Source organism: Vicia villosa, linkage group LG5 (genome assembly GCF_029867415.1).
Source record: "Vicia villosa cultivar HV-30 ecotype Madison, WI linkage group LG5, Vvil1.0, whole genome shotgun sequence".
In the NCBI taxonomy this organism is placed as follows: domain Eukaryota; kingdom Viridiplantae; phylum Streptophyta; class Magnoliopsida; order Fabales; family Fabaceae; genus Vicia; species Vicia villosa.
In genome coordinates, this window is record NC_081184.1 from 32,087,931 (window position 1) to 32,160,019 (window position 72,089).

At 34.6% G+C, this 72,089-nt stretch overlaps 4 protein-coding genes across 4 annotated transcripts; 3 read left to right on the top strand and 1 right to left on the bottom strand.

Annotated features, from left to right (window-relative positions):
• Positions 1 to 18,270: 18,270 nt before the first annotated feature.
• Positions 18,271 to 24,488, top strand: LOC131606470 (F-box/kelch-repeat protein At1g74510-like; the record flags this gene model as incomplete). Its single annotated transcript, XM_058878692.1, has 2 exons — positions 18,271 to 18,287; positions 23,270 to 24,488. Coding segments are annotated over 2 exons (1,236 nt in total), but the record flags the coding sequence as incomplete, so codon positions are not given.
• Positions 24,489 to 28,545: 4,057 nt separating this feature from the next.
• LOC131604465 (uncharacterized) lies at positions 28,546 to 29,862 on the top strand. Its single transcript, XM_058876901.1, has one exon. The coding sequence runs from the start codon at positions 28,546 to 28,548 to the stop codon at positions 29,860 to 29,862; it is 1,317 nt and encodes a 438-aa protein (XP_058732884.1).
• Positions 29,863 to 48,952: 19,090 nt separating this feature from the next.
• On the top strand, positions 48,953 to 51,184 carry LOC131606471 (cytochrome b5-like). Its single transcript, XM_058878693.1, has 3 exons — positions 48,953 to 49,144; positions 50,553 to 50,619; positions 50,707 to 51,184. The coding sequence occupies exons 1-3, from the start codon at positions 49,064 to 49,066 to the stop codon at positions 50,955 to 50,957; spliced, it is 399 nt and encodes a 132-aa protein (XP_058734676.1). The 5' UTR covers positions 48,953 to 49,063; the 3' UTR covers positions 50,958 to 51,184.
• A 1,612-nt stretch (positions 51,185 to 52,796) lies between these two features.
• On the bottom strand, positions 52,797 to 55,920 carry LOC131606472 (BTB/POZ domain-containing protein At5g48800-like). The gene is made up of 4 exons (XM_058878694.1): positions 55,657 to 55,920; positions 55,085 to 55,151; positions 53,828 to 54,994; positions 52,797 to 53,720 (listed from the first exon to the last, which is right to left on the bottom strand). Exons 1-4 carry the CDS (start codon positions 55,737 to 55,739, stop codon positions 53,190 to 53,192), a joined length of 1,848 nt encoding a protein of 615 aa, XP_058734677.1. The 5' UTR covers positions 55,740 to 55,920; the 3' UTR covers positions 52,797 to 53,189.
• Between the last annotated feature and the right edge of the window lie 16,169 nt (positions 55,921 to 72,089).

Genomic DNA, 72,089 nt, shown 5'->3' on the forward strand with positions numbered 1-72,089 from the left:
TTACAATGGTTTTCCACTTAGTCCGCAACTAAGTCTTCCAGAGTCTTCTGATCACACACTGATCACTCCAGGAACAACTGCTTAGTTCACTCCTAAGACTTTTCTAGAGTCTACTGATCAACACGATCACTCTAGGCTTAGTTCACTCCTAAGACTTCCTCTAGAGTATTCTGATCAACCTGATCACTCTAGTTACAAACTGCTCAGCCAACTGCCAAGACTTCCTAGAGTATACTGATCACACGATCACTCTAGTTCCTTACAACTTAATGTAATTCTAAGAGTTTACAAATGCTTCTTAAAAGCGATAATCACAACTGTGATATTTCTCTTAACGTTTAAGCTTAATCTCACTAAAATATTACAACAGCAATGTAGTGAGCTTTGATGAAGATGAAGATTCTGAGTTTTGATTTGTACAGCGTTTCAGCAAGTTAATTTGAATTGTCTTTGTTCAGGATCGTTAACCTTGCTTCTCATCAGAACTTCATATTTATAGGCGTTGAGAAGATGACCGTTGAATGCATTTAATGCTTTGCGTGTTCCGTACAGCATTGCATTTAATGTTATACGCTTTTGTCAACTACCTCGAGCCTTGTTCACGCTGTGTCTACTGACGTAGCCTTTAGTAGCTTTAACGTTCCTTTTGTCAGTCAGCGTAGTCTGCCACGTGTACTTCCTTCCGATCTGATGTTTGTGAATACGACGTTTGAATATCATCAGAGTCAAACAGCTTGGTGCATAGCATCTTCTGATCTTCTGACCTTGAAGTGCTTCTGAGCGTGATACCATCTTCTGATCTTCAGTGCTTCTGATCTCATGTTCTTCTGATGCTTCCATAGACCCATGTTCTGATTCTGCTTCGACCATCTTCTGATGTCTTGCCAGACCATGTTCTGATGTTGCATGCTGAACCATTTGAGACACATCTTCTGAGCGCTGAATTATGCGTACTCTTTATATATTTCCTGAACGGGAAATTGCATTGGATTAGAGTACCATATTATCTTAAGCAAAATTCATATTATTGTTATCATCAAAACTAAGATAATTGATAAGAACAAATCTTGTTCTAACAGATACTAGAGGTGTTTCCACCTTTAGATTAGTATGTTTGTAGTTCTTGCCGTTTTCGGGCTTCGGCCCTCATTGTTATTAAAAAAACTCAATGGAAAAAAGTTAACTTTGTAACCTTACAAAACATAGTTTAAATCGTCTACGAGACATTTGTACAATGAATATTAATATTATTTTAATTAGTTAAAAAGATTTTTTTCCCCCAAAAATAGTTTGGAAATAAATTCTTTAACATGTTAATTTAGCATTTTATTTTGAATTAATATATACTCCAGCCATTCCATTTAAAGTATCGCTTATAAAAAGTTCATATTTACTCGTGGTTTTCAAAGTTCAATTTAACATTAATCATTATTTTATCAGCAATACTTTTATTAAATAAATGAAATAATAAATATATATTAATCGTATTATTGAAAATAGATAACTAATTTTAACAGAAAATAGTTTTTTTTATAATTTTTCTTAATATTCTAAAATGAACTTAAAACAAAGGATATGAAGGAACAAAGAATCGTCAATAAATTTCTCATCAAAAGAAAGACAATGTACCGTACAATAAATATATATTTAAAGGTAAAATTGAATTTAATAATGTAAGGACAACATTTTTCTACCAAATACTCTAAATTATAAACTTTATATTTACTCATATTAAATAATTGTTAAAACTTAATGAAAAAGTAGTTCACAAATAACGTGTTGAGTGGGTTGGCAACACGTCTCTTATTCAAAAATAATATTTGATAGACAACCCAATTCATATAAAACAAATATTTCCATCATCCTCATCTCGAGGAATAGATTCATAGAGTCTAAATCATAGGATAACGTAAACCACCTACTACAGTTTATAGATTCTATTTAAAGTGGATTGCAAAAAATAAAATAAACTTATAAGTATAACAAAAAAAGACAAATAATATGAAATAAAATGATCTGGATCATGTGGTGGGAAATCAAGAAAAAAGAAAATATGATGTAAATTCAAAAAATAAGAATTTATATACAATGACCTAAGATCGTAATATAAGTTGAGAGGTGTGAGATATTGGATCGAACTCTAGTATTGTCGAAGGGTAGCTTCTTGGTTCGACAGTTCGACAGAGTTAAGCATGAAGTCGAAGGATTGTTCACATGCTGGTGTCGAAGTGTGCATGATGTAGTCGAAGATGGGTCTAGCATGCAGATGTCGAAGATGCTAGGGTTGTTAGCATGTTAAATTAGGTTTTAGTGTTTAAACCCTAATTTGTTAAGTTAGCTTGTTTATTAAGTTGGCTTGTGTAATGGGCCTTGCTGAAAAAGCCCATTAGTTAGTATGTTAGGTTTTATTATAAATAGCATACTAGTCTCTCATCATTGCTAAGCTGCAAATCCTAATTTAGGGTGAGAGAGGTTATTTGTTATTCTTGTAAACTTGTAATCTTGTTTTAAGAGAAAGTGAAAGAATAGCAGTTATAACCAATTATTGTGTTCCTCTTCTTCCTTGTCCTTTATTCTTCCTTGTTTTATACTTTGTTCTTGGCATTGAATTCACATCAAATTGGTGCGGTGAGCGTGGAGAAGATGCCTTCAACAAAGTATGAGATTGAAAAGTTCACCAGAGTGAATGATTTCGGTCTGTGGCGCTTGAAGATGAAAGCTCTACTGGTTCAGCAGGGTTGTTTGGAAGCGTTGAAGGGAGAGGCAGCCATGAATGCAGAATTGACGGCAGCGGAGAAGACGAAGATGATCGAGAAAGCACACAGCGCAATTTTGTTGAGCCTTGGTGATAAGGTTCTCCGGCAGGTATCAAAGGAGACGACGGCATCAGGGTTATGGGTGAAACTTGAAAGTTTGTATATGACCAAATCGCTGGTAAATCGACTCTACCTGAAGCAAGCTTTGTATTCATTCAAGATGATTGAAGACAAAGTATTGGCTGAGCAGTTGGATATGTTCAACAAGCTGATTCTTGATCTTGAAAATATTGATGTGAAGATCGATGGTGAAGATCAAGCGCTGTTACTATTGTGTTCTTTGCCTCGATCACATGCTCACTTCAAAGAAACTCTCTTGTATGGAAGGGAGTCCCTGACGTTTGAAGAAGTTCAATCAGCCTTGTACTCTAAAGACTTGAATGAACGAAAGGAGCATAAACCTTCGACTGTTGGCGAAGGTTTGGCCGTTAAAGGAAAACTCTTACGAAAGGATGGTAAGTTCGACAAGAAGAAAGGCAAAAGCCAGTCGAAGACTTACAGTGGCGAAGCATCTGGCATTCGATGCTACCATTGTAAGAAGGAGGGTCACACAAGAAAGGTGTGCCCTGAACGCTTGAAATATCATGGAGGTAAGGATAATGGCAACGCTGCCATTGTTCAAGATGATTTCGAATCATCTGATGTTCTTGTGGTTTCAAGCAGTGACTCTAAGAAGGAGTGGATTATGGATTCAGGTTGCACCTGGCACATGACTCCAAACAAAGACTTGTTCGAGGAATTATGTGATCAAGATGGTGGATCAGTATTGCTGGGAAACAACAAGGCTTGCAAGATTGCAGGTGTTGGATCTGTGAGATTCAAGCTCCATGATGAGTCAATAAGGTTGTTGACTGAAGTCAGGTATGTTCCTGATTTGAAGAGAAATCTGCTTTCTCTTGGTGAATTCGACAAGAAAGGATATGTTTTCCAAGGAGAGAAAAGTATCCTAAGAGTCTTGAAGGGTTCGAAGGAAGTCTTGAGAGGCGTGAAGAAACAAGGCTTGTATACCCTTGAGGCTGAAGTTGTAAGTGGTTCGACAAATGTTGTATCCACGAAACCTTTGTCGAAGACAGAAATCTGGCACATGAGATTGGGCCATGTCAGTGAAAGGGGTCTGGTCGAGTTAGGGAAACAAAATCTGCTTGGTGGAGACAAAGTCGAAAAGCTGAAGTTTTGTGAACCCTGTGTACTTGGAAAATCTTGCAGAGTGAAGTTCAACAAAGGCAAACAAAGAACACATGGATCCCTTGATTACATCCATGCTGATCTTTGGGGGCCTGCAAGGTGTCCATCACATTCAGGAGCAAGGTATTTTCTATCCATAGTAGATGATTATTCCAGAAAATTATGGGTATTCATCCAGAAGACTAAGGATGAAACTTTTGAGAATTTCAAAAGTTGGAAGACTCTGGTTGAAAATCAGACTGGCAGAAAGGTCAAGAGGTTGAGAACCGACAATGGCCTTGAATTTTGCAATGAGGCATTCGACAGTTTTTGTGCTGCCTCTGGTATTGCAAGGCATAGAACTACTGCAGGTACTCCATAGCAAAATGGTTTGGCTGAAAGGTTTAATCGAACTATTTTGGAGAGAGTCAGATGCATGTTGACTAGTGCGGGGTTAACAAAGGTGTTCTGGGCTGAGGCTGTTTCGACAGCAACATATCTGATAAACAGATGTCCTTCGACAGCGTTAGATATGAAGACACCTGAAGAAGTTTGGTCGGGACATCCACCAGATCTCGACAAACTGAGAGTATTTGGCTGCGTAGCCTATGCTCACATTAGGCAAGACAAGGTCGAACCTAGAGCTCTGAAATGCATGTTCATGGGATACCCTGAAGGAGTCAAAGCTTATAGGCTATGGTGCCTAGAGCCAGGTCACAGGAGGTGTATCACCAGTCGAGATGTAGTTTTCAATGAAGCTGAAATGGCTTTTAAGAAAACTGATGATGTTGGTCGAAGTACAGAAACATCTGACGAAGAGCTGGAACAGGTAGAGATTCCTGTTGAGGTGGAGCATGTTGATGCTGAATTGCATATCCCAGATGAAGTCGAAGAAGAAGCAGAAGATGCTGAAGTTGAGGAAACTGACGATGACTACCTATTGTCGAGAGATAGGTCGAGAAGAGTCATCAAGCCACCTCAGAGACTTGGATATGCAGATCTTATAGCTTATGCCTTAATCTCTGTGTCGCACCCCAATTTTTGACCTACAAATTTCATTCATATGATCATGTTGCGTTCGTATTTCGTTTGCATTCATATCATCACATCGTTGCATATCGGTTAAAGTCAACAAAAAATAGCTTTTAATAGTTTAGATTAAATTTAATTTTTATTTTTAGTTTAGGTTTAATTTAGATTATTTTTTAGCTTTTATACTATTTTTATTTTTTAGTCTAGATTTAAATTAGGTTAATTTTTTAGTTTAAATTTATTTTAGATTAATTGTTATTTCATTTTTTTTAACATCTTATTATTATTATTATTATTATAGTATTATTTTATTGTCATTTATGTCCAAGAAAAAGAAGTAGACAAATGGTGCTTTCATGGTTGAATAGAGAATCTCTCCAAAAAATAGAAAAAATCGGTTCACACAATTCTGTCCAAGCTGCTCCACCTATTTGCTACACAACAGTCCAAAGTGCTGCAAAACTTGCACCAAAATGAATCAAACATAACCTGCATCACAAAAGCAACAAGAACAGAGCATATATTAGTTCAAATTTGATCCCAAATTCCCCCCAAAAATTCAACTCATTCACCTATAAGAAGGCTACTCGGCACAAGCAAAAAAGGGGGGGGGAAAGAAGAAAAAAAAGAGAAACTTTGTCGGAAAACCGAATCACTCCCCCACCTCCATACACTCTTTAAAACCTAACCTCCCTTATAACAAAGGGACCTTGACTCAGCAACACAAAAAATGCCAACGATCATCCTTGAAACTTCTGCTTGATACAACCTTGTTCATACCTCACCCTCACTGAGCCACAAATCCGCATCTGTATAGCTTTGCACCTACACCTTCACACACGAACAACAAGAACCTCAACCCTCAGCCTCTCATCACACCATAACTTTGTTTCAAAAACAGAACCATACTTCATACACCATCACCACCAACAACCTTACCTCGCAAACTCAACCTCACTCAACTCAAAAAACCTTCATTGAAACCACACCACTGAATCCTAAAATAAAACTCCCTAACCTCTGTTGAAACATCACACGAAAACAGCGGAGGAATCACAATAACAACCCTAAAACCCTCATCAACAACTAACCATCACAACAACCACAAGAAAATCTCGCCTCTGATTCTCCCAATGTTCTAGCAACTCCGTCGAAACACAAGGCAATTAGGAGGAATGTCGTACCTGTCTCAGCCTTGCGGAAAATTATAGCCCCTACCGGTATTTCTTCGATCTCATGATGATATAACTTGTATGTATGTATGATTTTCGTGTTTTTGTATGTTATTCTTACATTATGCTGTAAATTGATCCCTCTTTTGATTGTTGCCGATTTGCTGTTTAAATCTTGTTGTTGTTTGCTGAACCGATTTCTGAGAGAGATTTTATCGAGAGTGAGAGCCGAGAGCTTGAGAGAAAGTACGCAATCGAGAGAGAGAGAGAGAGAGAGGTGAGGCCAGAGGTTTGTGTTTTGTTGTCGTTTCAATAGCGAAGGAGAGAAAAACCGAGTGAGTGAGAGAGATGGGAGGCAGCTTCTTGTTTTTTTGTTAGATGTTAGGGTTTTGTTGGGCTAAGGCATTTAGAGCCCACCGAATTTCTGCCTGTACTGCTAGATATACACCCCCTACGTTTTGTTGTTTTTGTGAGCCCATTGGACATGTTTGTTTATAACTTTTTTGTCTTATTTATTTCATACATTCAAAAAGCCCAATGTTTACATTTTAGATCTTGTATTTATGGTTTTATTTAATTGTTTTAGTTTTATTTTAATTATTGTTTAACTGTTGCTTTATTGTTATAAACAAAAATACAAAAACATGTTTTTTTTAGGTTAGATTTTATTTCTTATATTCAAAACACCAAAAAATATTATATGAATCTCGATCTAAAAAATAAATAAACCTTGGTCCAACGCCAAGTCGTTACAAATAAGTTCTCGATCCAACGTCGAGTTTCTTTTTTTACAAAAATCTTTAAACGGTACCGAAAGATCGAGTGACAAGAAGTGCACACCTCTTGAATACCTTGATCTTTTGAATCAAAACAACATTAATAAAATCAAAGTGATCAAGTGACAAGAAGTGCACACCTCTTGAATACCTTGATCCTTTGAATCAAAACACATTAATAAAATCAAAGTGATCAAGTGACAAGAAGTGCACACCTCTTGAATACCTTGATCCTTTGAATCAAAACACATTAATAAAATCAAAGTGATCAAGTGACAAGAAGTGCACACCTCTTGAATACATTGATCCTTTGAATCAAAACACATTAAAAAAATCAAAGTGATCAAGTGACAAGAAGTGCACACCTCTTGAATACCTTGATCCTTTGAATCAAGACACATTAATAAAATCAAAGTGATCAAGTGACAAGAAGTGCACAGCTCTTGAATACCTTGATCCTTTGAATCAAAACATATTAATTAACAAGGACAACAAGTGATAATGGGGCTCGCTCCTGATAAATACCTTGGGTAAAGACGCGCTAGGTGAACACCTATGCTCAATCCTTTGCTAAACGTCCGTAAACAAAACAATCTCAATTTCATTCAACCTTTTTGCCTCATGGCCTTTTCATTTTAAAACTCTTTTCATAAACGAGACACTTATTCAATTTTAAATGCGAACATACTTCCACATGTGAAGATCGAATATCTTCCACTCGAATGCGATGATGGCCAAAATCTTGTTTTATCTTGATTTAGTCATCCATTCTTGTAGTGATCTCATATCCATGTGCGCGTAGTATTTCCATTTGAAAGCGATCGAGTACCTCTCGCTAAAATCAACCAACAAAACATTCGTGGTTCTTAGCCCGAACTACGATTGCTCTGACTTTCCCATTGCACTAGGGAATACGTAGGCACAAGATACAAACGTCTTGGCGAGCATAATAATAAAAAAATCTTTTCTTTTTCTTCATAATAATAAAAAACCTTAAAAATTCTTTCTTTTACCTTTTCTCGATCAATAAGCAAAAGAACGCAAACAAAAACACTAACACTCAAACACTAAACTAACTAAATGGGTCCCATCGAGTACGATGGAAGTGAGGGGTGCTAATACCTTCCCCTTGCTTAACTGACTCCCGAACCTAAAATTTGGTTGCGATGACCATCTTATCCGTTTTCTTTTTATCCGTGGGTTTTATCGATATTTTCCCTTTCCTTTTGGAATAAATAAAGTTCGGTGGCGACTCTGTTGTACTTCGAATGCGCGAAAGAGCGTCGAGTCACATTTTTACCGCGACACTCTGCAAGTGAGGTTCTAGACGAAGAACCTAGAGACTATAAGGAAGTTATGAGGAGTCGAAATAAGACTGAATGGCTGAAGGCCATGGATGATGAGATGAAATCTCTTCATGATAATCATACTTGGGAACTGATCAAGAAACCTGTTGGGGCAAGGTTAGTCAGCTGTAAATGGATTTTCAAAGTTAAGGAAGGAATTGAAGGAGTGACGTCGAAAAGATACAAGGCAAGGTTAGTTGCAAGGGGTTTCACTCAGAAAGAAGGTGTCGACTTCAATGATGTGTTTTCTCCTGTTGTGAAGCATAGGTCCATTCGAATGTTGCTTGCCATGGTGGCACAGTTCGATCTTGAACTGGAACAAATGGATGTGAAGACTGCGTTCTTGTATGGTGATTTAGATGAAACGATCCTGATGAGGCAACCTGAAGGGTATGTCGAAAAAGGGAAGGAAGATTATGTGTGCAAGTTAAAGAGATATTTGTATGGGCTGAAACAATCTCCTCGACAGTGGAATAGGAGATTCGACAAGTTCATGGAACGCATAAGTTTCATTAGAAGTCAGTTCGACCACTGCGTTTACTTCAGATTTCGACCTGGTAATTCATTTGTTATTTTGTTGCTTTATGTGGATGATATTCTCATAGCAAGCAACAATGTTGAAGATGTGACGAGGGTGAAGGCTGAACTCAATAAGGAGTTCGATATGAAGGATCTGGGAGCTGCTTCCAGGATTCTTGGAATTGACATTCGAAGAGATAGAAAGAAGTCAAAGTTATGCCTATCTCAAGAGGCATATCTACGGAAGATTCTTGAAAAGTTTGGTATGTCAAATTCGAAGCCAGTTGTGACTCCAACAAACCCTCAATTCAAGCTGAGTATTGATCAGTGTCCCAGTACTGATGTCGAAAGAGCCTATATGAATAGCATCCCATATGATAATATAGTCGGTTCTTTGATGTATGCTATGGTCTGTACTAGACCCGACATAGCATACGCAGTAAGTCTTGTAAGTAGGTACATGGCGAATCCTGGAAAGGCTCACTGGCAAGCATTGAAGTGGATTTTAAGGTACATAAATGGATCTCTGAACAGAGTTCTAATTTATGGTGGAGCCTTGGGTGAAGATAGTAAAGCAGTAATAGAAGGATATGTCGACTCTGATTATGCAGGTTGTATGGATTCCAGAAAATCTATTTCTGGATATGTTTTCACTATGTTTGGCACTGCAATTAGTTGGAAAGCAACACTTCAGAAGGTTGTTGCTCTATCAACCACTGAAGCGGAGTATATTGCCCTAACTGAAGCTGTGAAAGAAGCATTGTGGCTTGAAGGTTTTGCAAAGGAGCTAAAACTTCAAGGTCGAGGTATCACTGTTAAATGTGATAGTCAAAGTGCAATACACCTGTCGAAGAATTCAGCCTATCATGAGCGAACTAAGCACATTGATGTGAGGCTGCATTTCGTCAGAGGAGTAATCGAGCGTGGAGAAGTCCAAGTGCTGAAGGTTTCGACTGAAGACAATGCTGCTGATATGATCACCAAGACATTGCCGAGTTGCAAGTTTTTCCACTATATGCAGTTGATAAAGCTGCATGAAGAAAGCTAGTTTGTTCCTTGACGTTGTAGAGTTAGGTCCAAGGTGGAGATTTGTGAGATATTGGATCGAACTCTAGTATTGTCGAAGGGTAGCTTCTTGGTTCGACAGTTCGACAGAGTTAAGCATGAAGTCGAAGGATTGTTCACATGCTGGTGTCGAAGTGTGCATGCTGTAGTCGAAGATGGGTCTAGCATGCAGATGTCGAAGATGCTAGGGTTGTTAGCATGTTAAATTAGGTTTTAGTGTTTAAACCCTAATTTGTTAAGTTAGCTTGTTTATTAAGTTGGCTTGTGTAATGGGCCTTGCTGAAAATGCCCATTAGTTAGTATGTTAGGTTTTATTATAAATAGCATACTAGTCTCTCATCATTGCTAAGCTGCAAATCCTAATTTAGGGTGAGAGAGGTTATTTGTTATTCTTGTAAACTTGTAATCTTGTTTTAAGAGAAAGTGAAAGAATAGCAGTTATAACCAATTATTGTGTTCCTCTTCTTCCTTGTCCTTTATTCTTCCTTGTTTTATACTTTGTTCTTGGCATTGAATTCACATCAAGAGGTAACATGTTTAACTTCACGCAGATAACCCCAAATATTGAGTCTGCACTATGTAGTTTACGTATACCATGGGTGAATGAAATTTTTTCCTATTTTATTTAAATTTTTATACTATAAATAAATAATAATATCGACATATAAATGAGAGGCTATATACGATAGATGAATTCTAGGGTTAACAAGTGAATCCAAATTTACTTGTAGTTTACATATATCATGGGTGAATGCAATTTTTTCCTATTTTATTTAAATTTTTACTATAAATAAATAATACTACTGACATATAAATGACACGATCTCTCGTATAGATAATACTAATGAGAGACTATATACGATAGATGAATGCTAGGATTAACAAGTAAATCTAAGTTGCAAAGAAAAATGAAATAAAACAAGCTTCTTACTTTTTACTAACCCATACAACTTGAAACTTAAAATATAGATAACTAGGGTTTTTGGTAAACTAAAATGGGCCCAAGTCCTCTTTTGACAATAAACATTAAAATTGATAGAGCATAATACTAATTGTCCATCCATTTAATGAGATTAAAATTTCTTGAATAATTATGATCTTTTCTTTATTATGTAATGTTATTAATGTCACGGTGTTTATTATTTTTTACTTATAGGGATAGTGAATGAAGAATACTACCTTAAAAACGCACATACTTTTCCTATGGTACATATGGTTTGTGTTGCTATGAAAAACAATACAAGAAGTATGAAGCTATCGTGTAAATTTCATCCACCTTGTATTTCTTTTTCATAACACCATAAACTAGATGAACTTCATCATTAATTCCAGTTCTACGATTGTTTTCATTAAAAGGTGTGTTCTTGAAACATTTTATTATATGTTGTGTTGTTATATGTTGTTGTATGTTGTGTATGTTGTCAATGTTTTGTGTATGTTATTTTTGTGTTGTTGATAAATGTTGATGTATGTTATTGTTGTTGATTAATATTCTCAGAACAAGAACGAAACATTTCTAAGTCACAAAAAAGAGGCTTTCTTGTGATTTAACAATGTTTTGTTCTTTAAATTATTATGCAATTGACAGAAGATCAAGTTGAATTTATTATATTGTATGTAGATTGTTTGTTTAACTAAGCCTTCATTGAAAATAAATTTATTTAAATTGACATAGAAACTTATAATCTAAAAATTAAGTTGTATTTGAAAAACAACTTATATCAATTAATGTTTTCTAAATTGCATTCATCTCATAATTCATATCACACTCTTTAACATATAAAATGTGATTCAATAACTTGATTCCTTCATTACATTGATATCTTATCATATAGTTTAATTTGAATAATATAAATTTATTTTCCAATTCTACCTCATAGTTGTCACTTATCATCATGATTGTTATGATGATAAGTCATTGTCACAATAATCATGATAAGTGACAATGATGAGGTAGACTTGGCAATAAATTGATGCTATTCAAATTAAACTAGAAGCTAAGGAATTGATGCCATGAATGACTTAGACCATTGAACCATGTTCTAAATGTTAAAGAACAAGATATGAGTTGTGACATGCATGCACTTTGAAAATAAGTGGTTTGTTTAAGTTATTTTTCAAGAATAGTTTAATTTTAAGATTATATACTTCTTCATCAATTTGAATGGTTGTATTTCTTTAGTGATGTGCATGAAAAAAAAGCAATCTACATATTATAAAATAAACTATGGGTACTTTCTCCAACGATTACCTATATATATATATATGTGTGTGTGTGTGTGTGTGTGTGTGTGTGTGTGTGTGTGTGTGTGTGTGTGTGTGTGTGTGTGTGTGTGTGTGTGTGTGTGTGTGTGTGTGTGTGTGTATTATCACAACGGTTGATAAGCGTAACCGTTGTGATGTATAGCACACGTCCTGACTTATAATCACAGTTTCACGACCGTGGTGGAAAGCACTTGACATACAATCACCCCTTACCTCATAACGGTTGGCAAAAGTTATGGTATCCCTTTTCCAACCGTTGTGGTATAACTTTTCCGTAGTAGTGATATTATTAATTAGAGTTTTACTAAAGTGATTTGAATCACCACAGAGTTAAATCAAATCACCATTTCCATAGAGCCATTTATTTGAATCCCACATGCGCTGATATGAATCACACAGGAAAAAAATGCTTTAAAACTTGTTAAATGGATTCATGTATTAATTTCTTAGAATAATTAATTGATGCATGTTTTTAACATTTTTGAAAATAAGTTTAAAACTAGTTCGATAGTGAATTTTCAAGCAGAATTATAATGGTTTGAATCTATTATCATGTGAAGTGAACTTATAGACCAACCATACAAACTTGAAGTGAATTGTCAGTTTATTTTTGGTTTTTAAGAACTAGCGGTTGTAGATAGTAAAAAGTTTCACTTTCAAATAATAAATTTAACAAAATAATATAGGATTCAAGTTAGATCATATTGGAATCTTAGTTTAGAGGTTTACGACTTCAAAGTTCTATGTAACATTTAAATGAAAAAAATTATCATGTATTTTAATGAAGTGCGGGAATTGGAAAGTAAAATAGAAAATATAATACCCCATGCTACATGTCTAGAATAAGAATATGAGGTATTATCATGTTGCTACTAGTCACGTCAAAATAGTACAAAATACACCATAACTATACCAAAATACAACACAATCTTAATGCATCAACATATAATGTGTAACAGAAATTGAAATAATAGTTAAGGTATTAAATATCCAATTTAAAGTAATCTGCTTCTTTCCTTAACTTGCCACATGATCATGTGTAAATGAAAGAAAACAACATGGGGTGAGATAAACAATCTTAGTGAGATTCTTACTAAAATCCACAATTTTATGAGATTAGTTACTTCACCCAAAACTTAATTCCTCCATAGATAAACTTAACAAATGATACTAAAGATTCTTAACATCTTCCTTTTGTATCAATGGAGATATGAATTGAATCCTATACATTATGGAGAAGTGTCACATTATCCCAAAACTTTTATATATATATATATATATATATATATATATATATATATATATATATATATATATATATATATATATATATACATATATATATATATACATATATATATATATACATATATATATATATATATATATATATATATATATATATATATATATATATATATATATATATATATATATATAACCGTACATACCAATAACCCAACGGTCCACTATATTCGAGTCTAATTTATGGGAGTAGTTTGAGGCTTATTTTTCCTCAAGTAATGGGGGAGAAAATTTTCCTTTTGACTCGCTCCTACAACATGTTAGTGATTGGACACATCATCAGTCACATATGGTGATTGAATGGTTCAATTTGTGTGGCCAAGCCCAATTGAGCGGTCTCATGGCCTACATTATGGGCGACCTAAGGCTTTGTTTTGGGTGACCTATCGTCCCTTGCTGGGCGGCCTCATGTCCGTATATTGGGGGGACTCATAACCTAATTTGGGCTACCTCTTCATTCTCAAGGTCTATTAAAATTATACCGGTACACTTTGCATGATTCTGTAAGTAAAATTGAAAACTTTGTTCTCTATCTACAATTTCTCTTATCTTCAAAGTGTATATAATCTCTCATTAGTATTATCTGTATGAGAGATCATGTCATTAATATGTCAATGATATTAGTTATATAGTGTAAAAAATTAAACAAAATAACAAAAATTTGCATCGCCCATGGTATACGTAAATTACGTAGCACAAACTCAATATTTGGGGTTATCTGTGTGAAGTCAAACCTGTTACTTGTTCAACACACATTGTGATCTTAGGTCATTGTATATCAATTTTTTAAAAAATTTACATTATATTTTGTTTTTTCTTGATTTTCCATCACATCTTCCCATTCACTTTATTTCATATTAGTTGTCTTTTTTGTCTTAGTTATAAGTTTGTTTTGTTTTTTTCTAATCCACCGTAATTAGGGTCTCTAATCTTTAATAAGTGTTTTAAGTTATCCCAGGGTTTTAAACCTTTATGAGTCTAGTCCTCAAGATGAGGACGTGGCATCCTTTTTTTATGAGTTGTGTTGTATATCAAATACTTTTTCTTTAGTAAGGGTCGTGTTACCAACTCGGTCAATACTTTATTTTGAATTATTTTTCTTTAAATTTCAACGATTATTAAAATGAGTAAATATGAAGTTTATATTTGAAATATTTTATGGAAAGACGTTGTCCTCATTAAATCCAGCTTTAATTTTAATTTATATTTATTGTAAGATACATCATATTTCTTTTTCATGAAAAGTTTATTGACGAATTTTTGTTCTTTCATATTTTTTGTTTTAAGTTCATTTTAGAATATAAAAAAAACAATAAAAATTTATTTTTTTGTCAAAATTATTTTTCTTTTTTCCTTAATACGGTTAATAAATATTTATTAATATATTCTTTAATAAAAGTGTTGTTGATATAATAATGGTTAATGATATATTGTATTTTGAAAATGACAAGTAAAGATGAATTTTTTTTAAAACTGATAATTCAAATGGAATGGCTGGAATAAAGAATTTATTTCAAAAATAAATTTGGGAAAATAAATTTTTATTAATTAATTAAATTAGTATTAATAGTCATTGTATAAATGACCAAAGACACTTAAAACCATGTATTGTAAGGATATAAAACTAAATTTTTTCACAAATTATTTACATTTAAATTATTATTATTATAATTAAACTATACAAATTATGTTTTTTCAATTAAAACCTATTGAATTGTAACAATAAAAATATATAATTTTGATGATAAAGCTATACAAACTATTTAAATATAATATATTAATTTTTAATTTAATTTCAAAAAATGTTGGGCTAGCTACTCTAATGTAAAGTTTGACCATGCAAGTCATATAAAAATATTATTGTATATTTAAATATATTTTAAAAATAATGTATTCATTATATTATTTATAATTAAAAAAAATTATTTAAAATATTCTTTCTACTGCACCTTTTCCAATGAACATATATTTATTTTTTAAATCGTGTAATTAAATGCTACTCTATTATAATTTTATTCAAAACCGTGTTTTTTCTTTTTTTGCAAAATTTGGAGTGAAAATGCATAACCCACTTAACAATCTAATTAAGTTGGTATCCGAAGACAACAATCAATTACAACAGTTTTCTACCTCAGTTTAGTTAAGTTTTTGTTTAGGAAACACTTGCATAATTGTTGCCTAATATTTATACCACAATCTTTTAATTGGTTACACCATTTTTTTACGATTAGACTATTTATTTAAGATCTTTATATCCTATTTTTTTTAATTGTTTACACTGTTTTTACAGTTAAATAGTATTTATTTAAGTATTGTAAATATCAAATTTATAAAAAAAACATTTATATTAAAGTAAAGATAAGAGTCATTTTTAGGATTTACTTTAAAGAATTCCACTTTAAACAATATATAAACTTAAATTCTATCTAGCACTTAATCAACAACCTTTTAAAAAAAATTAAGACATTACCAAAAAAAAATTAAAACAGTAAAGCCAATAATCTGAAAACAATTTTCATAACAATTGAAATAATCATCATCTCATAATATCTTTAATAACCTTAAAAAATAAAAATAAAACACTTGATAAAAAAATCAAAAAGTTATATAGTTTAAAATAATAATAGAAGACCAAAGTCTAATCTCTCAGGTAAACTTTAAAATAAAAATAGAAGATCAAAGTCCAATCTCTCATTTAAACTTTAATTGAAGTAGCACAACTCATGTAATTCGGTAACATGTTGAAGAGAACTTAGTAATTAATTGAAAGTAATGTATAACTCGTGTATCGTACGAAAAGAATTTAAGATGCTGACAAACATATATTTGCATTTATAAAGATAGGAATAAATAACTGTTACCTCCCTCCATTAGGACGAGTTTTGGTTTTCTCCCTATTAATTATTTTTTTTGGATTACTTCCTGGATTACCAAAAAAAATTGAGTTGGTAACATATATTTGCATTTATAGGGGTAATCCAAAAAAACTACTCCCTCCGTTTTTTATTATAAGTCGTTTTAGAAAAAAATTGTATTTTAATATAAGTCGCTTTACAATTCCAATGAATAATTAATGCTATTTTTCCTATTATATCCTTAAATATTTATTATTCTCTCTCCTTTCAATTATATAAATTTATCTTCCACATGTCATTAATAAAGGATAATTTTGTAAAAACCTTAATAATTTCTCATTTTCATACAACAATTATTATTTTTCTTAATCTGTGTGAAAAGTTTAAAACGATTTATAATAAAAAACGGAGGGAGTAATTAATAGGGAGAAACCAAAACTCGCCCTAATGACAGGAGGTAAATGTGAATTATCCCATAAAGATATCAACAATAATATTTGCTTCCATTATAAGAAAGTCAGATAACTACCATTATTTAGATGCTAGATAATAAATTTGAGCTTTGAATGCCATGCATATAACTAAGAATGACAAACACATTACATTTGAGTTATGCATTTTCACGCCAAATTTTGCAATAGGTTACCAACTCAATAGGTTTTAATTGAAAAAACATAATTTGTATAGTTTAATTATAATAATAATAATAATTTAAATTCAAATAATTTGTGAGAAAAAATTAGCTTTATAACCTTACAATACATGGTTTTAATTGTCACTGGTCATTTATACAATGACTATTAATATTATTTTAATTAATTAATAAAAAATTATTTTCCCAAATTTATTTTTGAAATAAATTCTTTATTCCAGCCATTCCATTTGAATTATCATTTTAAAAAAGTTTCATCTTTACTGGTCATTTTCCATGTACAATATATCATTAACCATTATTTTAGAAAATTTCTTTACCCACCTCCCTATGGGGGGTCACCCCCAGCGAAAACCCAAAACTGCCCCTGTTTCGGAAATGAACTTCCGAAGTTATTTTTTTTTTGATTTTTTTTTTACTTCGGAAATGCATCTCCGAAAACACCACTTTTTTGGTATTTTCGGAGATGCATCTCCGAAGTCATAAAAAATTCAAAACCGTGAATATTTTCGGAAGTTCATTTCCGAAAATATTTCTGCATATACAAATTTCCCTCCTTCACTATTTCATCATTTTTCTCCAAAACTTCTCAAAACCCTCTCTAAAACCCAATCAATCTCCATCAATTTTTCGCCCTAAAATCAAGTTTCAAACCGTTGATCACGTTAAAGGGAGCATAGAAAGCTACAATTTCAGGTAAACATCTCTCATTTCATCCCCTATTTCACTACATTGATTCAACAAATTTATGCTGAAAACTGATATGGTTCAGAAGTTCATTTCCGAAATATATCACCTAATAAATTTCGGAAATGAACTTCCGAAATATGCCCTGGCAGTTAAAAAAAACAGTTTTGGCCAATTTTGCTAATTTTTGCATTTGTTAGGTATGGTGCATCCGGACAACATTGTGCAAGACGATGGAGTATTAAATCCGGAAATTGTCAACGTTAATAACGATCCGGTTATTGACGCTACTCCCATGATCAATGCGGTCGATGTTCGGCAACATTTTACAAATGATCGGAGTTTCGGTAGTCGAGAACAATTGATTGATTGGGTTCGGAAGGAAGCTAACAAACATGGATTTGGAATTGTTATTTTAAGGTCGGACAACGGAAATAGTAGGCGGAAAGCTTTCGTTGTTTTGAATTGCGAACGGGGTGGTAGATATGTACAATCAAACCGGGTGCTAAAACACGAGGACACGGGATCGAGAAAGTGCGGGTGTCCGTTTAAGTTGCGTGCCACTAAGAGGGTTGATGATTTGTGGCGGTTAACCGTAATTTGTGGAATTCATAATCATGCCTTGGATGTCAAGTTACACGGGCATCCAATGGCGTGTCGTTTGTCCCGCGAAGAGAGAAATGTGATATCGGACCTAACGATAGTCAAAGTGGCGCCTCGCAACATACTTGCCGATTTGAAGCGTAAGAAACCGGATAGCGTTTCAAATATCAAGCAAGTTTACAATGAACGGCGCAATCTCAAGGTTTTGAATATGGGCCCTCGGTCGGAAATGCAACAACTTTTGAAACTTCTAGGCGATAACAATTATGTTTCAAGCTTCCGAACCTCCGAGGACAAAGTTACCGTGCGTGATATTTTTGGGACTCATCCCGAAAGTATCAAATTGTTCAACACATTTCCAACCGTTCTAGTCATGGATTCGACGTACAAGACAAACAAGTATAGGCTTCCTCTTCTAGAGATCGTCGGTGTGACCTCGACGGACAAGACTTATTCGGTGGGGTTTGCTTTTTTGGAGTGTGAAAAAGAAGAAAACTTTACGTGGGCCTTGGGAATTTGCAAGTCTTTGTTAGTTGATCAAGAGGTTATGCCAAACGTCATTGTCACCGATCGAGACAATGCTTTGATGAATGCGGTCGATACCGTCTTCCCGACATCGATCGCGTTACTTTGCCGGTATCACATAACTTGCAACGTGAGAAGCAAGTTGAAACCCGCGGTTGGGACAAAAGATAAGCCGGATGAAAACGGTAAAGTTGTCAAAGCCGGTGTTGTGGTTGAAAGGATAATGTCGGCATGGAAGGAAATTTTGGATGCACACTCCGAAGAGGTGTATACCGAGAAATTGGTACACTTTAGGTCTTTGTGTGGTTCCATTAGGACATTTTGTCATTACGTCGAATCCACCATTCTTGACAAAGTTAGAGAAAAAGTCGTGTGCGCTTGGACAAATCGAGTTAGACATCTTGGTTGCACCACGACTAACCGTGTTGAATCCGCACATGCGGTCTTCAAGAGGTGGTTGGGTGATAGCAAGGGATATTTGTGTCGGGGATGGGACACCGTGAACCAAATGCTTGAAAATCAACACAATGAAATTCAAACATCGTTCGGTCGGAGCAAGACGGTTATGGAACACCGGTATAAGGGCCAAATTCTATTCTCCCAATTGATTTACAACATATCTCGAACGGGTTTGAATTTTTTGTTTCATGAAGCTAAGCGGTCGGAGACCACGGGGCCCGATAGTTCATTATGTGGGTGCACCATTAGAAAGACATACGGCCTTCCATGTGCTTGTATACTTGCAAAAAAGAAGAAGTTGAATTCACCAATACGCATGGATGAGGTAGCCGACCATTGGAAGAAGCTTCGTTTTGATGATTTTGACCCGCCGAAAGAAAATGACTCCAAAATCACCATCTCCGACGAGTTGGAAGTGATAATGGAGAAGTTTTCTAAAGCGGACGACACAACAAAAATGCACATAAAAGAACAATTGCGAAAGATCGCATTTCCGGAGACCACCGATTTGAAACCGCCATCTCAACCGGTTAAAACGAAAGGTGCACCGAAAAAGTCCAAAATTACACAAGATGACACGTCAACAAAACGATCTCCTTCCTACTTTGAACATGTTGATGCATCGTTCCCGGAAATTCATGAGACACCGAAGTCTAAGTGTAGTGGTAACAAAGGAGCCCGTATTTCGAAGTCACCTCGTACACCGCCGATCAAAAAATCACCAATTGTCTACATTGATGAGATGCCACTTTTTATGCACAAATATATCGATAACATCGTTGATGTTGGAGGCGACGGCAATTATGGATATCGGGCCGTTGCAGGTTTGCTCGGTAAAGGGGAAAATAATCACACTTTAGTCCGACGGGAACTCATTGCGGAGTTGACTTCGTATCGGGACATCTACGGCCGACTATATGAAAATCAAGAAAAGTTTGCAAAAATTCATGATGCACTTGTTCCATCACTTACCAGTATCGCTCCGGTTTCGAAGTGGATGTCATTCCCCGATATGGGTCATCTAATAGCAAGTGCGTATGATATGGTGTGTATCAATTTGACGAGGTTTGGACTAAGTGAGACTTTCTTTCCACTTCATAGTCGACCGCCGTTGGACGCGTCGGGCCGCATCATATGCATCGGGTATCTACGATCGCGGCACTTCGTTCAAGTGTTTTTGAAACCGGGTTGTCCTATACCGGCTACTTCTTGTCAATGGACGGCACATCGTTCAAATGAGGCGGAGACTTGGCCGGATCCGTTCGTTTCGAGGATGGTGGAGTTTGAAGAAATGATGAGCAAAGAGCGCGAGCAAAATAGAGAGCGGTCGAAGAACGTGCCTATTTTGGACTTAGGATCCACCGATTGGTTCGGTGAATTTTAGTTCGTTCCGGATCGTTTTTGTTTGTAACGATCATTTTTTGTATGTATTGTTGTTTATCATGTAAAATCGGACCGATTCAATACATATATAATATAAGTATGTTTTATGTTGTCATTGCCTATTTTATGCCTATTTTGTATGCTTTTGGTATTGTTTACACAAAACAGAATGCAATGCACAAAATGCAAAATTCACCTCTGTTTCTGCATAATTCGGAAATGAACTTCCGAAATATACATGTCTGGAGCCTATTTTCGGAAGTTCATTTCCGAAATGTCCCCTGAGGCAGGATAAGGTTTGTTGGGCCATCAATGCTCCAATAAGTCTATAAATACTACACACTCTTCTTCATCCTCTTCACACCACAAAACACAAATGACACAAACCTACCCCCACCTAGCATTCGTCTACTTTGAAACCGGCTACCCGATGCCGTTCCAATTTCGCTTCTCGCGCGACACGCCGTTTGCGCAATTGATACCGTCGCTCAACACGCTTTTGCGCTATCCCTAGAATCGAAAGGTTGTCAAGCTCGAGTACCGCTCGCCATCGCTTAACGAAGAGGGAGGCATTAAGTTCACACCTTTTGAGATCAAGAACGACGAAGATTTAGCGGTTATGTGGACAACGTTCGACCGATTTTCTTCGAAAGGCCCGATCGAGTTGGACGCCAAACTTCAAAGATCGACGGACGACGTTATCAAAATGTTGACTCATCCCCACCTACCCGTGTTCAACAATATGTAACTTTAATTTTCAGTAATATTATCGTTGTAATCTTCACCCGATTAAATAAAGCGAATCGTTGTTGTTTTTCATTTTTCTTCTGTCCAGACATAAATTCGGAGGTTCATTTCCGAATTCCATCATGGGGGTGCGTTCGGAGATGAACTTCCGAAACACCTCATTTTCTGATAATGTAACTTTATTTCGGAGATGCATCTCCGAAACCAATATTTTATATTAAAAAAAACACGTTTTCGTAAGTTCATTTCCGAAAACACCTTTTTTCCAAAAAAAAGTACCGTTTCGGAAATGAACTTCCGAAACAAAGGGTAATGTTGTAAATTCACCAAGGGTGAGCAAGAAGGTTAGGAGGTGGGTGAAGAAATTTTCTTATTTTATCAACAATACTTTTATTAAAGAAATACATTAGTAAATATTTAATAATCGTGTTAAGGAAAAAAGAAAAATAATTTTAACAAAACATAATTTTTTTTATTGTTTTTTTGTATATTTTAAAATGAACTTAAAACAAAGAATATGAAAGAACAAAAAATCTTCAATAAACTATTCATAAAAAAAGAAATATGATGTATCATAAAATAAATATAAATTAAAATTAAAGCTGAATTTAATGAGGGCAACGACTTTTCACAAAATATTTTAAATTATAAACTTCATATTTACTCATTTTAATAATTGTTGAAATTCAAAGAAAAGTAATTCAAAATAAAGTATTGATTGAGTTGGTAACACGGCTGTTACTAAAAAAAAGTATTTGATATGCAACCCAACTCATGAAAAAAAGGATGTCACATCCTCGTCTTGAGGACTATAGACTCATAAAGGGTCTAAACCGTGTGATAACTTAAAACACTTATTGAAGATTAGAGACCCTAATTACGGTGGATTATCAAAAAATAAAACAAACTTATAACTAAGACAAAAAAAGACAACTAATATGAAATAAAGTGAATGCGAAGACGAGGTGATAAATCAAGAAAAAACAAAATATAATGTAAATTTTTAAAAAATAAAAATAAAGAATTGATATACAATGACCTAAGATCACAATGTGTGTTGAACAAGTAACAGGCGTGACTTCACGCAGATAACCCCAAATATTGAGTTTGTGCTACGTAGTTTACGTATACCATGGGCGGATGCAAATTTTTTGCTATTTTGTGTAATTTTTTACACTATATAAACAACACTATTGGCATATAAATGACATGATCTCTCATACAGATAATACTATTGAGAGACTATATACACTTTGAAGATAAGAGAAATTGTAGATAGAGAACTAAGTTTTCCATTTTACTTCTTAGTTCTTCCAAAATTATAAGTTTTTCTTCTTGTTCTCCCATTTTATTTTGAGTTTTTTATATGTGTTTTTGTGTTTTTACTTGGTCATCAAATTTTCTTAATTGAGTATAGATAATTGTGTAGAAAAAGGTGAATGAGATTTATGTTAACTCAAACAACTTTTATGATGGATAAATGTTGTAGCTATTCAATTGGGTATGAAATTCATCATTTAGACTAAATTTATTTATCCGGTTAATTCTCAAAAACTCCTCGCTCTTATATTTGAACTTTTTCCCTATGGTAACCTACAAATATTTGATAATGAAGATTAAAATTCTTTACAATAACAAATATTGATGTTTTATTATCATTTTTGGTAAGATGGTAAGGACAATTGGATATTCATTACCATGTGTGTTAAATAAATAAGTTAGTTGATGAAAATTGTTCAATAAGTTTTTCAATCCATTTGATATATTTAGACATTTTTTTATATTTCTGTGCAGATCATGTAAATTTGATGCCAAAATTATTTAAGAAAGATAAATACTTTGTTTTTTATTATCATCACTTGATTGATCTTCAAGTAACAAAAGTTAACCAAATATAGAAAAAAAACACTAGCGATGTCTACAAATATAGAAGACCAAGGGGAAGATTATAAGGAAAAGGAAGAGCAAAATAATCAAGAAGAGGACAAGCAAAACAGTGCTATTTTCCCGTCTCATTCAAAAGGAAATAACAATGGTAAACGACATGCTAGTGAGGCTCCTGATTCGAGTTTTCTTATTCAACATCTTGGTCGGGATATATCAATTCAATGTCTCCTTCAAATGTCAAGGTCTGATTATGGATCAATTGCTGCATTAAACACGAGTTTTCGATCACTAATTCGAACTGGGGAACTTTATCAACTTAGGAGAAAAATGGGAATAATAGAACATTGGGTTTATTTCTGTTGTGAAGTTCTTCAATGGGAGGCATTTGACCCAAATCGTGGTCGATGGATGCGGTTACCTAAATTAATTTGCGATGAATGCTTTATGTTATCTGATAAGGAGTCATTAGCTATTGGTACCGAGCTTTTAGTTTTTGGTAAGGAATTAATGGCTCCTAAAATCTATAAGTATAGTCTTCTAACAAATACATGGTCCGTTGGGAAAATGTTGAATACTCCCAGATTCTTGTTTGGTTCTGCCAGCCTTGGAGGAATTGCCATATTAGCGGGTGGTTGTGATCCGCGTGGCAATATCTTAAGCTCTGCTGAGCTCTATAACTCAGAAACCGGAAAATGGGAAGCCCTTCCAAACATGAATAAAGCAAGAAAAATGTGTTCAGGTGTATTTATGGATGGAAAATTTTATGTTGTTGGTGGAATCGCAGCTGACAAAATAACACAACTTACATGCGGTGAGGAGTTTGATATGACGACAAATGAATGGCGTAAAATACCTAACATGTTCCCAATACGAAATGGGGTGTTTGAGACACCTCCCTCTTCAGGTTCACCTCCTTTGATTGCTGTTGTAAAAAATGTATTGTATGTCGCTGATTATGCACGACAGGAAGTAAAGAAGTATGTTAAAGGAAATAATTCATGGGTTACTATTGGAGGATTTCCCGAGAACGCCCATTCAATGAATGGTTGGGGACTAGCCTTTCGAGCATGTGGAGATCAACTAGTATTTCTTGGAGGTCGTAGTCTTCATGGGGGAGGCATACTGGAAATTAATGCTTGGGTCCCAGATGACAATGCACCACAGTGGAACCAGCTTGCGACAAAGAATACAAGGAGTTTTGTTCATAATTGCACTGTGATGGGATGTTGATGTTTTTTAGTGTTACTTTTGTAATATTAAATTTATGTTATTTTTATTCTATATTGATGTTTTAATTTCAATTTTCTATTGGTGGAGGTGGTGGAAAAATATATAGCTAGTTGTAATAATGGATTGTTGAAGATTTTTATCTGGTTAAATGTTTGATATAAAATCTAATAAGCTTTTCATATTTTGCAAAGTGATAATAATGTTACAAGAAGAATGGTTAGAATTTTAATTTTTTATATTTTTATCTAGTTTTATTTAAAATATTTTATTGAATTTTAGTTTATGAGAAAGTTTATTTCTTGACCTGCTCAGTGATATTGCTTGTAAATTAATGTCTCTATTATTTTAAATTTAATAAAACATTAATTAATTGAGCATTTTAGTGTTATAAGAAATGTTATATATATATATATATATATATATATATATATATATATATATATATATATATATATATATATATATATATATATATATATATATATATATATATATATATATATATATATATATATATATATATATATATATATAAATAAAATTAGAGAAAAAAAGAAGAAAAATTTGGTAGGAATAAAATGAAGAAACTAAAGAGAGAAGAAGCAAACCTTGTTAATCATCAATCAAATATGTATCAGCATACTATTCTCATCTTTAAGGTTTCAATTTTATTTTGATTACGAAATTGGTACTTTAGCTAATGTGATATTTCTATCCACTTTTTATCTTTCTCAAATGCACATATGTAATTGTAGCAACCTGCCCTAAAAATAAAGTTTAGAGTTGCCACCTATTCTGAAGGGCGAATAGGAAACCCTACGCAGATAAGAGATTCGGGGTAAGTTATTATAATCAGGTCGAGGGAAGGTGTTAGGCACCCTCAACCCTTTCCTAAGGTTTGTATCTAAGGTTAAGGCTTATGGCTAAAATATTTAGGATAATAGCTAAAGAAGTGAAAAGGGCAAAATTGAGATTTTAAGTGAATTGAGATTTTAGGGAGGGGGACTCGCCTTGGTTATCCAAGTGCCTACGTACCTCCTTAGGGAGGATCAGAGTCAACATAGTTCGGGCACAGGGTTGTACGCCTTAGAATTGATTATGGAGGTGTTTGAAGGCTTTTTGAATGGCCTTGTCGCAGTTGTTGAAATACGAAGTTCGCAAGGTATTTTGAATTACCTTATCGTAGTTTTGAACATCGCAGTGTTGAAGAGATGAATTTTGTAGTTTCGTGGTTTAGTGTGTTTTAGATGGCGTACAACCCTGGTTTGATATGTTACCGTTAGATGCGATGATCAATCGATTTGATCAGTATAGCTAACGGATTAATGGGGCATTGCTGGTTACTCAGATCGATAGATTCGATCGTTGCGGGCAGCAAATTAAATGTATTTTAAATTATATATTTTTATCTCTCGTCTAATGCGACCAATAGCTTTAGTCGGATAGGAGAGAATTATTCAAGAATTAATCGAATTAATATTTTTTCCAAATGGCAATGGGATTGGGAAAACCCTGATACTTAACCTTTACATGGTTTTTGTGATTTAATATTAATTAAAATAGATTAAATAAATTAAATCGAGATGGTCGAATAATCGGGAAAAATATTATAATCCTAACCCTAATCCTAATTTTATTTTTTAACCCTAATTTATAAATTAATTCATTTAAACCTAATTATTTAATATTTATTCTAAATAAACAATAAAAGAAATAAAAATATTAATGTAAAAAAAAACTGGCAGTTATCCTGCGTTGTGCATTGAGGAATGTCCATGGTATACCCCCACGTTGTGAGTCATTGGATCGGTCCTCATGTACATTCGGTGGTGGTGATCGCAGGTGTATGGTGGGCCTCCGTGGACTTGGCACATTGAATCTTGTAGAAACAAGAACCAAACAAACCAAAAAAAGAAGAAAAAAGCAAGTGGGACGCTGGGATCGAACCCAGGTCCCTTAGGGTAACCATAACACACGCCATACCACTGGATCACGCTGCATATGTTGTTATTAGACTGAAACGATATTGTTATATTGACAACAAAATTTGACATTTAAAATTCAACACGAACCGCGCGCAGCTGCAGCTGTGTCTTCTTCCTCGTGAATTTATCTGGATAAATACAGAGTCTGTACCTACAGTTGCCAACAGTCACTACAAAAAGACCAAACATGAAATCTCATACACATAACGAAAATCAATTTCGAGGCCATGGATAAACTCCTCTCCTCACGCCGAATTCATTAATAGCATTTTTGTTGGCCAATTTTTCCTAATAAACAGATCCCCAATTTGAAGCTTGAATAACCTAGCCATGGTGGGACGATGAATCTGCAGAGAAACTTCAATTAAACTATCTGGAATCATTCACCACATCATGGCAAACAAGATTATATAATCAAAATACACTTAGAGTGTGTTTGGATGGAGCATTTTAATGAGGGAAAGTAATGTTTTGAGGGAATTTAAAATGATTGTACCAAAATCCATTGTTTGGATACAAAAATGAAAAATTGTTAAAATGATGGAAATTTATGGAGTATTCCATCTAAATTAAATTTAATCATTTTGAAATGACACCAAAAACCAAAGAATTTGAAATTTCTCTCATGTTCCATAGAATGTATTTGTTATTATTATTTTTTCAAAATTTACAAATTGGTCCTCATATTTTTCAAAATTATAAAATTGACCACAATTTTTTTAAAAAATTGCAAATTGGTCCTTAATAATTTTTAAATTTTACAATTTGGTCCTTCAAATTTTTAAAAATTACAAATTAGTCCCTACTTTTTCATTTTTTAATTTGGTCCAAAAAATTAAAATTTTATACAAAATGACACCAAAAATCTAACAATGAATTATCTTAATACTCCATCCAAACAAAACAATTTAAAAATAAATGGATTTGAATTGAATCATTTGAATTGCTTTGAATTTTAAATTACTTTAAAATTTCTAATTACCTCATCCAAACACACTCTTAGGCATAGTGAATCATCAAAAACGAATGGAAATAAAAAACGCAAAAACGTGGCCGGGAGGAGGTGACTCCGGGCACTCTGATCCTTGGTAATGATCGTGATAGTTTTGGAGATCACCGAAGAATCTCCCTGAATATTCAACACGGCCTGAATCGGTGTAATCTCAAGTTTTTTTGTTTTTGGGGTAATCCGGATTTTTGCGTTTTGTCCCTGTTCTTGGTCTGCCGAATTCCCCCTTACGCTTTGAATTAATTTAAATATTTATATCTATTGCATTAGGTTAACAAAATTCAAGTCAATCTTTGAAATTAACATGGGGGATTTGATTTGCAAATTACATGATAATTTTCTTCTTTGGTCAAGATTGGCTGGAGATTTGGTCTGATATCATGAACGTGAATAGTGACTTCTACAATTGGGCCAATTTGATTTTTCCCCTTTTTTATTTATTTTGGTAGCCTAAATGATACTAATTAATAGTAGCAATAAAATAGCATTAAAATACTTATACATTTTTTATTTAACTAAAAGAAATCAAATGATAAAAAATAATAATAAAAAATTACAATAATAATAATTCTAAATAAAAATAACACTAACACTAATAATCCTAATAATTAATTAAATATTAAAATATCAATAGTTAATAATAATAAAAATTAGTAAATAATAAAATGCAAATGTTAGTAAAAAAAATATAATATCGAAATGATAAAAAAAACCCAAACCTGATAATATAGGTAATAAACTAAGCCTAATTAAAATAAAACTCTTAATTAACTATAATACTAACAATAATCCTAATAACACTAATATTAAAAATAATACTAATAAATAAAATGACATAAATTATTTACCCACGTGCTTTAGAGAGAGACTCTCCTACCTCTCTCTAGAACTTAGCGTGACTTTTCATCTCTCATCCTTTAGGGTTTGAGAGTCTTCCTCATCACTTCTGTGTTCCTTTTCCAGTTTTTTCTGGTTTTCCCACCACTCAGTGTGGTCATTCTTGAATCTCGGTATTCAGGGCTCTCTGTGTTTTCTTTTCTTAACCTTTCTACCTTTCGGTATCATGGAGAAGTGGAGATCTGTTGATTTTTCGAAGGAAGAAGAAGAAGGGATCACAGCGGAAATCGAAGAGGTTTGCGAAGGAGAAATCTTTCAGCGAACATTAGCAGGTAGATTATGGACGGACAACAGTTTCAATTCAAAAGCTTTCATCAGTACCATGCTTGGAGCTTGGAAGCTTAAAAATGCAGTAGAGGTACAGGAGCTGAATAAGAATCTATTTCTCTTTCGCTTCACGACAAGGAGAGAAATGGAAAATATCCTGAAGAATGGTCAGTGGAGCTTCGACAGGAATTTGTTAGTACTCAGCAGAATTACAGGGGAAGAACAACCTTCGGAGTTGAACATGCATTTCGGAACGTTCTGGGTCCGTGTTTATGAATTACCTTTAATGCTTAGATCTGAGGCAATGGCGAAGAAATTAGGAGGCATTCTGGGAGATTTTGAAGAACTTGACACAAAGGAAGCTCACAGGAATGGTCGATTCCTGCGAATCAAGGTCAACATTGATTTAAGGAAACCGCTCAAGCGAGGAACGATGGTGCGATTCAAGGAGAAGAACCTGAGAGTACACTTTAAATATGAACGACTGCCAACATTTTGCTTTGTCTGTGGGAAGCTAGGGCACCAGATCAAAGATTGTGATGTAGTGGGTGACCTAAGCGAAGAGGGTTTTGAAAATATTGAGGAACAAGATCTTGCTTTCGGAGCCTGGCTGCGCGCGTCTCCTTTGCCAAGAATCCAAGAAGAAGTCAAAAAGAAGGACACATCGTCCAGCTCGTGTAGCAAGAATCTTTTCAATGTATCCTCCGGCCAAAGTAGACACGAAACGAAAGGTAAAAGTAAAGACGGGGAAGAAGGAGAAGTAGAGCAGCAACGGACAATGGTGCAAGACGAACCTGGGGCAAAAATCGCTACAACTAAAAAGAATACTCAAGAGATACAACTGATGGAAAGTAATAGGGTCCAGAAAGGTAAGGAGCCCAGGAAAACAAATTTGGAGATCGAAGCTATGGCGGAATCACTAGGAGCGGTGGATATCTCAAATGTGGGGAAAGGTAGTAAGGAGCTATCAGTGGAAGGAAAGAGCAAAAAGCGTAAATGGATAAGGCGACAAAACACGAGAAAGGCAACTTCATCAAAGACAGTGGAAAAAGAGGTGGAACGTGGGAAGCGAAACCTTGTTGATGTCATGATAATAGATGGAACAGTGGACACTTGTGGAAAGGGAGAGAAGAAATTGAAAGGCCAAGAAGAGGAGGTAACAACCGAGCAAGGACCAGAGGTGGTGTTGGATAACCAACACCGCCTACCACAATGAAAGTGATTAGTTGGAACTGCCGGGGTTTAGGGAGTCCTCGGGCAGTTCGAGCCTTGTTAAGGCTCCTGAGGAATGAAAATCCCGACATGGTTTTCTTAATGGAAACCCGCTTGAAACAACAGGAAATACAAAAAGTAAAAACGAGAACTGTTTTTGATGGAATTCTTAGTGTGGACTGTACAGGAAATGGAAAGGAAAGAGCAGGAGGGTTAATGTTAATGTGGAAGGCGAATATGGATGTTGAAATCGTTTCTTACTCTTCAAACCATATAAGCGGTAATGTGGCAGACAATATGGATACTCAGAGTTGGGCTTTTAATGGGATCTATGGTTATCCAAATGAGCAGAACAAGAAGCACACCTGGTCTTTGCTACAGAATCTGATAAGAGGTGAAGGAGACAGAACTATCAGCTTTGGAGGTTTTAACGATGTACTTTACGAAGGTGAGAAGAAAGGAGGGAACATTAGAACATCCACACAAATGGCTTGGGGAAGACAGGCGCTGGAAGAGTGTGATCTTTTGGATGTCGGCTTTACAGGATATCCTTTTACTTGGTCCAATGGTAGGTGCGGAAAGGACAACATACAGTGCCGGCTAGACAGGGTCGTGGCCTCACACAGCTTCATAAACAGATTCAATCCTTTAAGAGTGATTCATCTGCACAGATATGGCTCAGAACAATCAGCCATCCGAATTGACCTCGAGGCAGAATTTCTGGAGAAGGAGAGGAAAAAGAAATATCAATTTAAGTTTGAGGAAAATTGGAGCCGTAATACTAAATGTGAACAAATGATTAAAAGAATTTGGCAAGGTAGTTCGAGGAACACGGTTGACAAACTGGCGGATATGCAGCAACTGAGTGAGCAATTCAAGGAATATAGAACCGGTGCAGTTAGAAAAGAGCTGAAGCGCGTTGAATCTCTACTCAATGAGGATTGTAATTGGAATGATAGCGAGGAAGCCATCAAAAGATACAGAAAATTGGAGCAGCAAAGAGAGGAACTTTCGAGGATTGACGAAGTAGCGTGGAGACAAAGAAGTAGGGCTGTATGGTTGAAACACGGGGACAAAAACAATAAATTCTTCCACAAGAAAGCAGATCAGAGAAAGCAAACGAACAGAATTTCAAAGTTACGCGATGAGAATGGCCAATGGTGGAGGGGGGAGGAAAATTGTGAGAGAATTTTGACAGGCTATTTCGAGAAGCTATTTTCATCATCAAATCCCAGCACGATCGAAGAGGTGTGTCATGTTGTTAGTAACAAACTGCCACAAGATCAAGCGGCCTGGTGTGAGACGCCTTTTACAATGCAAGAAGTTAAAGAAGCCCTGACCCAAATGCATCCCTTAAAGGCACCAGGACCTGATGGATTGCCGGCACTGTTTTTCCAAAAATACTGGGGTATCGTAGGTGCAGAAGTTAGTAGTCTTGTGCTGGATATTCTCAATCATGGCAAAAATCCCAGCAACATTAACACCACCAACATTGTGCTTATTCCAAAAGGGAAGAATCCCTCCACCCCGAAGGAGTTCCGACCGATTAGCTTATGCAATGTAGTGATGAAAATGGTTACTAAGACTATAGTAAATAGACTGAAAAAGATTCTTCCAGGTGTAGTTGATGAGGAGCAAAGCGCATTCATCCAAGGTCGCCTTATCACAGACAACGCACTTATTGCTATTGAATGTTTCCACTGGCTGAAAAAGAAGGTGAAAGGAAAAAAGGGGCACATGGCTCTCAAGCTAGATATGTCGAAGGCGTACAACCGGTTGGAATGGAAGTTCATATCAGGAGTGCTGTCTTCCATGGGGTTTCCAACCCGCTTCACTGATCTCATTGAAAGATGCATCTCCACTGTTTCCTATCGAGTTCTTCTCAATGGACAGCCATGCCGAAGTTTCCTACCTACTAGGGGTCTCCGTCAAGGGGACCCTCTCTCACCCTATTTGTTTGTTCTATGTGCAGATGTTTTGTCGGGTCTTATAAAGCAGGCGGTAGCGGAAGGAAGAATCCATGGTCTGAAAATTGCACAAAAGGCTCCAAGTATTTCACACCTCTTCTTTGCCGACGATTCTCTTCTGTTTGCTCGGGCAACTCTAAGCGAAGCTACAATAATTCTGGAAATCCTGAAGAAATACCAAGACAGTTCTGGACAGGTGGTGAATTTAGACAAATCAGAGGCATCCTTTAGTCGAAATGTGAGTGAAGAAGGAAAAGAATTTATCCGGGACAGGATGGGAGTAAAGACGGTGGAGTGCCACGCCAAGTATCTAGGGCTGCCAGTCATATTCGGGAGATCAAAGAAGGAAGTGTTCGCGATGGTGGTTGAAAGGGTGTGGAAGAAAATCAAAGGCTGGAAGGAGAAATTCTTATCGCGTGCGGGGAAGGAGGTGCTTATTAAAGCGGTAGCTCAAGCTATTCCAAGTTACATCATGAGCTGCTACAAACTACCGGAAGCGATATGTGACGAAATTGAGAGCCTCATTGCCAAGTTTTGGTGGGGAGCAAGAAACGGCGAAAGAAAACTCCATTGGCTTCGCTGGGATAAGATGGCCAGATCAAAACAAGAAGGAGGACTGGGCTTTCGCGGGATAAGCGCATTCAACACAAGTCTGCTTGGGAAACAATTCTGGAGACTGTTAAATAACAACAATTCGCTGATGCAAAAGATCTTTCAAGGTAGGTACTACCCTCGATCCCATGTTGAAGTGTGTTCTGTTGGTTACTCTCCAAGCTATGCGTGGAGGAGCATCTTAAGTGCAAGGAATGTGGTCCAGAGGGGTTCTCGTTGGCGTATCGGCAACGGAGAGAAGGTCTTGGTAAGAAGCGATAGGTGGATTCCGAATGCTGCAGGTTTTAAAACTACTTCTCAACTGGACTCTTTCGGACCAGATGCAAGAGTGAGTGAACTGATAGACCAAGATTTAAAGTGCTGGAATAAGGAATTGGTGGAATCAAGTTTTAGTCCTCTTGAAGCCTATTCAATTCTTAGCATTCCAATTGCGCGCCAGAACTTAGAAGATGAATTAATTTGGCATTATGAGAAGAATGGAGAATACTCGGTTCGGTCGGCGTATCACTTATGCATGCAGGAAAAGACTAGTAAAGATCCTGGCCCTTCTAATGTGAATACTCAAAGGTTATGGCACCTAATCTGGAAAACTCCAATCAGCCAGAAGGTACGGATGTTTCTCTGGAGGGCGGCAAACAACATCCTTCCTACAAGAGGAAACCTGAGGACTAAAGGTATGAATTTGGATCCTTCCTGTGCTTTCTGTAACGATAGGGTGGAGGATGTGGAGCATATCTTGCTGAATTGCGAATATGCGAAGCAAGCTTTCTTTTCTTCTATTCTGGGTTTGCGAGTACAAACGGACACGGCTCTCATCCCTTGGCTGGAATCTATGCTATCACAAAAAGATAAATGGGCGGTTCAGCTGGTGTGTTCAGTGACATATAACCTATGGCGTGCTCGAAACATCCTGGTCTTCCAATCAAAACATCTATCTCCTATAGAGGTGGCAAGGGCAGCGTTGAATATGGTGGTGGATTTTAACAAGTGGAATCCGGAGCTGGCAATAAAGAACATAATTCGTCAGTGCGTAACAGAGGAGGGAGAGGGCGTGCATATAGTCCAAAGTGATGCAGGAGTTTTTGAAGATGGGTGTATAGCGTTTGGATGTGTGATTTCCGTTGGAGAAAAGATAATCTTATCAGCATGCAAAGCGGAAGCCATGAATGTCGAAGTAGCCTTGGCAGAAATTCTGGCCATTCGATGGTGCCTTAGTATGGCCCGTGAAAAGAATATCGAGGAGATTTTGGTTCAGTCAGATTGTTTAATCGCGGTGGATTGTATTAATCGTGTTTCTAATCGTGCTGTTCTTGAGCCAGTTGCTATTGACTGTAGGAACCTATGTAATAGTTTTAGGAAAGCTTGTGTCATTTATGTTTCTAGAAATTTTATCTCTGCTGCTCATAATCTGGTAAGTATTGGGCACAGAGAGGGAGACTGTGTATGGCAGGGATCTTACCCCACTGCAAGAGACATTGTAACCTCTTTAGTTTGAATGGAAACTTTCTTTCGATCAAAAAAAAAATAATACTAATAATCCTAACAATGTATAAAAATCCTAATAAAAATGATTAGATTAATAAAGTTAATAATAATACTAACACTAATAGTTAGTAATTATTTGTTAAAAAAGGATTAAATGATGGGGAACAAATGCGCCCAAAACAAATTGGATTTCCATGTTTGCTATTCACACCTCAATTTTATTTCGAACAATTTATAAGGGAATTTTATAAGAGATCGAGTTTAATAATAGATATATTAAACCCTATGGCTCTTAATTTTTAACACCCTTAATAAATTAGAAGATGTGGATTATGTCGGGTAAATTTTGGGGTATGACAGTAATATACATTTTTTTTTTATCTTTCTCAAATACACATGTGTAAATCCTTCCTCAAAAAAGAAAAAGAAAAGAACAAACTTATTGTATTTCTAAAATAGCTAGTAAGAACGCATTCAACATTAATGCTTTTGAAAACAATCAAATATTAGCATTTAAGATATTATGTGTTTACATTGTTTTTTTATTTATTATAACTTCTGTAATTTGTATTGAAACTTGTGTTTAATTAAACTTGGTAATTGTTCACTATATTAAAAGATAGTATGTCTACAACATATTTGAGTAAATGAGTTGAAAATACACTTATTAAAAATGGATCATAATAAGTTTTATATTAAGAATATAAAAAAGACCAAAAATAATAAAAAATAAATTCTGTTTTGCTTTTCAAAACAATTTATTATCACATGTAAATAAATAGATGAAATTAAAAGAATAAAAACATGTTGAAAGAAGATAATAAAATCATAAGCAACTCATTATGTATATGTTCTAAAATGTAAAAGTTGCATTGGTATGTACTCCAATTAATTTTATTAAATATTGAATGCATTATTCAATATTTCTGCAACACAATTAAGTGCACTCGTAGAAGATCTTAAAGTTATTAAAACATCTTTGAGACTCATAAGAAAAATATCACTGATTCGAGTTTTACCATAGGGATTGGAATCACCTCAGAGTTAAATCAAATCATCACTTCCATAGAGCCATTTTATTTGAATCACACATGTAGTGATAGGAATCACATTGTTAAAAATGCTTAATAAATTGTTGAGTGGCTTCATATATCAATTTCTTAGAAGAATTAATTGATGCCCAAACTTATATTCGAGCCATGCATTCTTCGAGCGAAGTTTATTTCCTACTCTTCTTCGAAGAGTCCTAACTTGACATTTATATTTTTTTTTACACAACAAACTACCGTAAAATAGTACATCTCAAATGTGTTTTGAAATTGACATTTTAAAATGCTTATCTAACATAAGTCTCATCTTTATATTTTTCATGACGAATAACTTGTGTTAAATTTCAAAATTCTTAATGCAATTTATCAAACGTCGCGATTACATTTGTCTTTTTAACTTTTGCACATGTTGAGGTAACACTTTCATCCCATATGATTTCCCAAATCGTTTCATTTTTTTTTTTGGAATTTATTGTTAAAGGAGGTTAATCGATAATATTTTAGATTATTTTATATTGTTGTACTTCAAACTTCATTTAATTGTAAAATATATGAATATTTATACTATCACAGGTCTTAAACCATCGAGTAAAATTGTAACTTAATATCTGATTTCAAAATCTATCATGGAACCTGATTTCATTAACACCATATAATTCTTTAAATATTTTAGAGACTAAGCATATTTAAATTTTTTAAATATTCTAGACACTAAGCATATTACATTTCTTAAACCAATATAATTTTTTTTTTTTGGAATTATAATCTATATTAGTATAATAATTTGCAACCTTGTGTCATTTCCTCAATGTACTATGCAAAATAGGTTTTAATAACAAATGCTTTCTCATATCATAGGGAAAAGTTACAAAGACCTCAAAAAGCTTAATAGTGTGTTTAAATTTAATGCATACGTAATATAAGGCAAAACAATTTAGGGGTGTTTGCGATGCGGTTTGAGCGGTTTTGACGTAAAAAATCATCCAAACCGCAAGAGAAAAAAGTGTGTGGTTCGGTTTGGTTCGGTTGATTTTTAGAAATAAAATTGAACCAAACCAAACCAATGTGGTTTGGATTGGTTCGGTTGGTTCGGTTTTTTTACAAATATTTATTGAGCCATACATACACATATTGATGACAACATAACTTTGTATTTAGTCATTTATGTGTTATCAAATAGCAACCAAATTCATCATATTTGGATAACAACTTTCCATTTAATATACAAAAATAATATTACATAAAAGTGGAATAAAAAACATAAAACAATATTAAAAACATTATAATGAAATAGAAAAAAAGAGGAGATGAAATATTAGAGAAGATGAAAAAGAAAGAGCAGAAGAGATGCAATTAGATAAGAAGAAGAACATTAAAAACATGATTGGAAGAGAGAGCAGTAGAATAAAAATAATAAGATAAAAAGGAAAGAACTTAAGAGATGAAAGACTAGAAAATAATATGTGATATGTATTTGGGAAAGATGGGAAGAAGGTGCAATACCGCTACGAGAGATTTGAGAAGACTTAAACTGAAACCTAAAGTGTGAGGAAGAGAATAGTAAGGCTAAGACATAATAGGTTTGAGTTTGAATTGGATATAAGTTAATTGATGTTTGGGGGGTTGTAGCATAATGCAGTTTGGTTAGGTTTGATTCGGTTTATAAAATACAAATTGCAAACCGAATCGAACCACGCGGTTTATTAAAAAATAGCCTAAACGCATCCGAACCAAATGCGATTTTTTGTGGTTTCCGTTTGGTTTGATTTGGTTTTGCGGTTTTCTATTGGGTCAATTTGCTTTTGAACACCTAAACATAGCTTCTCTATAATATTATATCTACTTTCAACATCAATTAAAGTATATGACTCTATAATTTCCATTTGAATATTCTTGAGAGAAATCTTCCAATTGTTTCCCAAGAAATGTATAGTTTCAAAGGTTTTTCTTTAATTATTACTTCAATTTAGAGAATGAGTGATATAAGGTTAAACATAACTTCTCAATAACAATATATTTAATTTCACCATTAATTAAAGTTTTACTTCTTAGATAATATATGACTCTTCCGTTTTCATTTGAATATTCTTGGGTGAGAAAAATTCTAGTTGTTTCCCTTGAAGTAGAATGAATTCAATTGTTTTTTATTTATGAGGCGTCATGATTTAAGGGTTTTATAAGACATCTCTTAATCTCCTTGAACGCTTTCAAATATTCATAATAATCAAAATTCTTTCTCGTTCTAAACTATTAATAATAAGTGACAAATTTATGTTAAAAATATCGGCACATAACTGCTTAATTTACAAGTAATCATCCTAAAAATCCATGATATATCTATAAAAAATAAAGAAACACTTGTTTGGACTTTTTTTTATGCATTTATCAAAAACATGTGAAAAGAACTAAAAAACCTTAAATCAACACGAAGAAAACAAGCAAAAGAAAACCCTGAAGAACCAAGGCTCGCCAGGCCTCATCTACAAGCGTGTTGGGTGTGGTATATGCCTAGGTGGAAGCACCTTGTGCAAGTACATCATGGTGAGGCAAGGGTTAGCGTGCTGGTCGAGAGGGTGGTGCGTTAAGCGAGCAAAGACGGCCAAGTACAAGTGGAAGACATGCAAGCATTGCTCGTCTGGCTAGTCAGGGTGTCACTGCAAGATAGGCATGTTGAACGAGAGGACATTGAACTTAACACGAGGCTCATAATTTTTCCTATAAATAGAAGTTTTCACTCAACGCTAAGGGAGTTTCATTGGATTAGAGAAGCATCAGAGCTTAACTCCTGTTAAGGACTATTCATCTCAGGAGGAAAAAAGACTTCGAGCTATTCACTAAGCAAACCCAATTATTTGATGGAGAAGGGTAAAGTTTTTGGAAAGAGAAAATGAAGTTTTTCATATAAGGTATGAATCATGGTATTTAGAAGGCTATGAATGATGGTTCATTTGTTCCTACACACATAGTTAACGATGTTTTAGAAAACAAATCTGAAAAGGATTTGATCAAAGATGATAAAGAAAATGCGCATTACAGTTTAAAAGTGAAAGTTGTCATCACTACCACTATCAATTTTAATGAGTTTTTGCGAGTTTCTCACTGCGAAACTACAAAAGAAATGTGGGACATCCTTTAACCCATTGATGAATTATGAAAAATGCGGTGAATAAAATTCTAAAATGAATGACCTAATTGGATAACTTGATAACCATGCATGCATATGAATTAAGCATGAGCCATATGGAAAACTAAAAAAGAGTGGGGAAAAATTGGGGTATGACAGATTGCTTGACCATCGAACGAGTTATCCTTCAAAGTTCTTAATATGAGCCAACAACTTCTGAGTTCCTAGCTTCTGAAGGTCCAACTTCTAGATATTCTTCAGAAACCTGCATATCTGCAAAACTTTTAACAAGCTCTGACGTGTCATAGTCAGGCTCTTTGTCATCGAATATTACATGTGTAGACTCTTCAACCATTCTGGTTTGAGATTTATACACTTATTATGCTTTAGAGCATTTAGAGTATCCTAAAAAGATACTCTTTTGAGCTTTAGCATCGAATTTCCTCAAATAGTCTTTGTTGTTCACAATGTAACAAGTACAACCAAACTGATGGAAATAAGATATGCTTGGCTTTCTTCCTTTAAATAGCTCATATGATGTTTTGTTCAGAATTGGTCTGGTATAGAACTGATTCTGAATATAACAAGAGGTATTAACAGCTTATGCCCACAAGTACTTTGGAAGACATTTCTCGTGGATCATGGTTCTAGCCATTTCTTGTAAGCATATGTTCTTTCTCTATACAACCCCATTTTGATGTGGAGTTCTAGGAGAAGAGAACGCATGGAAAATTCCATGTTTTTGACAAAAGATTTCAAATTGCTCATTTTCAAACTCTCCACCATGATCACTTCTGACTTTTAAGATCTTTAATTCCTTTTCAAATTGTACTTGTATGCAAAATACGAATACTCCATTTGATTCATCTTTAGATTTAAGGAATTTAACCCAAGTTCATTTGCTGTAATCATCAACAATGACTAACCCATACTTCTTTCTATTTATTGAGGCAGTCCCAACAGGACCAAATAAATCAATGTGGAGCAATTCTAGGGGTCTAAAGGTAGAGACCATGTTTTTAGATTTAAAAGAGGTTTTGCTAATCTTTCCTACTTGAATTGATCCACAAAGAGCATCTGAGTGATAATCAAGATCTGGCATCCCTTTAACTAGTTTTTGCTTGCAAAGTTTAGAGACTAACCTCTAATTAGCATGACCTAACCTTATGTGCCAGACCCATTTCTCATCACTCACAGATATTAGGCACACTACCTTTTGGTTATCCAATTCATAAATATTAACTTTGTAAACATTTCCTTTCCTCTTCCCTTTGAATAAAACCGATTTGCCAGATTTATTAATGACCAAGCATATGTTCTTATCAAACAAGACATCATAACCATTGTCACAAAATTGATTGATGCTCAGCAAGTTATGTTTGATTCCATCTACAAGCCAAACATTATTAATAGAGATTAAAGAATTACCAATAGTACTCTTGCCAATGATCTTCCCTTTTTGTCCTCCTTCAAACCCCACACCTCCTTCCTCTTTTAGAGTTTGAGTTTGAAACATATGCCTTTCTCCTATCATATGTTGTGAGCAGCCACTCTACAGGTACTATGACTGTTGCTTTGCTTCTCCCTTAAGGCATACCTGTAATAAACACAATCTCAAATTTATGTACCCATACTCTTATTGGTTATCTAGTGTAAGCTCTAACAAACTTTTTATTTTTTTGTACTTTTTCCTGATAGTAATGCATAGGATCAATCCAAATTTTTTGTTTAAAAGAGTTTAGTCTTGGATGAGACTTGACTTTAGTTTATGCACCCTTCAGATTATTTGGTCCATAGGTCATTGGTTCTGGTTTCTTCAAAATCTTTGACTTGGAAGTCATTGGTTCTAGGTTTCTCAGAACTTTTGAGTTTTGAACCTTTGGTTCTGATCTGATCTGAACCTTTGATTGCTAATTCTTGAGAACTGACTTCTTTGACTTTGAAGTCTCAGGTGCAGATTTATTCAGATCTTATGAATCAGTAATCTTGGGTTCTACCCAGGTCAAATTCTCTCCCTTATCAGAAGCAATCATAAAATAAGTTTTTAGCACTGTTTGAGCACTGCTTGAAGAAGAATTATCTGAGGGTTTGTTTAGAAGCTGAACATTGGAGTCCATTATAACCTAAACCTTCTCATTTGCTCTTACTTACTCCATAGATCATGGAAGCATGTTTAGTTCTTTCAAGACGTGTTGGAATAAAGCTTTGAAGAGCCACCTCATGCTTATCCACTATTTTATCAGAAGCTTTATCCAAGAGAGTCTTATGATCTTTTTCAAGAGATTTAAATTTTTCTTGAGACATTTTTAACTCTTCTTTCAAAAGATCATGATCTCTATTTAAGATTTTTCATATGTCTTGCTTTGTATTTGTAATGACTCATGAGGTCTTGAATGAAGGAAATAAGATCAGAATAAGATAAGTTAGAAAATACCTTATCTTCTTCGTCTGATTGTGAACTAGAGCAGGATTCAAATTCTGCATCGGATGATGTGAGATCCATCAATGCGAGATTTGCTTCTCCTTCATCTTTGTCAGAAACTTTCTTCATTATCAAGTTCATCCCATGTTTCCATGAGACTCTTCTTTAATCTATTTCAGAAGTTGTCCTTCTGGAAGCTTCCTTTCTCTGACTTGTCCTTCTATAGATTAGGATAATCAAATCTGAAGTGGCCAAACTTGTTGCAGTTGTAGCACATCTTTTGGTCATCTTCTTTGTCTCTGGAATTAGAGCCTCTAAAGCCACTAATTCTACCATAGAATCTTGTTCCTTTTGGCAAGTTGTTGAAATATTTTAATGATAAATTCCATTTCCTCATCATTAGAGTTATCATCATAGACTCCTTCATCATAAGCTTCTTCTAATTTGCTGACTCTTGAGGATCTAGAAGCTTTACCACTAGATTTCTCAACAGCAGATTTTAAAGCTAGTGGTTTGGACATCTTCACATGCTCGTCTCCATTCAAATCCCTTTCATGGATTTGAATGTTACTTATTAGACTTTCAAGACTTAGAGTATTCAGGTCTTTAACCTCCTGAATAGTTGTTACTGTAGGTGTGAATCTCACAGGAAGACTCCTTTGAATCTTCTTGACATGATCTGCAGAAGTATAACTCTTGTTCAAAACTTGAAGTTCTGATACAAGAATTTGAAACCTAGAGAACATGGTTTTAATGTCTTCATCATCCTTCATTTTGAATAGTTCATACAGGTGAACTAGAAGGCTGGCCTTAGCTTCTTTCACATACTGGTTACCTTCATAGGTAGCACATAATGATTTAAAGATAGTCTTGGCAGTTGACATATCTATGATTTTTATGTACTCAGAGTGAGGTAAAGCATCAACAATAATACATCTTACTCTGTGGTGTTTTTTACATACTTTCTTTTGAGTTGGTGTGAGAACTTTTCTATCAACAACCATTTCCACATCATTCACTTGAATACCAATGCCATTCTCAAGGTTTTCCTAGAGCTCATCATCAAGCCCAATAATGCATGTAGACATCTTGCTATTCCACCATTCAAAGTGATTAGAATCACCATTTAATGCAAGTGGTTTAGAAAAATAGTGGTTCTTTTTAGGAGCACTATAATCATGTGGAATACCAGTGTCAGTAATATGACTATCACCAATATTACCCATCTAGTATAATTTTCGATACATAATCTTTTTCTCTACCATTGTTAAGTGTTAAGCACAAACCGTGCTCTGATGCCAACTAAAAGTGAGAAAAATACACAAGAGAGGGGGTTGAATTGTGTATCTGATAACTTTTTTCCTTTTTAGAACAACAACTTTTGAATCTAACCAAGTTCAGATTCTAAGCTAGAGTAAGCAGCAACAAAATAATTTAAAGTGTAGAAGCAATATGTAAATCACACATAGAAATTATCATGGTTCCTCTATAACGAGAGTAGTCCAGTCCCCTTGTCACACAAGAGCTTTTCACTATAATCAGAACCTGATACAACTTTCTTAGACACACCAGTTCAAGACTTCCTGCTTAGTCACAACTAAAAGAGACTTTCTTGCCTAAACAGACTTGTTTATGACTTCCTTGCTTAATCATACCTGAAAGAGACTTCCTTGATAAACCCATAGCTCATTACTTCCTTGCTCAATTTAACCAAAAAGAGACTTTCTTGCTCAAACACTTAGTATGAGACTTCCTTGCTGAAACACACAGTTTGAGACTTTTACAAATTCTAAACAAACTGTTTAGGATTAAAACAAGATGTACCTGATATACAATCAGAAGTATAGAGAATACAACACAAGCAAAGATTTATGTGCAATACAACAACTATGTACGAAAGCTTAGAAAGCAAAATAGTTCCTATTCTAACTTGTTGTATGTATTCTTGTTACTTTTTTGAATCTTTAGCTCCTTATATAGAGGAAACAAAAGATATGTTGGAAGTTTGCTTGCACAAGTATCTTTATTGAAGAAGCGATTTCCAAGAGAGAGACGTTGAAGTAGGTACAATTAGGATTTTTATCTTCTGAATAATCTCTTTATCCATTGTGTCTTTCTTAAGTATGACATCCATATGCAAGTTGGAGTAGACTAATGAAATAGTGTCACACAACCTTGAGACTTGCGCTAAAACCTTTAGTTAACTTTCTCCATAATTTTGGTCGTTGATAAGATAGAGCTGCTTTTGCATAAAGTTCATACCAAAAGGCATTGTACTACGTTTCCAGCTTATCAAAGGCTAAGTCAATATGGCGTTGAGGTTCTAATTGCAAATCAAATTATGATCCATTAGAATATGAATTATATGCTTCTTTTTTACAAGCCATTTAACTGAGTTAAAACCTAGTTAATTACTAGCTTAATGATTCTACACACTTAAACAAATGTTAGTATTCTCTATTATTCTCTAGGTACTTTGTTATCATCAAAACCCAAGGAGTGTGAACATATTTTGTTCCAACAACTGGGTATCCAACACTTTCATCTCCTTTAGGGGACTGGTCTTTAGACGATGCTGTCGGATATTGAGGACGTTATCCTCTAGGGTTTAATTCTGATGGCATAATTTGTCTATGGCAGTAGGCATCTCCGTCAAGGCATTGGCTTCACCTTTACCATTGGTATCCTCCGACGTAGGGGATGGATCTCTTCTGTTAACCATGGCTGAGGATGACTAGGTATAAGAGTGGAGGGTAGCAATACATATGTGATTATAATGAATGACGTGTGGCCCACAGGGGGCGTCAGTGTACTGATCAAAAAGTACAGGTGTGTATGGTATCCCTACAAGGGTAAGGATACTCAGAGGTCTTAGTAGGTTTATGACAATTAGGGTGGTTTGGGCATGCCCGCAACAGTGAAGGACCCTTTCATGGGGGTGTTTCAATTTATGGTGGTAAGAGAGGCCAACTCACATGAGGTGAGAGGCTCTTTATTACTCACATGCTTTTCAGAAAACTTCTCAAAAGGTCACCCATCCAAATATTACTCCAAGTCAAGCCTCATGTCCATTTGTCATCCCTAGATATCCTAGGTATACTGCTAAATAACATTTAACACAACATGTAAAAATAAGAGACTTAACGATAAAATATAAAGGAAATATATTTCATTAATAAAGATAAAAAATCAACTTAGGATAAAATTAGGAATGTAAAGACACAAAATAAAGAGCTCTCAGAACACAAAATAAGGAGTTATTTGTGATTTAGAGCATGTAGATCCTTGATAAGGATACTCTTTTCAATGATGCTTGAGATTAGCCTTCCATATAAATTTTTCCCTTTATACAATGCCTGGTTCATGAATGCCCATTTCCATAACTTTGTAAATGAGTACACTTGAAAATATTTCATGCATGCACATAAGAATGGAGCGATCATCTCCACTCATGATTTTGTCAAAAGATGCAACCAGCAAGGTATTCTAGAGAATTATTTAAAAACCATGTTGTAGTGATCTTTAAGGCTATGTTTGCGAGTTTGGAGGGAAGGGAAGGGGAAGACTTCCAAAAACAAAATTTTAAACAAATATAGAAAAATATTTGACATTTTTTGAAAAAATGATTTTGTTTAGAGTGATAAAATAGTCAGTATCATTACCAAATTTTTAATTTTCAGAATAGTATAACAACCTAAAAGATATTTGGAAAATTTATGTAAGCCCTCCAAAACCCCCATTCAATACAATTTTTAAGTTCCCTCATTTTATGAGGTTTTTGGTGTTATGAATAAAATCAAATCTTCAAAAATCCTCATACTCGAAATCTTTTTATTCTTTTCATTCAATTCTTCATATTTTTCAAAACCCTCACCTCACCTCCCCTTCAAATTTGCAAACAAAGCCTAAAAGTTTCAGCTCTGTGAACATCTTTGTTACAGGTGAAGAGAGCAAGTATTTCTTTTATAGTTTTTTTTATCTTTTAATAAAATAAAAGTTCTATATTATCATTTTTTACAAAATGTATAACAAAAAAAATATTCTAATTTTATTATTAACGTATATAGTCTATAGATCAACTTTTTTTAATTGTAGACTAATATTATCCAAACTCAAATCAATGTCTCATAACTTGTCTTGTTATTATTTGCCACAAACCAACTCAATTAGCTTAATATACAAATTTATATAGATAAGATTAAAGAACACATATCAATCTATAATATAAGAAAATTAATGGTTGTGGAAAAGTCAAAAACACCCTTATTTAGCTTTTTGCCACCACATTAAAATTGTGGTTTTTTGGTCTTTGCACCAAAAAGTTCTTAATTTTATTATTAAAATAATACAACTCTTATATTTTATTAAACTTATCAAATCTCTCTCCATTCTCTATTTTTTTTATCTTTCATCACTTTCTCACTTCTTTCTTCCACAAAAAATATTTTATTATTGATATATATTTTTCATATACGAAAAATGATATTCATGATCGAAATATTTTTTAGTCAAAAATGATATACAGGAAAAATTTATTTAAAAAATCTATTATTGATCTAAATATTTTTATATACGAAAATTTAATATTGATCCAAATATTTTTGTAAATGATACCTAAATAAAAATAATATTTGTATACAGAAAAATTATATTACTTACGAAAATTGGTATTTATGATCTAAATATATTTTATTTAAAAATGATATACAGAAAAAAAAATCTACTATTGATCTAAATATTTTTATATACGAAATTTACTATTGATCCAAATATTTTTGTAAATGATACCTAAACAAAAATGAAGTTTGTATACGAGAAAAAAATCTATTATTGATCTAAATATTTTTATTTACGAAAAATGTTATTTATGATTCAAATATTTTTTATCCAAAATATGGAATAGGCCAAAAAATCTATTATTTTCTAAATATTTTTATATAGGAAAATGTGATATTGATACAAATATTTTTGTAAATGACACATAAACAAAAATAACATTTGTATATGGAAAAAAATCTATTATTTACGAAAAATGGTATTTATGATCCAAATATTTTTATTCTATAATGGTATACGGGAAAATAATTTACTATTGACCTAAATATTTTTATATACGAAATTTACTATTGATTCAAATATTTTTGTAAATGATACCTAAACAAAAATGAGGCTTGTATACGGGGAAGAAAATCTATTATTGATCTAAATATTTTTATATACGATAAATGGTATACGGGAGAAAATCTATTATTGATCTAAATATTTTTATATACGAAATAATCAATTAATTATCTAACTTTTTTCTATTTTTTTTAACATTTTTATTTAAAATAAATTATGTATCCAAATTCGTCTAACTGAACAATATTGAATATTAACGGAAACCTGAAGTTACTGATTAAAATATTTTTTTATTAACAAGAACATGAAGTTACTTATCACAATATATATATTGAATATTAACGGGAACATGAAGTTACTTATCATAATATTGAATATTAACGGGAACATGAAGTTACCGATCACAATATTGAATATTAACGGGAACCTAAGTTACTGATTAAAATATTTTTTATTAACAGGGACATGAAGTTACTGATCACAATATTGAATATTAACGGAAACTTGAAGTTACTGATTAAAATATTGAATATTAACGGGAACATGAAGTTACTGATCACAGTATTGAATATTAACGGGAACCTAAAGTTGCTGATTAAAATATTGAATATTAAAGGAACATGAAGTTACTGATCAAAATAGTGAATATTAACGGGAACATGAAGTTACTGATCAGAATATTAAATATTAACGGGAACCGGAAGTTACTGATTCAAATATTGAATATTAACGGGAACATGAAGTTACTGATCACAATATTAAAAATTAACGGGAACATGAAGTTACTGATCACAATATTGAATATTAACGTGAACTTGAAGTTACTGACTAAAATATTTAATATTAATATGAAGACGAAGTTATTGATCAAAATATTGAATATTAACGGAAATATGAAGTCACTGATCAAAATATTTTGAAATTAACGGGAACGAAGTTACTGAGCAAAATATTAAATATTAATGGGAGCATGAAGTTACTGATAAAAATATTGATTATTAACGGAACGTGAAGTTACAAAAGGCTATTTAGACACAATTTAATTTTGGTGATTTCAATTTTGTTCCTTATTTTTTTTAGACACAATTTAATGTTAATTGTTCTTATTTTTTTCCACAAAATGTTAATTACTTTTAATTTAATTTTTTTCTATTAAAAAATATATATGTGAATCAAATGCGCGTCCCGTACCAGAACCCGTGCGAACGCACGGGTTTGTTACTAGTTAGGTTCAGAAAAGAGCGGGGTAAAGAAGATTTTCAACATTACCAACTCTGCCTCCGCTATCCTATACCACCCCACCCTCAAATGGGGCGGTTTCCTTACCACTAAAAACTACTTCCTCTAGCTCACATTAGGTGTCCTTTTTCCTATTTTTATTTGTCGCAAATTATTTGTCCATTTAAATCATTAATGTGATATTTATTATTTTTTTCCATTACCTTACCTTTATTTATTGTATTTTAATTTATTTAAGTAGTGCACTACCTATTATTAATAAGGTTGTTTTAGTAAATGAGACTCATTTTATTATTGAAATCAACATAATTAATTATTTTCTTAAAAAGTGTGAAAATCTCATAGAGAACACCTATTGTGAGACGGAGGGAGTATAGTTTTTTTATCAAAGGAAAACGAAATTTCATGTATTTAAATCTTCATATTTTATTTGTTTTTAGCATAAAAAACTAATAATTATATTAAATAAAAATATTCAACATCCATTGATTATACAACTTGTATAAGAAAAACAAAATTCAAAATATTAAATAATCCAAACAACATATTATCTTTAAAAATCAAATGTGTAATAACACTAATAAATACAAATATAACTTAATGATTTTGGGTTTTTTTTAATGAAGTCTTGAAATTAAAAAAGGAAACATTACAAAAGGGATGAGTTAGACAAAAAGACCCATTAATCGGAGAATCTAAAATTAGACATACCTAGTCTATTACGAACAAATTCCTTCCTTATGTCCAAAAGAATGAAATCAGAAAATGCGAGGGAATTATAATTGAGGCCTAAATTTGTGTAGTTCAAGTGGGGGCGAGGGTAGATGCTAGGTGGCTATCAACACCTCCACCCCTATTTTCCAAAGTTAGAATTTAAACTTGTCAAATTCAGAATAGTTTCAATCAAGTTTGATCAAAGTCAGATTTTGTTGTCATTGCCAAATATCAATTGATAGTAAAAAAAACTTTAAAATATAAATATCAACTGATAATTATTTTGTTCATGTAACATAAACATTTAAATTTAATGTAGTATATTTAGTGCTCTTTATGAATTAGATACCCATATTAGCTCTACTATATAAAAAACATTTTAATGTTAAAATATGATAAATAATTAATATTTTTATTTAATATTTTTTGATAAAGGGCAAAATATATTAAAAAGAATAATATGCACAGGACTAGAGCAAAACTTATTCAAAACAATTTGAATCTAAAAAATACAAACTTATTTAATATATAAGCCAAATACATTCGTTTATAAATTAATTTATAAAATTATTTAATTAATTATAAAAAGTATATAAATTAAATTATAACTATTTTACTTAAAAATATCATTCTTAGAATATAACAAAATAAAAACATATAATCCTTTCTTTTGTTTTAAATAAATAATCAATCAATATCTATTAAAAAATTTAAAAACAAAAGGATTCATTCCTTATCTGAAATATAAATTATTTATTTTAAAAAAGATTAGAGGCATTGAATAACATAATTATTTTGAAATCTTTTATTGCAGTCAAAGAGCATTTTTTATTTTTTTATAAATTTTTTTATAAACGTTGATTGATAATTCTTTAGAACAAAGTTTTTTTTTTTACTTTATTAAATTCAAAGAATGGTATTTCCAAATAAAATGATAATAATTTAATTTATATATACTTTTTTATGATCAACTATATAATTTTTATAATAACTTCATACAATCACTTAATAATATAATTTTTTAATTAATTTTAAAAATATTTAAAATATTATTTAATTTTATTGTAAATCAAATATCTTTTATATACTACATAAACTAATATCTCAAATCAGAAGGATCTCGTAAATTTTCTCTCAAAAGTTATTAATATTTATTTAAATAAATGTAAAAAAAATATTTATTTAAATAAATGTATAAAAATATTTTACATCATCAAAAATATTTTACATCATCAAAAATATTTTTTATTTTATTTGATTTTAATATTTATTTAAAATTAATTTAGGAAATTTCTAGAAGTTGAAAAGGTTGGTGACAAAACATTAGTTTAAAAAAAAAAAAAAAAACCTTACAACAACTGCCTATTACCAACACCAACCACATTTTTGTTTCTCCTTTACATTCTCACCAACTACCAACCCTTTTGTTCTTCTTTACTTCAAACACTCTCAATTTCACTCATCACTCAACAATGGCTGCCAAGACCTTCACTTTGTCTGAAGTCTCCAAGCATAACACTCCCAAGGACTGTTGGCTTGTTATCCATAACAAGGTAATGCTGTTTTTCTGTATATATTTTTTCTCTTTTGAAATTCATATTGCATGTGAATGTTTTTGATGTAAACTATATTTGTTTGAGGATTGGAGTTGTTAGATCTGTGTTAGGGTTTGGATTTGGATTTGTTTTGATTGAAAAATTGGATTATGATGTTTTGATGCTATTTGTGTTATTTTGAAGTGTAATGGAATTTGAACAAATTGTGATTGTTGTGTGGAATGGTTTGTTTAGTGTAAATTATTGTCGAATAGCGGATATTGCGATTCTATAGTTATGTAGATTAGTGGAATTTTCACATAGTGTTATTTTCTGCGATGTGAGAGTAATAATTGTGTTTTGAAGGATGATGATTTGCTTCAAGAGGATTGGTTGTAGCTGAAAGTAAACTAAACCCTAGTTGGTTGATTGATTTAATTGTTTAAGGTTTTTCGATTCTTTTCGAAGTTCTGTGTTTGAGTTGCTTGTTGGTTTCAATTTGTAGGCATATGAAAATTGAATTTGGATTAGGTTTTTTTATTAGATTTCGTGATTGTTTTCTTGTGGTTGAAATTGAATCACAAGGCGTGTTATGTGTGATGATTGGGGAAAAGTAGAATTTGAAAGCTTAATGTAATTAATATGGCGAGTCGACTATGTTAAAAGCTGATTCACGAAGCATGGACACTGGTAATAGTTTGAAAAAAAATGAAGGTCTGTTGAATGTAACCACATGTGTCAGTATCAAACGCTAACATTTGGGGGATATTGAACTCACCTTCAATCTGAAATGTCGGTGCTATATGTAAACACGAAAAACCTTTGCTTATTTTCCTGTTTTTATTCTTCGTGATTGACTTATTTCGAGTTGCATATGCTGCTATAATTTATTGATTTACGGTCTGTTTGGATTGACTTTTTTGAGTTTATCTATGGGCATAAACATTTGTGAGACTGTTTGGGAGAGCTTATGAAAATAGTTTATGACATGTCCATAATTTGTTTTCCGCTAATTTCTATAAGCTCCCTAGGATAACTTATGAACACAACTTATAGATTATATGAAAACAGGTTGACTTTATTTTATTTTTTACTATAGAAATAACTTATACATAAGCTTTTTTATATGATAAGTGCTTACAGAATAAGCGGTAAAATAAGTTGTTTATTCAAACAGGGTTTCAATGAATGAAATTCAAACTCGAATGTTTTGACTGCACTGTTAAGTTTTTTTTTTTTATTATTTTTTTTTTATCTTAGGGTTATTTGAATTTGTCATGGGTTCGAACCCGAGACTTTGTAGTTGTGTGCATGAGTTTCTAATCGTTATTGCTACTCTGTCGATAGACCAAAACTAAAAAACATTATACCGCGTTGTTGCTTCTGCTCCGTTATCCTTTACCATATCATATCGTTTATGGAACAGGTTTATGATGTGACAAAGTTCTTGGAGGACCACCCCGGTGGCGACGATGTCTTAGTGTCTTCCACAGGTATCCGATATTGTCTTTAAAACAATCTTAATTATTCAATTCAAACCTCGTAATCTTACTCAAAACGACCCGTGTTTCTGTTTGCAGGGAAAGATGCATCCGATGATTTCGACGACGTTGGTCACAGCATAACCGCAACATCGTTGCTGGACGACTTTTATGTCGGAGACATTGATTCATCGACCATCCCTTCTAAGGTTGAGTACACTCCTGCAAAGCAACCTCACTATAATCAGGACAAGACGTCCGATTTCATCATCAAGATCCTCCAATTTCTAGTTCCCTTGTTCATCTTGGGCGTTGCAGTTGGTATTCGTTTCTACAACAAATCAACATAATCATTTAATCCGCAAGAGGACTTAAAATTTTTAGCCGCATTTGCAATAAATATGTTATTTTTAACTGTTGAAAGAATTTGCAGTATCATACCGTGCTTGTTTTGTTTTTCGTTGTAATTTTTCTGTTAAAGCCCCATATTGTCTTTCGCCGTCGTTCATATGGTACTGGAATCGGAACAGTTTTATGGAGTTTTCACAGTATAAAGTTTTGGTCTGGTGGAGTTTAATTCGTGGATTCATTTTCTTTGGGTTCGGTTTATGTTCTCGATGTTTCTTATTCTCTGTTCCATTTTAAATATGTTTACGGTGTGCTGTAAATGATTGTTCGCGCTTGGTGTGCTGACATAGATGGGATTGATTGTGTTATTGTGATGCCTTTGTATGCCATTTGTTTTTGTAAGTTTTGGTTCATTTAGTTTCAGTCTCTCTGTATGTATATGGTATCGACTGGATTTATGTTGTCTTGTTAAGGGCAGTTCAGTTCGTAGCTATGTAGGGACATCAGATGCAAGGACACGTGTTCGAACTCGAACTCTAGTCATTCCACTTGTTTATTTGTTTAGTTTCAGATTCATCATCTATGATATTGTTAACTTAATTTCAATCTAGATTAAGGGATATAAGTATGATTAGATATACAAGGTGGAAGAACTAAGTGGAATGATTAGGGTTTGATTCTTCTTACAAAAGAGTATCTTTAGTTCCAATTTTCAACACAAACCCAACAACACCAAATATGCTTACAGATTCCTAACCAAATCTACAATAACATAGAATCTCTCACCAAGCACCTTAACCGGACCGAAATTCACTGCAGCTTAACCGGACCGAAATTCACTGCAGATAAAAAATGACTTTGGTGAAAGTTTAATAGTATCAGGAATATTAAATATAAATAAAACCCTTTTTTTTAAATCCGTTAGATTAATATTAGACCGTGATTGATGTTGTGACCGTTTGATTGCAGGAAAAATATGACGGCATGGAATCCTTTTTCCACCTTAATTAGGACTGACAATAAACTGAACTAATTCAAAAATAAATTGAACCTACTCGATATTAGTTTGAGAACCTACTAAAAAATAGTTTGAGATTGATTCGATAGTTTAAGGATAATTAGGTAAGTAACTCGTAAACCTGGTGTCGTAAGGAGCATATGAAAAAATAAAAAGCTAAAAACAACTTTTATTATGTCACATGTTACTTTTATAAACTATTTTAAGCACCAAGCAAGTGCTTATGTCTAAAATAAGTCTAAATAAGCCCTTCCAAATGTTTCCTAAAACTCCATTGACCTAAAGAACTATTTTAGTGTCATGTTACTCATAAAGGAATTCAATGAGTTGAAACCAATAATTAGATTAAAAAAAGCTTGGAAAACTATAATAATGTCTAATTTTGCATGCGTGTAATCTTTGTTACCACTTCACACGCGCAGAGAATTCTCTCACAACATCATTTCCTCCACCCAAAATTCATGATGAGTTGAGGAACATAGATACCAGTTTTTACTTTTCATATATAACAGTTGTTAAAAGTATCCCTCAAATGTGGCACCTTTAGTTGAATTTGGTATATGTACACTCAACCATCAAGACAACTCAACCAACCACCAACCAACTAGTAGTTGAGTTTGTGAGAAGACACTAGTCTCCAACATTGTGGGGAATCAATGTTCAATCAGAAATAAAAAATGGTTACATTTAATGTTTCGCTCGCTGTGTTTTGAACATGATTATCTGTCGTTTCAAAAACTAGACAAAAAAAAGTCGGACAAAATGAGTTAAACTATCGCAATATAGTGAACCAAAGTTTAAATTTTAATTAGAAGCATTCGTATTTACACAAGACTTGGAGTGGATAATACTTCGGAAAATCGGTGCAACAGACACGAAGTCGTAACATGTACAAACACATAGGTTTCTAATAGGGATGGCAAAACAGACCTAGTCTATCGGGCATGCCTGTTTTCCTGTTTTTTTTTGCGGGATGGGCTAAGATTTTAGGTCTGCATCCTCTAATGTGTCTGTCCCGCTTCGCCCGTTTTTTATCATACTTTTGTGTGGCGGGCCTAAACGGGACGGTATGCTGGTTTGCCTCCTTGGTTTCTAAAAGGAGCTAACATAAGGAAAAATGAAGTGAATATATCACCATGATCATAACTTACAGTTTTCAAACGAGTACATTGAAAAACAAAGACGAGAAAATCGGAAGCTAGCTATACATTTTTACCTATTCTGTGCTAGCACAAGTTCTCTCAATCACCTTTGAATCTGTTCTATGAGAATTCCTTGATGGAGAACTTGTTTCTCTAGAAGAACTATGTCCAAAGAGACTAAGCCTACTAATTTTTTTCGAAAAAGAACTCATAAATTTACGCGATCCTGATTTCGCCATATCCCTCTTCATGCAGACATGCTCCCTCTCCAGATCATTTAGTCTCATTCTTAGTCGAGCCAATTCGAGTTTTAACTCACGGTTTTCGCGCCTCAGTGATGCGTAATTATCGCGTGGAGACATCGCTGCACTTAGTGCACCGCTACTTATGCGCCACGACGCATGCATTGGCTTGATGTCATCGTCCCCGGTTGTGGACAACGAATTTCTTAGCTTTAGTTGTTCGAAATATAGAACTTGCACTATTGATTGTAGAGGAAGACGCTCGTTTTGCGCCGCGTGCGCTCCAGCTTCTTGAGTAAGCTTTTGAAAATCAATCAGTTTGCATAGTTTCTTCTTGTCCAAGTCTGATAAACCTTGATGAGCCTGAAAATGCATTTACAGAACGAATCAGTTAAAATCGCGAAATTTTCTTAGACATGTATCGTTAAACTTGTTGATTCGAAATAGCATAATCTCATAAAAAAACGTACTTTTAAGTAAATATCGATAGCTCGATATAAGCCGTCATGAACGGTACGCGCGTGTGCTGGCAATGTTTCTGCAATGACCAAAAACTTAGAAAGCTTCAAGTTTGCATCAGGTGCAATTTCAGCGAGGTAGTTGTCGACTAATTTCGACACCTTAACTAACGAAGTTTGCGAGGGCGAATGAGGGCTATCGGATTCGAAAAGAGAACCGTCTTCTAGATCATCATCGCTATCATCCTGCTGACTGAAGTTTACTAGAAGTCTATGAACTGTGTCAACATCAAATAACGTATCACCCGAATGCTTGAAAGACGGAATCAAAATATCGTCAAGCGTTGATAGATCCAACTGCGATCCAATCCTTCTTTCCAAGTCAAGTCTAGAGGAAATCGCGCAATCAAGCATCACCGCGCTTCGCAGAAGCCCGAAAAGGAAATGAATCGGAACGACTAGTTTCTCAACTGGCAAAAGGCTTACGATAGTCTCCACGACGAGCTTTTCATGCAAAGTTGAATTTGAGTCAGTTTTATTCTGGCTAGATTGGTTCCACAAAGCCGGTTTCTTCGTCAATTCTTTTTCTGCATAGTTCACAAGAGAAGCACCGATACTTTCTGGCCGAACGCCGCGACACTTCATTGCTGTTATGACTCGTTGATACATGTCGATCCTTAAAACCGAAATATCTTCTATCCACCAATCACCATCACATTTCGCTTGCCTGCTCATGTGCAACCTGCCCGAGCTGCTATACTCTAATCTCGAGAAACTAGAAGCAATTTGTTCGGCGCAAGTTTTCGAAGCTATCGCGTCAATGCAACGCGTAACTATTTTCAGCTCATCGGCTAAAGGAATTAAACTTTCGCATTGTTGCAACACTTCAACACACATTTCAAGATTCTTGCAGACTATACAGTCGAGATATTCCTCGGCTCTCGAACCAAGATTGTCTTTTGAGAAATCATCGGTCATTTCGAGGTAGTCGGACACGCAACATAGTTGTGCAACATTCGTGGACGTGATCTCGAAGTTAATGCCGTAACAGAATTTGGCAGCCAGTTCAAAGCATTCAGCTCCTCCTGGAAGATTAAGAAGCTCCACTCTTGAGATATCAGAATCTCGGTGTTCTGCAACTAGTCTTCGAATTCTTCCACTTCGAGAAACGAGAGGAAACTGCATACCAAAATCACAGCATCATTCTAATTCTGTCAAAATCACAGTGATTCTGAATATGCACTCAAATTAACAGAGGTGAATACTTACCTTGTGTAATGAAAATGTTACTCCACACACTTCTATAGTTATATCGCTCGGTACATCGCGAAAAATCCTGCAAAATATCGATAAACAAATCATTCAATAGACCAATTAATGATTTCAACAAGTCAATTCAAAGTGAAAATAAGAAGTTATTAGATTGCAGTCTGCAACCAACCGCAATAGCAGCCACAATATTGCTGATACGGTAGCCTCTGCAACCGCTTCTGACCGTAATTTTGGTGTGAATTAAAATCATGTGTCCGTCAGTCATTAGAAATCACATCAGACAGTTTCGCCCATATTTTTTTAAAGTATTTTCATCAAAAACTCAAAATTTCAGAAATCGAAAAACTCAATTTATTTCCTATATAATAACAAATCTTGATATCAAGTGTTTTTAAAATTCACACTTTCCAATTAAAATTCACACTGTAACGGCCACAGTGCGCATCACAGCAACCACAATGACTACAACAAAAACAACCCTTCAAGCAACAATTTCTCTATGAATCAAATAATAAAGAAACAAAACTCAAAGAACTAAAACAAGAAACAAAGAAAAGTATGAAACAAACCATTCATTGTATCTCTGTCTGCCATTCTTTGCCAAAGACAACTGCTGCTGCTGCTGATGTTGTTTGTCAGAAGCACGGTCCATATTAAAGTAATAGTAGTGAGTTTAAGGTAGTTGTTATTATTGTAATGAAGTGAAGAAAGGGAGAGTAACAAACAAAGATTGAGATGTTGCTGTTGCTGTTGTGGTAGCTCTTTGAGCATTTTCATTAAACAGTTGGTGCTCAATGCATAGATTGCAATTGTCCAAAGTTAATGGACCTCTCTTGTGGGACATACTTTGTTTTCTCTCATACTTAATTTATACGTTATATCATATACTTTATGGAAAAATATATATAATCATTTTGTCCTTGAAGTTGAATCTAGAGGGTACCCTTAGTTGAAAATCAAACAACAAATCTTTTTGTAATAACAACAAAAATTATGTGAAAATGTACAATGTGTGTGTGAGATGGTTGTGAAATAATGGTTTGAATTTTTTGGTTGCTCACCACCGGTTTAGTCCGGTTCGAGGATTAGTACTGGTATCAAGTGGTTTCAGTCCCTCCCAATCACAGTTGCGGACCTATCAAATCCAACGCATAGTATAATGGTTTGAGTTTTGAAATGAATAATATGTTACTATATGAATTAATTAGTTTTCGGTTTCATTATCTTTTATGATGTTGTATTAATTATGTGTGACAAAATAAATTTAATTCGGAAAAAAAAAACGTAATTTGATATACCACGAATAGTAAAAATACTCGTTGATTTGAAGTTTAATTTCAAAAATATAACGCTATAGTTTAGGTTAATAGTATAATTTTAGCTTGTACAAAAAATATTGGAATTCAAACTATGTCAAAAATTTTAAAATATATTTTTTAATAGGAAAATGTTAACAGAGTTCCGGGGCAAGTTTAAAAAGATATGTTTTTTTATTAAATACTTTAATTTAATATAATGAAAATGTATATTTTATAAAAATACTTGTATTTAATGCATTGCAAATTAAAATAATTGAATTATTTAAAGATTATTTTATATATCTGAAATCTTTAAACAGTGTACATGTTTGCTATTAGGAAATGTAAAACGAGTGTGACTCATTGAATATGTTTTTTTAGGATGAGACAAAATTTTAGAATAACCCTCTAATATGATAGTCCTTTTTTTTTTTTTTTTTTTTTTGAGTTTTTTTTCACGAGTATTAACATAAATTTTTGTATTTTATTCTTAAAAGATGCAGTATCTATGAATCGGTCTCGCCCTTAACTTTTATCAAACGAACTAAATTTTAGACCCACAATCTCAATATATCTATTTTTTTTTTCTTTTTTGGTTGTAATAGACCTAAATTGGGATGAGATTCCCCTTTTCCCACCTATGACTTCAAATCATATAATAGTAAGAAAATATTCTTAAAATATATACATCATATCATGTAAATATAATAACAAAATTTTCTATTTCTTACTATAACACTCAAATTTCTTCTTTGATTCGGTGCTTTTCTATTTATTTTTCTTATGCCATTCATTTTCAAGGGCTGAACACATGTAAAAAAGTAGAAAGATGTAACAAAAAAAGTCAAAAAAAAAAAAAGACTTTACATAAAAAAGAAAGGAACAAAAGTTGTTAAGCAGGTTTTGACAATTTTGTCATGTTACTCTTTCTGTCCCCTTTTACTTCAAATTTAATCATTTTCTCTCTCAATAAATATTGCTGTTTTTGTCAACAATGTGAATCAATATTTCTATTTGAGTCTGTTATTTTTAATATTAAAAATAAAAGCAGTGTCTGGTTGTCAAGAAACATATGCAAATTACTTTTGTGCAGAATTTATGGACTCCTTTGATAACGGTGAGTTTTCTAATATTATACAAATTTGTCTTGTTTATTTTGACAATGTGACACTATAATATTTAAATGGAAATATACAAATAATTCATTTTTTTACATGATTAAAATAATTGGCTTCAAAATCTAGATAGTAAAAGAGTGGTTTCAATTTCTTAGAGTTAGAAGTTTCCCTTAAGATGATTGATTATGTTGAAATGAACCTTTTAGGCATGATTTAAGGATTTGAAAGGGTGCTGGTGAATCTCAACCACTCTTTTTTTAAAGTTTGATGAAATGAATGAAAATGTCAACTTGTGTTCTAAACTATAGGATAATTATTCATCCATTCTTCGAATATCGAGGTGCGTTTGGATTTTATTAAACGTCGAGTTGAGTTTTGATCTTCCATCTTTTAACTACATTGATTTATTCACATTTGAAGCCGCAAAAGAGAACTCCTTCAAATAAAAATAAATCATCATTAGTGTCACTCAATCCAGTTAAACATGCATTAAAGAATTATGATTCAACCTTTAAAGAGGAAGAAGAGAAATATGAAGTTGCAAGTTCTTAAGTTATCACCCTTTTTATGAAATCCTCAAGATGAAGTAGATAAAGATAAGGAAGATAAAGAGAATAAAACTTCTTCAAAATCCTTACCAAAACAATAAATTTGAAAGCTATGAATACTCTTTCATCACACATCTAGATCATTAGAGGGTCAAGTAGTGTAGGATTTGAAATAAGTAATTTCCAAAGTAAGTTCAATGCAATTTTCATTGTCGCTCTCGAAGATCTTCTTTCTCCACGTGGTGATTCGAAAGACTCTAAAATTCAAGCCTATCATCGTAGTAAAGTTTTTGTTCTATTATAGGATATAGTTGATCGGTAAACAAGGAAGCAAGACTTGATGTGGTGGTCCTGAGTTCTTGATATGGTGGAAAGGGAGTTGAAATGCAAGGTTATAACTCCAATACTTAAGTCAATCAAAGAGTGAAAAGAGAGATGTGAATCAGAATGTGTTTGAACACTTAAGCCTGGATTTTAGGTTCCTTGGAAATAGCAACCGCCTCTTTGGGAGTGTAGGAATGGGGAAGTTAATTCCCAATTATTTAGGAGAACATGTACTTCCCTTTTGAATCCCTCCCTCATTTCATCATGGTCCAAGACACATTACTTACTCATTCCCACGAATGGGAGAATCATCTAGGGAATGGATGATGTATTTGTGAAATGGGTGTCATCCTGATGAATAGGCTGCCATGGAGTCTCTGGCGTGGGCGACGTACCACCTCACATACCCTGAGAAACTTTAGGTGCCCCAAGGGGACTTTCAGACTTATATCGATACACAAAGCACAAGGTATTTATAGAGGGAGAAGTTATTTTAGTGGGTTTTCCTTACTTGGAGCCATTCAAACAAGACTTCAAGTTGAGTCCCTTAGGAGAGACTTTAAGTTGAGTTTCTTGGCGAGACTTTAAGTTGAGTCCTTTTGGCGAGACTTTAAGTTTAGTCTCTCTAAAAAGAATTTAAGTTTAGTCCCTCTGGAGAGAATATAAATTGAGTCATCTAAACAAGACTTTAAGTTGAGTACCTTTGATGAGACTATAGATTGAGGTTCTCATGAGAGAATTTATGTTGCATCCCTCGGGCGAGACTTTAAGTTGCGTCCCTCAGGCGAGACTTTAATTTGAGTCCCTCTAGCAAGACTATAACTTAAGTCCCTCAAGAGAGACTTTAAGTTGAGTGGTTTACACAGGAGATGTTCCATGGGAATTTAGAATTTATATTGTCCTTGGGGTAAGCAAGGATATTTTTAGAGAAGTACATCATTCTTATTCCCCTTAAGGGCGGCAAGGATCTTCTAGAGGAAGTTCAAAATTTATATTTCCTTTTTAAATTAACAAGGATATTTTTAGAGAAGTCCATCATTCTTATTTCCCCTTAAGGGCGGCAAGGATCTTTCAGATGAATTTCATTATTTATATTGCCTTTTTAGGGTGGCAAGGATCTTCTTGTGGAAGTAAAGCATTTATGTTGACTGTAGAACAGAATAACCTCCTGTAAATAACAATAAAGTTTTTCAAAGAGATTCATTCACTGGAAGGAAAACTGCCATTCTCCTTTAACTACATAACCGAAAAATAATTAATTATAATAATGTCTTAAGTTAACTAATTTCCAAGTTATGGGGATGAGTCGTCAATCTAGCTCCTCTAGTTTGTAGGCTTTGTGAGGTAGTTTCTATTATATTCAGTATGGTCCGTCCCAATTAGGTTGTAGTTTCCCTTATTAGGTGGCCATGACAACATGTCTTAGCACTAGGTCGCCTTCATATATTTCCTTTCAAACCACCTTCAAGTTGTACCTTCTAGCAGCACTTTGCTTGGCGGAAAATTCTCGAATATGGGTGACATATCTCATTTCATCAATTAGGTCTATGATGTATCTTAGCTCTGCCTCATTCTCTTCTGCAATTAAATGAGAGCGTCACCATAAAAGCGTGTCGATTTGGACAGGCAGCATGGTGTCTATTCCATATACCATGGTGAAAGGAGTCTCTTTAGTGGTTGAACGAGGGGTGGTAAGATATGGCCACAACACTTCGTGAGGAGTTTTAGCCTAGAGTTTTTTAGCGTCATCTAGCTTATTCTTAACCCCCTTAAATATCCCATTTTTTATTGATTCACCTTTCTCGTTTTCCTATGAATGAACAATGCAAATAAACTTTGTTTCCGTTCCTACATCATGATAGAAATCGACCACGACATAGCTGGCGAACTAAGTTCTATTGTTTGAAATGATGACATCTAGCAAACCAAACCTAAACATAAGTCTCTGCCAATAAAAAAGGTGAACCCTTTCTGCGATGATTATGGAGACGACTTCAACCTTTATCTACTTTATGAAATAGTCTACTACAAATATTAGAAACTTTAGCTAGCCAGGTGCCAAGGGGAAAGGGCACCTACCATAAATGAATCCTAATACACGTGAAGCGACAGAACCGGACCCGATGGACCCAAACTATTAGCCAAACCCAACCTGCTCTTTCGCTTGGACCATAAATATTTATGCCCTCACCGCAAAAGATCTTTCATGGATCGTCGAACCTTCTCTAATGAACTCCTTGGATCTATCACGCCTCTGTCATCTTCTAGCCGGCGGCCACCATCCGTTAGACCTCTCTCGCAAATTTTGTGTCTTCTGTCGATATTCTTATTATTTTTTGGCTTTTTAGTTTCTGGAAATTTTGAAACACGTTTTCTTTCTCTTAATCTCTCAATTTAAGACATTCTTTCTCTTAATCAATCAATCAAATAAGAGTATTATAATTGTTATAAATAAATAAAATCAAAAGAATTATTTTTTGATATCAAAATTTTGAAAATTTTGGTGTTGAATAAGTATTCTTTAGTTCTTGTGAGTATATTTTAAACGTGTGTAAGTTAAGAGAGATAAAATATAAAGATAAAGATAACTATATAATACTTAACGGATTAAATTGTTAGGGTTGATTGAAAATATACATGTTTAATAAGTCCCACATCTTATAATATTGTAAAGAAATAACAAACCACGACTATGCATATATGTACTTTAGTTTTTCATTACAAGATGCATCGATCTCAAATACTTTAAGTTTTTATTTGATTTTTTTTCTTATACTCTTGTGCTAGAGTGTTATGAGATGTAGTTAAATATTTTTTTTGGAGGGTGTGAGTGTGTCAGGGGTTGTGGTTTAGTTGAGGTTTTATTTTCTCTATGCCATTTCCTCCAATAACTAGTATCACATAATTTGGTTCGATCCGAGGATAAGAGTTCTTAGTATGCTCGAGGTTGTTTCTTTGTCTGATCTTCCACATCAAAAAAATTGATAGTGGTGTCATGAAAGTGTTGTTAAGCTGCAATCACAATTTGTGAAGTTTGGACTAGAGGAAGTCGATGAAATAATTGTTTTTTACTAGTGGAAGTTCAAGTCAATGTTGTGTTGATACAATCAAGATTACACAAGGTGTTGATTAGTACATAAACATTGATTCATGTTAGTTACCAATTTGTGTAAATATCTTAGGTAATTTTTGGTAACTTTCAAGTCTTTTTGTGATTAATAGTAGTATTTTATTATCATTTGGTATATATATTTATTCTTATATTTATATTATTGTTGAATAGTTCTTATCTTTGCAATCTATGTTGGATTTTGTAGTTTTTTTTAGATAATTGGAAGCTTAGACCATGGAAAAAGGATTTTGATGATGTTCCAAGACCAAAGTCAAGGATTGTTGAAAAGTGGAAGCGCGCTAAGCGAGGTTGAGCCCGCTAAGCGCGGTTTTGAAGAAAAGAAGGAAGTTCTGGCAGAGAGTTCCGCGCTAAGCGAGGTCTGGAGCCCGCTTAGCGCGGTTGGGCGGTTTAAGCAATTTTTGATGGCGCGCTTAGCGGGCTACACCGCGCTAAGCGCGGCCTGCGAAACTTTGTTTATTTGATAAGGGGCCAAATCACTTGGAGAAGAGGAGAGATATTTTAGAGAGAAACAAGAGCATAATACACTGTAGCAAACATAGAGTTGAAGATTGGAAGCCTTGATCGTCGATTAATCGCCTTTGATGCTTGTTGATCTTCATCCTTTCCTTCTTGTGCAAGCTACCATTCTCATGGATAGCTAAATCCCTTTTGTATCAAGATAAGATGTAATCTTCCTAGCCTTTTGTATGTTTTTCTTGTGAATATATGTGTATGAACAAGTGATGATCAATATAGATGGTTTAGTTTGTTTATTAAAGCTTTTTCTTTGGTATAAATGTTTGAGACATCAATGTTTGTATCTAGACCTAACTCATCATCTTTCAAACTATAAGTTGCAGACATGGATTTAGAGTTTGATGTTTACTAAGTATCGGTTTTAAAACGTTATTTGTATTGTTTAAACGGTGGAGAAATCGTCGGCTAAACAATACGGTAAATCTAGCTATATCGTTGCGGACACGGACGATATAGGTGTCGATACGTAATTATATTGATCGCTAGCAAGTTCATAAGCATATATTTATAAGGAAACATACAAACTTAGGTCGATGAAATCGAATCTTGATGCATTTTCTTTAACTTAGAACCTTCATTAATTTAATCTTTGCTACTAAAGAGATTGAATGACCTTTTGCAAACCTAAAACTAAAGTAACATTAACTCAAGACAAAATAGGCTATAGAACGGCGGTGATATCGCAATAATCCCTGTGGATACGATATAAACGAAAAGTACACCACAATACTCTTTCAACAAAATGGCGCCGTTGCCGGGGATTGTTGTTTAGATATTGCAAGCATTGCAATAGTTTGTTTTGTATTGAGTCTTATAATTAATATCTTGTTTCTAAATTTATTTTCCTTGTGTTTGTTAATTTGCTTGGTTAGTTTTTCAGATTACAGTTTATGCGAGGACGTATACCTGCAGATCAACTCCTTTTTGATCTTGAGATTGAGAGGACTGCTCGTAGAGAGAATAGCAAAACTCGTAGGAGGAGACAACTAGCTAGGGAAAGAAGACAACAACAAGAAGCATCTTCTTCTTCAACTCCGGTTGAAAACTTGGTTGAGGAAGAAATGGCTGCGGATCCTCCAGCTCGAGGGCCATGTGTTAACAGCCCTCGTCTCAATGCACAATTTGCTCGTGATCAGGCCAATGGAAGAAACTCCGAAATGAAGACGGGGTTACTTCAATTATTATACCAAAATCCGTTCACAGGGGCAGATCACGAGGATCCATTTACTCATCTAACAAAGTTCTACGAGATCGCCGGAACAATTGGTGCTCCGGAAGACCAAGAAGAACAGGTGTTCAGGAGACTCTTTCCTCATTCCTTAATTGGAAAAGCTAAGGAATGGTACCTTGATCAACCAAATAATGTCATGACAAATTGGAACGAGTTAGAAGAGAAGTTCTTGGATCGGTTCTTTCCTCACAATAGGTTCATGGAAGCGAAAACTTCTATTGCGGTGTTCTCTCAAGGTTCGAATGAATCTCTCAATGAAGCATGGGAGAGGTTCAAGTCCATGGTTAGAAAATGCAAAGGTCATGGGTTTGATGAATTGTCTCAAATCCATATCTTTAGGAATGGACTCCAACCTCAACCAAAAACTCTTTTAGATGCTACCGCGGGTGGTTCGTTGATGTCAAAAACAGCTGCTGAAGCAATTACTATCATTGATAGGATGGCTTTGAATGATCATCAAGGGCAACACAACCGTAGTGCATCGCAAAGAAAACCAGGAGTTCTTGAATTGAATACTAGTGATGCAATACTTGCTCAAAACAAGTTATTGACACAACAAGTAGAATTGCTCACTCAACAAATGTCAAAACTCCCTCAACAAATCAAAGAGATAAATGGGAGCCCTTCTAAAAATCAACATGTGATGTGTTGTGAATTGTGTAGGGGTGACCATCAAACAGGTTTTTGTCCTCCACCGGGTGAAGAGGTGAATTATGTGTCTAATCCTAATCAAGGATATGGTGGGAGACAACAACAACCTTACAACAATAACCAAGGTTACCAACAAAGAGGTAATCAAGGTTATCAACAAGGATGGAGGCCGGATGCGGGCCCATCGAATCGTCAAAATCCTTATCAAGGTGGTTACAATCAACAACCTCAACAAACAAAGCTTTCAATCGAGGACACTCTTAGCCAATTCATGCAATTGCAAATTGCAAGCCAAAAGAGTACGGATGCCGCAATAAAGAACCTTGAAACTCAAGTCGGGCAATTGTCAAAGCAACTTGCCGATCAAAACAAAGGTCCTTTTCCGGCTACTACACAAGAAAATCCTCGTGAGCATTGTAAGTCAATTCTAACTCGTAGCGGTAGAAATATTGATATGGGTGTAGGAGAGATAGTTGAGGAGGAAATTGTTGAGAGTGAAAAAGATAGGGTGATTGAAGTAGAAAAAAATGTTGAGGGTGATTTAGTTGAAAATGAGAAAGAGAAAGAATTAGTGGAAAAAGAAACTCTTGAGAAAGTTGTAGAAAAAGAGAGAAAAAATTGAGTGTGAGTGAGAAGGGAAAGAAGAAGGTGGAAGATTCTATTCAAGTGAAGAAATTACCTTACCCTCCCGGTCCGTCAAAGAAAGAAGATGCAAAGCACTATGCTCGATTCTTGGACATTTTTAGCAAGTTGCAAATCAATGTTCCTTTTTCCGAGGCATTAGAGCAAATGCCGATGTATGCAAAATTCATCAAAGACATCATCACTAAGAAGAGAAGATTCTTGGATCCGGAGGTAGTAACGGTGAGCTCTTGTTGTAATGCGTTAATTCAACGCACTACTCCGATAAAATCAAATGATCCTGGGCGGGTAACCTTACCGGTGTCTATTGGAAATGTTCACATAGGCAAAGGTTTGGTAGATACCGGTTCTAGCATTAATTTGATCCCATTGTCTATGGTGAGAAGATTAGGAATCAACGATTTGAAGCCGACAAGAATGACATTATCATTAGCGGATAAATCCACAGCTCATCCTCATGGAGTTGCGGAAGACTTGCTTGTCAAGGTTGACAAATTTTGGTATCCTGTTGATTTTATTGTCATAGACATGGAAGAAGATCCTGAGATTCCATTGATCTTAGGAAGGCCTTTTATGAAGACGGCCCGAATGATGATAGATATTGATGATGGCTTAATGAAATTAAGGTACCAAGATGAAGAATTATGTCTTGATCTCTTTGAAGCCATCAAGCATCCTAGTGATGAGGATGATTGTTTTAGAATCGATGCTACCGAAAGGGCTATTATGAAAGTGGAGAATCAAATGCAATTGTCGAATCCTCTTGAGAAGACTTTAATGGAAGCTCTTGAAGTTCTCACCAAAGATCAAGAGAAGGAAATTGAAGATTGCTTGAGAAATTTAGAGGCTTGTGATGAGATGAATCCATTTGAAACTCAAATTGAAGAGTTGAAGGATGAACCTAAAGTTGAAGAGCAAAAGGTGGAGTTGAATGTGTTACCGTCTCACTTGAAATACGTGTTTCTCGGTGACAATTCTACTAAGCCGGTTATCATTAATAGTGGGTTGTCTAACAAGGAAGAGCATCGATTGAAGGAAGTGTTGACAAAGAATCAAGAAGCAATACGATGGGTTTTATCCGACTTGAAGGGTATTAGTCCGGCCTATTGTATGCATAAGATTATGTTAGAAGATGATTTTCGGCCCGTGGCACAACCTCAAAGGCGATTGAATCCAACCATGAAATAAGTTGTTAGAAAAGAGGTTGTGAAGTTATTAGAGGCGGGGATGATTTATCCCATCTCCGATAGCGAATGGGTGAGTCCGGTGCATGTGGTTCCTAAGAAGGGTGGATTGACGGTTGTGAGAAATGAGAAGAACGAGTTGATTCCTTCGAGAACGGTGACCGGGTGGCGTATGTGTATTGATTATAGGAGGTTGAACCAAGCAACAAGAAAAGATCACTTTCCATTACCTTTTATGGATCAAATGTTAGAGAGGTTAGCCGGAAGAAATTTCTATTGTTTCTTGGATGGTTATTCGGGATACAATCAAATATCAGTGAATCCGGCGGACCACGAGAAAACTGCTTTTACATGTCCTTTTGGCGTTTTCGCATACCGAAGAATGCCATTTGGACTATGTAATGCTCCTGCAACATTTCAAAGGTGCATGCAAGCTATCTTCTCAGATTTGACCGAGAAAAGCATTGAGGTGTTCATGGATGATTTTTCTGTGTACGGGTCGTCATTTGACTTGTGCTTGAAGAACCTTGATGTGGTGATGGAGAGATGCATTGAAACAAATTTGGTTCTCAACTGGGAGAAATGCACTTTCATGGTGACGGATGGGATTGTTCTTGGCCACAAGGTTTCTTCAAAGGGGCTTGAGGTCGATCCGGCAAAAATTGAAGTTATTGAAAAGCTTCCCCCTCCGGTGAATGTGAAAGGCATAAGGAGCTTCTTGGGACATGCTGGGTTCTATAGAAGATTCATCAAGGATTTCTCCAAGGTCGCAAAGCCTTTGAGTAATTTGCTCAACAAAGGTATGGAATTTAATTTTGATGAATCATGTCTAAAAGCTTTCCTAGAACTTAAAGCAAATTTGACTACCACACCCATAATTGTCGCTCCTAATTGGTCGCTTGAGTTTGAACTCATGTGCGATGCGAGTGACTATGCGGTTGGTGCGGTCTTAGGCCAAAGGAAGAACAAACAATTCCATGCTATACATTATGCGAGCAAAGTTTTAAATGAGGCACAGGTTAACTATGCCACTACCGAAAAAGAATTGCTCGCAATTGTATTTGCATTGGAAAAGTTTCGCTCTTACCTCATTGGTTCTAAAGTGGTGTGTTACACTGATCATGCCGCAATCAAATATCTTCTCACCAAGCCTGATTCAAAACAGAGGCTTATTCGGTGGATTCTTTTGCTTCAAGAATTTGATCTTGAAGTGAAAGATAAGAAAGGTACAAAAAATTTGATTGCGGATCATTTGTCTCGGTTAGTGAATACCGAGGTGACAAACAATGAAAAAGAAGTGAGGGAAGAATTCCCCGATGAAAAACTGTACATGGTACAAGAAGTTAGACCCTGGTTCGCAGATATGGCTAATCACAAAGCATCTGGCTGGATACCGGAGGATCTAACTTGGAATCAAAGAAAAAAGTTTTTAAACGATGCTAATTTTTATGTTTGGGATGATCCTCACTTGTTTAAGTTGAGTAGTGACAATCTTTTGAGAAGATGTGTCGCGGATGATGAGACAAAAAGCATTTTGTGGCATTGCCACAATTCGCCGTATGGTGGTCATTTTAATGGTTTGCGTACGGCCACAAAAGTCCTTCAATCGGGATTTTGGTGGCCTACTTTGTTCAAAGATGCTTACCACCATGTTGCCTCATGCGACAGTTGTCAACGAACTGGTGGAATAGGGAAAAGAGAGGAAATGCCCCTCCAAAGTATTGTAGAAGTAGAAGTATTTGATTGTTGGGGCATTGATTTTGTTGGACCCTTCCCTTCCTCTATGTCAAATGAATACATCTTGGTAGCTGTGGATTACGTGTCTAAGTGGGTGGAAGCGATTGCTTCACCCAAAGCGGATGGTAAGACCGTGATAAAATTTTTGAAGAAAAATATATTTTCGCGGTTTGGCACGCCAAGAGTATTAATTAGTGATAGTGGATCTCATTTTTGTAATGCCCCGCTTGAGAAAGTGTTGGAGCAATATGGAGTAAAGCACAAGGTGGCTACTCCATATCATCCACAAACTAATGGGCAAGTTGAGAGGACCAATAGAGAAATTAAGAGAATTCTTGAGAAAACTGTGTCTAGCTCTAGGAAGGATTGGTCGATGAAGCTTGATGAAACCTTGTGGGCATATCGGACCGCTTTCAAAGCACCGATCGGTCTTACACCATTCCAAATGGTGTATGGTAAAAGCTGTCACCTTCCCGTAGAACTAGAACATAAGGCATATTGGGCCTTGAAGCTTTTGAATTTTGACCACAAGTTGTGTGGAGAGAGAAGAAAAATCCAACTTAATGAGTTGGAAGAGATGAGATTGCATGCCTATAAGTCTAATTCAATTTACAAGGAAAAGACCAAATTCTATCATGATAGTAAGATTCGAATTAAGGACTTTAAGGTAGGGCAATTAGTTTTACTCTTCAATTCCCGGTTAAGACTTTTTCCGGGAAAGTTGAAGTCTAAATGGTCCGGACCGTTTTTGGTCAAAGAGGTTAGAAGCCATGGGGCTATTGTGATAGAGGACCAAAAATCAAAGCAAGAATGGGTAGTTAATGGTCAGAGGTTGAAGGTTTATCGAGGAAGCGATTTTAATCGTGAAACTTGTGTTTTATCGTTTGGTGATCCTTGATTGCCTTTGACCGTCGAGCTGACTGACGTTAAACAAAGCGCTTATTGGGAGGCACCCCAATTTGTAAATATTCAGCTTGTTTTATGTGTTTTTTACCGTTTATGTTTTTTGCGTTCTGGTCGAGCCAAAATCAGTCTACCGGTAAAGTTACACTTGCTGGTAGAAGAAATAATTTTTCTGTGTTCTGTCAAGGGCGCTTAGCGCGCTTTGGAAATTTTGGGACCCTTAGTTCCAGAGATATGCGCGCTTAGCGCGCTTCAGACCCCGCTTAGCGCGGGTGGTTTTTCAGAAAAAAAATATTTTTGAAGGTTGGGCCTTTGTCCTTGACCCGGCCCAGCACGAATTCTGGGTGAGGGAAGTAGGGTTTTGAGGTTTTGTTGCCTCATTTCTCCCATTTTCTTCTCCTAGCTTTCTTTCTTCCATTGTTTTCTTTTTTTTTTTGTCTTTGCTAGTTAACCAAGGGTTTTTGCTCTTTCTTCATCATCACCAAGGTATTATCATCTTCTTCTTATTATTATTTCTTTTTCTTTTATGCTTGCATTATATATATTAAAGTTTAGATTGAAATTAAGAATAAAAATGATGTGGTTAGGGTTTTGTTTATTGAAAACATAGTATAGATCATGTTCTTGTGCCTTATATTGTGTTTAATCTGAACTTGGGTGTTGTTGAAGCTTGGATGAAACCCTGGTTCGCAGGGGATTTTTTCTGCAAATCGTAGAGCCCGCTTAGCGCGGTAGGCGCGCTTAGCGCGGTCTGGGGATTTCAGAAAAATCCCCTCTTCTCCCTGTTTTTGTTTGATGCAGGGGGAGTGATCTTGTGCTTTAATTCTTACTAGGGCTGTTTATTTTTGTTATGTATTTTGTTAACATATTTGTTTTTGTGTTGCTATTTCCTTAATCATTTCAGATGGGACCGAAATTCCTAGGCTCTAAGAAAAGAAAGACCGGAACCGAAGGTGGCAGTTCCTCTCAAGCACCTAGGGCTATTCCGTTTAATCAAAACCGATTTAAGAGTCATGTCCAAGAGGCGAGGTATAAGAAGCTAGAGGTTAGGACATGGTGGCCTGAGCGTATTGTGAGGATCAATCCTGAGGGAACCTATGGGTGGTGTCATAACACCATTGAGGAGTATGGTTGGCTTAAGCTTTGTGAGCCTGCACCTAAGTTTCATTTGGAGATTGTAAGAGAGTTCTATGCTAATGCCGTTCCAAATGAAGAATTTCCGGTTGAAGGTGTTCCCTTTGAGTTCAAAACTTGGGTGCGTGGTAAGGAAATTGATTTTTCTCGTCAGGCTATCCGTGAGTTTCTTGGAACTCAATTACCTTTTGAGGATGGTGAGCTGTGTGGGTATCATGTGCAATTAGCAAGGGGTAATTTTGATTGGGAGCATCTGAGGGAGGTCTTGTGTTCGAGTGGGCAGTCTTATGATCTTAATCCTTCACAACAGCCCCAGAAATTCTCTAGGAAGTCGTTGTCTACTAATGCTCAGATTCTCATGTCTGTGGTCCTTCATAATTTAAGGCCTAGGAGTCACACTTCCTCTTTACCTGCTGAGTCTGCTGCACTGGTTGCTCGTATGATTGAGCATGAGCCGATTGATATTACTCGCATTATTGCGAATGAGCTGAAGAGGGTTGCTTTGAGTGGAACTCGGCATGGTGATCGTGCTCCCTGCAAGCTGATTTTTCCTAGTTTGATCATGAATCTGTGCAAGAAAGCAAGAGTGCAGATTCCTTCTAAGGGTCTTGTGTCTATTGACACTTTTATTGATGACATTTTTATTGAGCGTTATTGTTTATCCAGGTTGACTGCTGTTCCTGTTGCTGCTGCTCGCCCTGCTCGCCGCCGTAGTAATCCTGATAGAGAGGAGAACTTGGCATTTCATATGGCGCATCAGAGAGCATTCATGTTTTTGCATGATTCTATGTCTCAGCTGAGGTTGCAGATGATGGAGCCCCATGTGGCTCATCCGTGGAGTTCTCGCCAAGACTTGGTGGATTATGCTGATTGGCCTGAGGTCAGTCCATTTCCTGAGGAGGAGGAAGGTGGCGAGGATGAGAATGTGGAAGAAAATGAGGATGAGTAGTTTTATATTTTATGTTTAGTGCTATTAGTATGTTTAGTGCTATTAGTATGTTTAGTGCTAGTTTTTTTTTATTTTGACATTAGCCTTGTTATGTTTTGTTCCATCCTTTTATAGGATGAGGTATTTTGAACCTTAGGCATTGCTATGCCTTTTTGGATATTGTGACACCTTTTGGTGTTTGTTTTAAATTATTAAGTTTTTAGTTTAATTGCTTTATATTTTTATATACTTTTGCAATTGTGTTTTAAATTTTTGTTTGTTGTTCTTGTGAAAGTGCTTCCTAGATGAAGCAAGCTTTTACACCCAATTGGGGCGGTGATGATATAATGTGAAATTAGTACGTACAAGGTACATTTTTATCGTTTCTTTAATATACCATGAATTAGATACTTGTAATTGTACAAATTAGATGTCATATTTTCTTTAGCAAATCTAGTTCAATATTGAATCATTTTAGTTCTAAAACTAGTGTGAGGAGCCTTTCCATTGTACATATATATATTATTTTGTGATTACCAACTGAAATTCTGGTAAGACAGAACCCAGATGTCATATACGATGTCGTGACATCTGGTCTGTCATCAGTTTAGCTGAGGCAGTACATACAGATCTCTCAATTATTTATTACTTCTAACATCCAGAAGTCTGGAAGTGTTGGAATCACAGAGATTCTATGTTAGCACAGTCATTAAATCACACACTGATGTCAGGCACGATGATATGATATCCAAACTGAACTTACAAATAAACTTTTGCAGAAAATAAAGAACACATCAGAATTGTTCACCCAGTTCGGTTCAATCAACCTACTCTGGGGGCATACCAAGCCAGGGATGAAGTTCACTATCAGTAGTATCAATTTAGAGCTAAACTTCCAGTTTACACCTCCTCACTTAATCACTACCCAATGACCCCTCTACCTAGGTTCTCCCTAGATATGGAATATCTCCATTCCACTCCCAATCATACCAATGATGTCTAGCAGTCAACACCTCAGCCACTGCATCGACGGCTTAATTACCAACATTCAAAGCACACAAATAAACATATCTTAGAGTTGCTTCAAAGCTTCCTCCAAGCACACAACTCCACTCATTGCTTTACAACTTCTGAGTGAATAAAACAAACCTCTTACCTACAGGTTTCGAGGCACAAATCAGTGACCTTCCCACAAACCGGGAGGTTCACCTACACGGCTAACCCTAAAAACTACATCTTGTCAATACTTGGCTAGCTCACTAAACTAGGTTACAAAGTTTCCTATTTATAACCTATTCCCAAGTGGACTTGGGCTTACAATCACAGCATTATTTACTGTTACAAATCACAGAAAACTTTCTGCTAAAAACAAGGTCTTCAATCATAAGTTTCCTAATTTATCTTCATAATTGGAAACTGCATAATTCTCCAATATTCTAATCTTGATTCTCTTGATCTCTAAACCTATGCCACATAGGATTGCATAATATTCCAAAGAATATTCTGCATCTTTTGAGTACTTACTGAATCTTTATATTCTAGCTCAGCAGGCGCGTGACAGCTAAATATAACAGTAACTGCTGTCAAATACTGATGTCACAGAGCATGTCGTGACATTCCATAGAACATCTTGATGTTGTACCTGTTCTGCATAA

Bases quoted from the DNA above. Each gene is read 5' to 3' on its own strand.
- LOC131604465 (XM_058876901.1), top strand. From the start codon at position 28,546: ATGGAGAAGTGGAGATCTGTTGATTTTTCGAAGGAAGAAGAAGAAGGG.
- LOC131606471 (XM_058878693.1), top strand. From the start codon at position 49,064: ATGGCTGCCAAGACCTTCACTTTGTCTGAAGTCTCCAAGCATAACACT. The intron at 49,145-50,552 runs GTAATGCTGTTT...TTTATGGAACAG, and splicing joins GGCTTGTTATCCATAACAAG to GTTTATGATGTGACAAAGTT. The intron at 50,620-50,706 runs GTATCCGATATT...TTCTGTTTGCAG, and splicing joins TGTCTTAGTGTCTTCCACAG to GGAAAGATGCATCCGATGAT.
- LOC131606472 (XM_058878694.1), bottom strand. From the start codon at position 55,739: ATGGACCGTGCTTCTGACAAACAACATCAGCAGCAGCAGCAGTTGTCT. The intron at 55,152-55,656 runs GTTTGTTTCATA...GATATTTTGCAG, and splicing joins AGACAGAGATACAATGAATG to GATTTTTCGCGATGTACCGA. The intron at 54,995-55,084 runs GTAAGTATTCAC...TTTGGTATGCAG, and splicing joins TAACATTTTCATTACACAAG to TTTCCTCTCGTTTCTCGAAG.